Source organism: Rattus norvegicus, chromosome 15 (genome assembly GCF_021556685.1).
Source record: "Rattus norvegicus strain SHRSP/BbbUtx chromosome 15, alternate assembly SHRSP_T2T, whole genome shotgun sequence".
NCBI lineage: Eukaryota > Metazoa > Chordata > Mammalia > Rodentia > Muridae > Rattus > Rattus norvegicus.
In genome coordinates this window covers 104152693-104224781 of record NC_141548.1, presented here as the reverse complement: position 1 = coordinate 104224781, position 72089 = coordinate 104152693, and the positions used below count along the sequence as shown (strand labels likewise).

The following is a 72089-nucleotide window of genomic DNA, read 5'->3' as shown; positions in this document are numbered from 1 at the left end:
AGTGGGCAGAACCACGGCCCAGCCAAAGCACAGGATAAATCAAAGTCATCCGCCATGGACAACCTGAAGCAGCCCCATATCCCACGCCCGGGATTAAAATGAAAACACAGTCACATAGCATAACTGGGTTTCTTAGAAGAAGAAACCAAAATTCTCACCACACCATTCTATCCAGCCATTCCCTGCTCAGAGCAAATGAGGAAACCAGGACAGGGCAACAACCTGGGTCACAGGAAAATTGAGCCACCCACCCAAACATAGAGACAGGATCGCAAGCTTACATCAACACATTTGCAAGTCTCTCCAGCTTACACTAATACATGTCACGTCCTGTGACGTCCGTGGCAGTTGAGAGACACCCAAATGACAAAAGTCATTAGTCTGTGAACCAGCAAAACTTACACAGAGCATCAGGGAGAGTCAAGCCAACCCAGGGCAGGCACTGTGACAGAGAGAAGTGCTTCACCCTCATCATAGTTCTAAGATCTAAAAGATGTGGTCATGGGGGAATTCCCACACAGAGCCTGGAACGACGGGACCTGAACGTTGAAGCTGACATGACAGGCTGTGTTCTGATTAGGGTTCATCCTGAGGTCAATAAGAATCACTAACCGATTTTGTCATCGGAGGGGGGGGAGGTGTGACAGTAAGATCAGGTCACAAGTCTACTTCCAAAGCTCTGAAAATGACCTGTGTGCAGAGCAAAGCAGAGGTGAGACCACGGGTTGGCTGGGGCAGAAACTGCCCCATCTTCATCAAGTCTGCTCACCCGAGACTTCTCAAAGAATGACCCAGTCTGCTCTAGTGGCCTGGAAGACATGGTAAAGAGGAGAGGAGAGGGAGCAGGAAAAGGAGGGATGGGGAGGGGGAGGGGAGGATGGAAGGAAGGGGAAAGGAGGAGGGGAGGAGGGGAGGAGGAGGATGAATTATTTGACAAGAAGGAGCAGGGGAGAGAAGGCGAGAATGAGAAGAGGAAGAGGAGGGAGATCAATACCGGGGTTAGTCAAAATGTCAGTCAAAATGTCAGACGCAACTGTTGCAGGGCACTTCCTGTTTTCACACTAACTGATCCTTCAGATGTGCCTTAGCATTCTAGACATTTCGTTAAAGTATCGGACAAACAAGCCTTGTTTTTGTTTTGCTTTTTGGGTTTATTTGTTTGTCAAAATGGGAGCTTCCCACTTGCATTTTAATAGAATATCTATTTATTCTTTGACAATTTCATACATGTAATGCATCTTGTCTATGTACCACTAACTTCCTCTCTTCTTTTCCCTATAACATCTCCCCTCCCCACTTATTACATTCTCTCCTCGCCCCCGCACCACCCCTCCCGCATGCATGTGTATGCTTATGTGTTCATGTGCATGAGTGTGTGAAACCCACTGAATCCAGCTAGTGCTGCCTGTTGAAATGTTGACCTCTCGTTGGTTTTGTTCATTCGTCGCTACAGTGAGGTCATGACCCACTTGGAATTACATTACTTAAAAATACTACCAGGGCATCTTGAAATGGACAAGCAAACTACCGCTTTAAGAGAAAAGGGTCAGAGATCCATGACCCTGAGATGCGGATACCACAAACTGTTAACTTACCTCAGGGTCAGTAGATGCTGGACTCACATATACAAGGTCCCAGTTCAACTATCTTAGCAAACGCCTGGGCATGTGTAGTGATCTCAAGGAATTGCCATGTTTTGAGGGTTTCATTTGTCCTAACCCTCACAAGTAGAAGATAGGATATAGAACTGATGTCCTTCCCAGCTACCTGGAAATGCCAAGATTGGGGTGGTGTGTGTGTGTGTGTGTGTGTGTGTGTGTGTGTGTGTGTGTGTGTGTGTGTATGTGTGAATGTATGTGTATGAGTGCATATGTGTGAATGTGTGTGTGTGTGTGTGTGTGTGTGTGTGTGTGTGTGTAAAATGTATGGCTGTGACATGACTATTTTGGAAGCCAAGACCAATCATTTCTAAATATCATCATAGAAAACACTTTCTCTCTTTAATTTCACCTCAGTAAGCTAGCCAGATATGAGTGCACAGAAAGTCCCATTTTGCGCTCACCCATAGGAGGGAGATGACTATGGTCCCATGGACAATTTGTGTGACAGTATCAACACCCGGTTTGTCACATCTGACCAATGCACAGCTGACTTTGTCTGTGGTGCAGAGACCTGAAGATGTTTCTCCCTGTGGAGACCAGTACAAATTGATGAGTATGGCTTCTCTGGCCATCGTTTTTCCACACTCGTTTCTGGTGTCACATCTTATGGCCTGTTCTCTATCTCATTGCCTAAGATGTCTGGTAGAAACTTCCTCCCTGACTTTCCCATCCCCTTTTCAAAGCAAGATGCTAGGGTCACTTCATTACTATGGACTCTGCTGTCCCCAATGTGCCTGGGAAATTTCTGGGTGCAGATGCCATTTGACCCTCTTCTGGAACACTCACATTCCGAGTGTGAGCCAAGACCAGGACAGCAGCAGTTCCTGAGCACCTGAGGCCTGACTGGACATAGCAGGAGTGTCCTACAGGAGATGGGCAACATAAGTAAGAGTCAAGGAGGTTTTAATTCCAAAGAAGCCCTTGGAAGACTGTCTTCCTGTACAAGGAGAGCTCGCAGAAGCCAGCTGTGCTGGGTAGTTCTGTAACACGTTGACACAAGTTAGTCTTCTTAGGAGGAAAAACCTCAATTGAGGAAATTCCTCCATAAAGTCGGGCTATGGGCAAACCTGTAGGGCATTTTCTTAATTATTGATTGATGGGGTGGGCCCAGTCTATTGTGGGTGGAGTCATCTTTGAGCTGAGGGGTCCTGAGTTCTATAAGAAAGCAGGTTGAGCAAGCCATCATGGCCTCTGCATCAGCTCCTGCCTCCAGATTCTGTCCCACATGAGTTCCTGAACTGACTTCCTTCACTGACAGACTAGGATGTAGAAGTTGAAGCCAAATCGACCCTTTCCTCCCCAAGTTATGTTGGTCATAGTGTTTCATTACAGCATCAGAAACCCTGTCTACAACACCACCAAGCAGGCATGCTCAAGTGGTCTGTCTGTCTGTCTGTCTGTCTTGTCATCTCTCTTGTCTTTTGTCATCCATGTAAATGACTGTAATCCTGCCCTTTTTTTTTTTAACACAAGGCCCACAAATTTTAAATTTCTGGTGTTAAATCTTGTGAGGCTTATAGTTCACTTTGATGATTTTGAATGACATGGTAGGGGTGAGAGAGTATGTGCATGAGAGGACAGCACGCCATTCCCACTCAAGCTATCACGGCTGCCATTTCTGTCTCTCTGGATTGTCCTTCTTCTTCTAGACTTGTATATGCACGCACTCATGTAGTACAGAGCCATCTGTGTCTAGGTTCATGCACTTGGCGCTGTTTTGACGTTCATCTCTGTTGCAGCGTGTAGCAGTTTTTATTCTTCAGGCTTGAATCATAATCCACAGCACAGAGTATTGTGTTTCTCAGTGGACAGGTATAGGGATGTTCACTTTTTCGCTTCTGTAAGTAATTCCTCTGTGGAGATTCCTAGTCCTGTTTTGTGGTTTTGCTTCTTTTGTGGCACAGATAGTAATGGAATTGTTAGGTATGAAGTTGAATAAAAATGGCAGGAACAGACATCTTTGTCTTCTTCTGACCTTAGGCAGGAAGCAGGGACATCTGATGGAGAAGTTCTTTGTTCCTAATTTGTTTATACCCTGAAAATATATTGTAGTTTTGATTATACCCTGAAAATACATTGTAGTTTTATTTATACCATGAAAATACATTGTAGTTTTCTTTATACCATGAAGATACAGTGTAGTTTTGTTTATACCATGAAGATACTCTGTAGTTTGGCCATGCTTCCTCTACTTATAGTGTGGTTTTTGTCCTTTATTAATATAGCATATTAAATTGGTTTTTATATGGTAAAACTTACATTCTTAGAACAAAGAACATTGATTATGCAATGTATTCATTTTTATATGTAGCTAAAGCCATAATTTTATTAAGGAATTTTCTGTAGTCGTGATGAATGATGGCCTGCTATTCTTCTTGTGATATCTTCACTTGGCTTTAACGTTGGGGAACATATTGACTCATAGGATGAATTGGAAAGTGTTTGTTGTTGTCCTGCCTCTAGCCCTAATCATCCTTTAAATGACTGGAAGAATTAGCCTATGAGGTCATCTAAGCCTAAACCTTTTTCTTTGGTCAGGCAAGTATTTGGTGACTAATTCAATTTCTGTATCTCTATAAGTTTCCTTAGATGTTTTCAATTTCTTCATAAGTCAGTTTGTATCTTTCTGAGGATTTATCCTTTTGGTTAGATTATCTAATTGTGAATTTGGCAGTGATTCCCTCTCATTGATTATTGCTAGTAAGTACATTGAGAGTTATCTATCTAATCTAGCTATCTACCTATTGATCATCTACCTATCCTCTATCTACATATCTATCATCTATCTACCTATCATCTCTCACCTACCTATTTAACATCTACTTATCTGCAACCAATCATCTACCTATCTACCTATCATCTACCTATCATCTATCTATCTTCTATCTATCATCTACCTATCATCTATCTACCTAATCTAGCTATCTACCTACCTATCATGTATCTACCTACCTATAATCTACCCAATATCTATCTACTACCAACTGATCTATCATCTACCTATTATCTATCTATCCATCCATCATCTATCATCTATCTATGTTTCTATCTGTCTATCACTTATCCATCTCTGTCTCCACTTGAGATACCCAATAAGCATTCACTGGCTTATTTGATGATGTTGTTTGGATCTCCAAGGCCTTGTTTACATTTCTCTGATCTTCTTTCTCTGTTCTCAGACTAGAAAATATCTACCCTACTGATTATGTCCAACTTTACTGACTCCCCTGCTCTCTCACACGACTGTAGGACCCAGCTAGTTAGTATTCTGTGGCCATTACTAGTCCCAATACAATTTCAGTCTCTTACCTTCAGTCTCACTTCTTATTCTTGTTTAACAATCTGGTAAGTCACTATCAAAACATTTTTCTTCTTATTCTCTACCTTTAATTCTTCAAACATCGTTATAACACCTTCCAAGTATTTTTCTGCCAATTCTGTTTCTGGGCTGCTCAGTCTGTTTCTGTTGTCTATGTTCTAAGCACAGAACCTCACCTTCCAGTTTCTTTGCCTGTCTTAAGCTCTATGTTTGAAAATGAGACATTTTAAATAATACTTTAAAACGATCCTAAATAGGACGTGACCACATGCTGCTACTGATGGTGGATTTTAGCAACTTGCCTGGACTTTAATTAGTGCCAATATTGGCTTATCTGTTGTAACTAGCACATCAGATAGACACAAGATGTTAATAATAGGAAATGAGTGTAGGGTTTATGGGACTTTCCTGTCTTATCCGTGCCATTTTTCTGTAAACCTAAAACAGTTTCTCAAAATACACACTTGTTTTTGAAGATACCTACAAAACATTTGTTGGGAATGTTAAAGTCCATTCCTAAATGACCAATGGATTGCGAGAGAAATCATAATGGGATCAGTGGAGCTCCTGGAGTTCAGTGGCCGGCCAGCCTCGCTGACATGGCACACTTCCAGCTTGGTAAAAGACCCTGTCTCCAAACAACAAGGTAGAGAAACAGCTGAGGAAAGTCATCCTCTGGCTTACATGCACACGCATGAATGCACGCACACACGCACCCACACACGTACCCACGCACACACCCATGCACGCACGAATCAGGATGTTAAGATCAAGATGGTCTAACCTCTTCAATAAACTGTAAAAGTTATCTGACCTCCACTCACTGGTTCATTTCTGACCACCCAGCCCCATTACAGTCAAGTCATTGGAAGGGTGGCCTGTGTCTACGCATCTCACGTATGGGTGGATGAAATGCCACCTTGCCCTTAATACTTCCTGTCCTCTTGGCCTTGGCTAAACGCCCAGAACCCTTCTGATTGGCTCTGCCCTGTCTCCTTCCCTGGCAGCATCGGAGGAAGTCCCAAATCTGCAACACCTGTGACAACTCAAATTACCCCTCACTAACTCCGAGACCTGCTTTTCATTTAACCACCTCCAAAGTCAGGATGCCTTATCTAGTTGATGGCAAAAACTTTGACTTGAGTGCCTTTCTTCTCGTGACCCCCGGCCTCCCCAGCTTTGGCGACTCAGAATTGACAAGACATAGGCAAGGAAGCTCCCCCCTCACAAAGGCTATTTCTCAAGCTAGTGTAGATTCTACTCTTGGGTTTGGGGGCTAGCCGGAGCCACTCAGCCATTCATAAAGTCATTTTAAAAACAGCACCGGGGCTGGGGATTTAGCTCAGTGGTAGAGCGCTTACCTAGGAAGCGCAAGGCCCTGGGTTTGGTCCCCAGCTCCGAAAAAAAGAACAACAACAAAAAAACAAAAACAAAAACAAAAACAAAAACAAAAACAAAAACAAAAAAACAGCACCGCTAGGTTGGGGATTTGGCTCAGTGGTAGAGCGCTTACCTAGGAAGTGCAAGGCCCTGGGTTTGGTCCCCAGACCCCGAGGGCGGGGGGGGGGGGGGGGGGGGGGACAGCAACGCTGGGACTGGAGAGGTGGCTCAGCAGTTAAGAACACTTGTTGCCCTTGCAAAAGACCTAGGTTCAGTTCCCAGCACCCACAAGGTGGCTCACAACCACCCATAACTCTAGTCCTAGGGGATCCAATGCTGCCTCTGACCTCCACAGTCAGCAGGCACACACATGATGGACATATATACACAGCAGTCAAACACTCATACACAGAAAACAATAAGTCTTTAAAATAAACAATAAAACGGACAACTACCCCCTCTACAGCCCTTGCTTTGCACATAAGAGGAGTGTGAGCTGTGCATGCCGTGCCTTTTGCTGAAGTGGGAGCAGGTGCTCACCGCGGAATGACGTCAGGATAAGAAAGCGTAACAGGAGAGGGAGGCAGAGGACCACAGGGCTGTGCCTGTCACAGCTGGGATGGCAACCCACCAGTGTGTGGTGAGCCACTGGCCACTTGCCTACGTGTGGCACAGGCAGCCCCTCAGCAGGTGTCCTCACCATATTAGAAGTGGGGTCTGGAAAGTACGACGTTAGTTCTCTCATAAGAACACTTCCATTCTCGATGCTCTTGGCTCTTTGCTTTCGGACACGCGGGAGCCGAGCAGACATCCCTGGAAGCAGTTTGCCAATGAGTGGAAAGAACCCTTTGACCAATTCCAATTTCTAGGAATTTATACAAAGAACTCACTAGAGAGACGTAAACATTTATGGATCCAAACCGTATTACAGTGTTAAGTACTCCCAAAGCAGAAACCAACCTAAAGATCCAAAGAGGAAGGAATCTGTCCGGAATGCTACCCATTGTAAAAGTTCCTGTCATGTAAGGTTGGGTAAAACACAACAAAGGTTGTGTACTTGCTGGCATATGGTTTAAAAAACAAAACAAAGCAAAGCAGTTTCAAAGTACAGCAAAACATTACTACTGGTATCTGTCTCTAGGGTTTTTTTTTTTTCTACTTTTTTTGCTGAGGAAAAAACCAAAGGTCCTGCCACTGAGCAGTAGTCCCAGCCCTGAAGAATTTTTTCTCTACACTCTTCAGAAACTTCTCCAAAACCTTAACGTGAAAATATATTACTTTTACATTCAGAAGGGGGGATTTTTCTGGTTTCGTTTGGTTCTGCCTTGTGTTATTGTCCACTGATGGTGCTGATAACATGGACGTGAATCCATCTCTTATCTTCAGGAAGGATGTGAGCTTTGTGTATCACGAGGCTTAGAAAATCCATCTCCACAATTGGAAGATAATTTCTCAACACATTTCCTCTGAAGAGCAAACACTGTGAGTGAAAGTTTTTCATCAAAGGAAACCTGAGAAATCACAGCCAAAGGACAGACACACAGTGAGAATGGTGTCTCAGTCACTGTCATCAAACACCCCGACCAAAGGCAGGCTGGGGACAAAGGGGTTATTCCACTCATAATTTCATATACTAGATCATTTTCAAAAGCACCAAGGCCAAGAACATGGAGGCAGGAGCTGATGCATGGCCATGGAGGGGTGTTGCCTACTGATTTCCCTCCCAAGGCTTGCTCTGTAAGTTCTGTAGTTCTCTACGCCTGCTTTCTTATAGAACCCAAGGCCACCCACCAGCCCACAGACAGCTCCACTCACAATGAGCTGGGCCCTCCCCCCATCGGCTACTGATTAAGAAACTGTTTTGCAGGCTTGCCGTAGCCGGCCCTTATGGAGGCATTTTCTCAACTGGGAGTCTTTCCTCTCAGATGACTCTAGCCTGTGTCAAGTTGACACAAACTAGCTGGCACAAATGGAATGTATTTAAAATTTGGGCATTAGCAACTGAGAAGCGACAGGTCCTTGGGTGAATGTTTGTGTCTTCTTGAGATGCTGGAAATGATACAACGGCCAGGATCCTTAGGAGAAGGCGACAGAGAGGCAAGAGTGCTTTCCTGATTGCTTTACCCATACCAGCTGGGAGGGAAGACACACTTAAAGCTGATAGCGTGTGTGTGTGTGTGTGTGTGTGTGTGTGTGTGTGTGTGTGTGTGTGTGTCGGGGGGGGGATCGGGGCTCCCACAGATGCCAAAACCCAGGAGTGCACAAGTCCAATGAATAAATCGACAGTGTTTGTGTATGACACGCCCCCATACAATTCAGATATCTATAGATAATTTACAGTACCTGGAATGCTGTAAGTTACCATACAAAGACGAGGAAGAAGTCCAGAAATGCTCAATACGGATGATTTTTCCACACAATTTCTGGCCTGAAGTCAGTTAACTCTGCAGATGCTTAGTAGCCACTACATAAGTACGCCGATTCGTATGACGGACACTAGAATAGCCGTGGAGCTGGATTTTCGGTAACCGAGAAGGAATAGAGGGAGAAGACATATATTAATGTAAGCACATATCATAGAGCACCAGGAAACACCTCACCAAAAACTTCAGCTAGGGACACCATGCGACATTGGAACTATGAGATAGCTACCAACCCTAGAGTCTACACACGCTCACACTAGAAAAAAATGAAGCCTCCTCCCAATATAAAGTCAAAATCATGGATCTGCTCACATACAGTGACTGCACACTGCACACTTATAGTGACTGCACACTTACAGTGACTGCACATTGCACACTTATAGTGAGTGCACACATACAGTGACTGCACACTGCACACTTACAGTGACTGCACACTTACAGTGACTGCACACTAGAGTGTATAAATTGTACTATGTTAAGTATGCAAGAAAATAACTGCAAATTAGACGTTGTTTTGGAGCTATGAAAACAGAGTTCACAGGTGACAGAGTTTGAGCATCTGTAGATGAGATCTGTTTAAATTCTGTTAACTTCCTGGCTTCCAAGACAGTTCCAGTAATAGGAGATCTCTTTTAAGTGATTCAAACCTAGTAAAGTGGACAAGCTGGGGCCCAGTGAGATGACTCAGTGGGTAAAAGTGCTTGCCATCAAAGCTGATGGCCTGAGTTTGATTCCTGGGAAGCATATGGTTGATGGAGAAAACTAGTTCTTGAAAGCTGTCCTCTGACCTACGTCATGATGTGGCATATGCCCTGCCCTGCCTCCCCTACAAACAGTTTTAAAATAACTGACAATCTAGCTAACAGTTTTAAAATAACTGACAATCTAGTAAATAATGGTTAACATTTGCAATTGTGTCATATCTGCTGGGTTTGTTACTTGTTTGTGTTTGTTTTTGTTCTGGGTTTTGAGACAAAGTTTCTCTGTGAAGCAGCCAAACTGTAACAGCCCTCCCTGACTGTCCTGGAACTCCCTCTGTATGCAGGCTCGCCTCAAATTCAGAGACCCACCTGCTTTTGCCTCCAAAGTGCTGGATTAAAGGCGTGCACCACCACACCCAGTTATATCTGTGTTTTTAACACTTGTATTCCCCACCCCCTAGTGTACTTTGTATTGGGAAACAGGAACAGGCCGGCATTCATCTAACAGCATGATTTTCTAACTCTTAAGCTTTCCCATATAATATTTTCATTAATTCATTAAGAATTCATATATCATATATCTATGTATATGTGTGCGTGCGTGCGTGTGTGTGTGTGTAACTGCAGGGTTTTCTAACGAGCTTCTTTGTTCCTGACTCTGAGACTTAATATTCCAAGAATAAATACCTAGGCCAAAAGCTTTGGCTTGTTCCCTGACAAACTCATAACTTAATTACCCATTTATTCTATTCTAAGTCCCACCATGTGGTTGGCTAGCTCTTCTCAGTTTCATGGGACCGTCTTCAGCATCCAGGGCGAATAGCCCATGCCAATTTCCCAGAATCCTCTCTGTTTGTCCGCGAGATGTCCCACCTTCGAATCCTGCAGCTCATTGGCCATAGGCTTTTTATTGACAGATGATGCTCCCATACAATGCACAAGAGATTCTCTCCACATATACCTCTGTGACTTGGTGCATTGGTCAACAATTGCTACATTTAAGGCTGAGGAATCCCAGACATGGAAAAGAGGAAGTGAGTACATTTGATACTTTTCTCATTGCTGCAACCACACACCTGAGCAGTTAAGGAAGGAACAGCCTATCTCTGCTCGGGTTCAGAGAAAGCGCAACAGGGAAGGCTGTGGCGGGATCTGGTCTGTGCAAGCTGAGGAGGCTTGCTCACGACTTTGCAGAGCAGAAAGCAAAGAAAGCGGAAGAGAGGCAGCGTGAGGACCCTGCCTTTCCCCTTCTCTAGGAGTCCGGGATCCCAGGTCATCAGATGGTGTCCCTGACATTCAAGGGAAGCCTTTCTTCCCCAGTTATCCTTTCTGGAGACGCCTTCAGAGACAGGTGCAGATGTGCGCCTGGGTGGATGAACGTAAATCTAGTCAAGCAGGCAATCGTGATCAATGTCACTGTGACTGATCCAAGTTCAGGAAGCTACCATTGATCGAATCTCCCTCCCCCCTCTCTGTAATAACAGCTGCAGCCGCCTCGAGCGGGGTTCCATGGGAGCCCAAAAGCAGACATTTGTTCTTCATTCCCTCAGTCCTTGCTGCCATGGTGAGTGAATCCTCACCCGAATCTGCACTTCTTCACATTGGAAAAAAATGAAACCAAGAAAGGTTTAGGAATTTGTCCTATTTCACATAAAAATAAACACTGAAACTGAGACTCCATTCTGTAGGTTGCCGTTTTGTCCTATCGATGGTGTCCTTTGCCTTACAGAAGCTTTTCGCTTTCATGAGGTCCCATTTGTCCGTTGTTGACCTCAGTGCCTGAGCTGTTACGGTTCTCTTCAGGAATTTGTCTCCTGTGCCAATGCATTGACAAAACGGCCGTCTACAGAACGGGAAATGATCTTCCCAACTCTACATCCAACAGAGGGCTAATATCCAAAATATATAAAGAACTAAAGAGGGCTGGAGAGATGGCTCAGAGGTTAAGAGCACTGACTGCTCTTCCAGAGGTCGTGAGTTCAATTCCCAGCAACCACTTGGTGGCTCACGACCATCTGTAATTCAATAAATCTTTAAAAAAAGAACTAAAGAAATTAATTAAGCTCTAATAACTAAAAAAAAAAAACAATTAAAAATGGGGTACAGAGAATTCTCAACAGAGGAATCTCTAATGAAACACTTAAAGAAATGTTCAACATCCTTAGTCATCAGGGAAATGCAAATCAAAACAACCCTGAGATTCCACCTCACATCCATCAGAATGGCTCAGATCAGAAACTCGAGGGACAGCACTTGGTAAGGATGTGGGTCAAATGGAACCTGCTCCATTGCTGGTGGAAGTGCAAACTTGTACAGCCACTTTAGAAATCAATCTGATTCATTAGTTCTACCTCAGGATCCAGCTATACTACTCCTGGGCATATACCCAAAAGATGCCCCACTACACCACAGGGGCAGGAGCTCCACTATGTTCATGGCAGCTCTGTTGTAATGGCCAGAAGCTGGAAACATGTTTCTCCAGAGAATGGATAAAGAAAATGCGGTTCATTCGTACAGTGGAACACTACAGCTATTATAAACAAGCACATCACGCAAATTTCAGGCAAATGAGTGGAACTAGAAAGTATTTTCCTGAGTAAAGACCCAGAAAGACATGCATGGTACGTACTCACATATAAGTGTGTACTAGCCACAAAGTATAGGATAAACATGTTACAATCCACAGAGCCAAAGAAACTAAGTAACAAGGAGGGCCCAAGGGAGGATGCTTGAATCTTTCTTAGAAAGGGAAATAAAATATAAACCAGAAGTGGATGGAGAACTAGGTGGAAAAGGAGGTGGGAAAGGGAAAGGGGTTATGGATTGGGTGTGGAGAGAGCAGGGCTCCAGGTGAGAGGGCTGGGAGAGAGAAGGGAAATCAATGGAAGGGAGGTCTTCTCTGGGACAAGCCCAAGGCCTGGACTGAGGGAGGCTCCTGGGAAGACATGGGACTGACCTTAACTGAGACTCCTAGCAGTGGGGGATATGGAGCCTGAACTGGCCACCTCCTATAATGCCTGGGGGAGGAAGAGGGACACCAACCCACCCAGAAAACCTTTGATCCAAGATTTGCCTGCCTACAGGACGTGCAGGGATAAAGATGGAGCTGAGATTGAGGGAATGGCCCACCAATGACTGCCCAACTAGAGACCCATCCCATGAGAGAGAGTCAACCCCTGATGCTATTAATAATACTCTGCCATGCTTGCAGACAGGAACCTAGCATGACTGACCTCTGAGAGGCTTCAGCCAGCAGCGGATGGAAACAGATGCAGAGACCCACAGCCAAACATCAGGTGGAGCTCAAGAAGACTTGTAGAAGAAAGAGTGGGGGAGGGGGAGATTGAGGAACCCGGAGATGTAAAGGACACCACAAGAAGACCTACAGAGTCAACTAACCTGGCCTTGTGAGCGTTCACAGTGACAGTCACCAACCAAAAAGCATGCATGAACTGGGTACAGTCTGGGGAGACACTGTAGCAGACCTGTGAGCAAAGGAGACAGGCCAGTAGGCATTCCTTGTTACCCCATCAATAAAAAGTGCTTTCAATACTCATGAGCACACAATCCCAATCACCCATGATATATCAGGGGACACTGAGTTAGGACAAAGTAAGGGTTCATATGTTGTGGGGTGTCCACAGAGAAGACCGCTCAGACATAGATTTAAGCCAATAGAAAGTCTTTTTTATCCAGTCAGCAAATACACTCAGTATTTCAGGATCACACTGTAGTCCTAAGCCTTTCTCAGGATGAGCTTTTAAGCACAAAAACTATGTTCTGGATTGACACACCTCAGTTAACAAGAACAGTTAGCCAGAAATGGAACTACTGAAGCTATAAAGCAAGGTTAGTACATTTACAGACTTCCCCAGGACAGGGGACTTTGATGGATTAGGTCTTTGTTTTGGTTTTGGCTGGTGGCACTGGCTATGTGCTGAGTTTTACAGCCTGAATGGCTGTGTGTGCGCTCACAATCACAAAAGTTACCTATCTGAACATTTGTTAAGGCATCTCTTTACAAAATTCTGGATTTGGCCAGAATACCACTGAGCTGTAAGGGTTACTTTAAACGTCTGCTGAGTGTTTTCCCTGAAACGGCACAGTCCTAGCTATCAGTATTACTCATTTATGGCCTTGTTTCTGTCTTCTCTTCTGTTCCCTGTTGTTTTCTCCCCTGCCTGCCAGGTGGAAGCTGAGTCACCCCGAGTTGTTGAGTGCTTGGCACTCATGATTTCTGTCCCATTGGCCCTGTTTTCTTTCTGAAGAGATGAAGCTGGTGACTGATCTAGGAAGGTCTGAGAGAAGACTGAATAGAATGTATTTTCTCATGGAGTTCAATGTGAGTAGTGAATTTTTGCTTTTGAAACATAAAACATGAAGGAAATAGAAAACCGTACAGCCCTAAAATAATCTGGTCTTAAAATTATTACTTGTGATGGGTTTGTGAGTAACTATCACTACCCCCACTCATCTGATGAAAAGACCAAGTCTCTGCTATTGTGTAACAGTTTCCTCCAAGATTGCAACATTCTATCCTGTAGGAAAGCTCTTTAAACAGGAAGGCAAACATTCGAAAGAGCTTCAGGAAGACCCTGAAACTGAACAGATTCACTAGGCTGTGTCCCTGCCAGAGTAAGCCATAAAAGCTGAGAGTCCCTCTCAGACAGAGTTAAGCTGTGAAGACTCTAAGACAAGACCAGCTGTCTGGGAGAAGCAGAAACCAGCCAAACTGCCTGGAAGAGGTTTAGGCTAACTTAGGCACCTGGAAAGGACTCTCTCCAACTAGTTGAGCTGTCTGTAGGCTGTGTAGTGTGCTCCAGGTTCCCAGCTGTGTGAGTGGTCACCTGTGCTGGGGTGGGCTTTGGTGATGCAGCTGTCTGAGTCACATCTATTCGTCCACCTTCCTATAAGTAACCCCAATAAAACTCATGGTTCACCAAGTTGGACTTGGGTGTTTTCTGTACCTTGGTCTGCCATGGCTCTGTATCTGGGGTGAGTAGATAAGTGTGTTGCATCTCCTCAGGAAAATTTTTGTCACATAACTCCTGCCATAGCCAGAGCCATCTTGAAAATGGAGAACGATGTTGTGAAGACTTCAACTATCAGATTTCCAAACTGGCTGTGAGCTCTGTCTCTCCAGGGGACAGATACACAGGTCAGAGGAACAGAAGGCAAGGTACAAAAGCAATGCCTTATATTTATGTTCAGTGGTTTAAATATGAAAGTTCCATGGCATTCAGCTGGAGGAAAAACAACCTTTTTAACAAATGGTGTTGGTATATCCACTATGAGCAAAAAATAAAATAAATAGCTTCCACCATTACCTTTCCCCAAAATTCACTCAAAGTAGATCAAGAAAGTAAATGTAAGTTATGTAATTATATTTTAATTTAAAATGAAATTAAATAAAAAATAATTATATAAAGTTTTGAGCCAAGTATAGTGGTGCACACCTTTAGTCCTGGTACTCAGAAGGCAGAGTCAGGCAGGTCTCTCAGTGAGGTCAAGGCCAACCTGGTCTACATATCGAGTTCCTAGACAGCCACGGCTACAAAATGAGACCCTGTCTTATTAAAGCAAAACAAAATAATTATTTAAGGATTCAGCTGGGCCTGATGTGGTACAGGCCTTCAATCTAAAACAACGACAATAACAACAAAGTCACTGGTGGTGTACCCACCTGGACTGAAATAGCTCAATGCTATGGGTGTGAGGTCCCAAATCAGTTCATAGTGTTTGTGCTGGTTTAAATATGCTTGGTCCTGAGAATGGCACTATTAGGAGGTGTGGCCTTGTTGGAGTAGGTGTGTCATTGGTGTTGTGGGCTTTAAGACCCTCATCCTAGCTGCCTGGATGTCATTATTCTGCTAGCAGCCTTCAGATGAAGATGTAGAACTCTCGGATCTACCTGTACCATGTATTCCTGTGTGCTGCCATATTCCCACCTTGATGATACTGGACTGAACCTCTGAACCTGTAAGCCAGCCCCAATTGAATGCTGTCCTTATAAGAGTTGCCTTGGTCATGGTGTCTGTTCACAGCAGTAAAACCCGGAATAAGACAGTCCTGAAAGACAAAAACAGAGACATATGTAATATAAGGCGCCTAGAAAAAAATGTTTGCCATTTTAGAATTGGAGAAGGTTCTTATCTGTGGTCCAGAGGTGTGATCTATTCAGAGAACCGATGAAAGCCAGGCCTGTAATCAGAAATACCTGAAAGAGCTGATGTGTTCGTTATTGGGAAACTGGAAGTTGAAGCCCCACCCACATAGCTCTAAATGACACTTCCTTGTCAACCTGTTCTCCAATCATGAGTCAGTAAATCTTTAACGACTAGCTCTCTGGGAGTTGGGAGATTAGAGCTGACTAAGTATTGTTGCAGATCTCTGTGGGGTCAACGCGTACCCCTTGGCTGGTACAAAAGAATACCTGACAACTTTCAGATTTAGATGAAAGCATGTATTTATTTTATTAGGAAAAAAAGTTATAAAAAGGAAGAACACAGGCTAGGCAGCAGGGAATGCACCCATAATCCCAGGACTCAGGAGGCGGAGGGGGGCAGAATTAAAAAAAAAAAAAAATCAGGCTGGGCTGCATAGCAAGAACCCGCTGAGGAGATGGATGTGGGGTGGGGGAGAGGAAGGGGACGGTGGTGGCGGTGGGCGGAAGAGGGTTGTATCACACAATCTGGCAGTGCACTGGAAGCATTCACCTTGGGGTGGAGCGTCACGCTGAAACCACCTAGAAGAAAAGGTAATCAGATTCTACTGCTTGGTTCTATAGTTGGCACTAACATGAACCAAATAAGATAAGATATGTGTTGGATATAGGTTTTAGAATTATCCTTTAACTCATTAACGAAAGACTGTTACGAAACAGGTCACAAATGCTACCAATTCTGACCATGCAGAAGTGAAGAGAGAGAGTCAGACCTTGGTAGAGGAAAGACTTCGGTACCCCCCCTTTCGGAAAGCAAGAAAACATTGTCAAGACAAATAATTACATATATTGCTTAACACTATTGAAGAACCCAGTTGCAGATCTAAAACCAAGACAGTAAAACTATTTCATTGGAAGGGGTGTGGGGAGGTGTTATAAAAGAAGAATCTTAATTGGTCTTAATGTCATTTTCACACTGGCGAGTCACTGCATATAATTTAGAGTTAATACATCTCAAAGGAGAAGTATAATTATTTATAATCACCGAGGTTAATTTCTGTAAGACGAATGACAAAAAAAAGTAATCGCTGTGAAGGCAAGCAGTCCCGGAAGATCCGTGGAGTGTCTAGAGCAGATGACTTCATGGAGGCAGGAAACAGACTGGCAATTAGATGGAGCTTGGGGGAATGGGATTATTGGCGGTGGTGGCACCAAGTATAGGGCTTCTTCTGGGGTAATGAAAATGTTCTAAAGTCAACCTACGTGACAGTTGTATTGCTCTATAAATACACTGAAAACACTGTAAGGAAATAATTTATTTCTTTTAGAATCTCCTACGAGAATTGTGTATTTATATCACCCCTCTCTCCCTTATCCCCCCAATCATGACCTCTTCTATAACTGTCATTACAGATGTGCACATGCATGTGCATACATGTGTGCACACATACATATACATATGTGTGTGTTTGTATACCATACAGAGAGATTCAATCTACTGAGTTCTGTCTCTTCATGTTTTTAGAAACTTCCTATTTGGGAAGTGGACTAGTAAGTTCTTGTGACATTCGTTGTCTTTTCCCTTAGTTTATTTAGGACAGGAATTCTCCAGAATCAATATTATGACTGTGTTGTCTAGGGCATGATATCATGTCTTACTTGGTGATGTTAACCTGGGTCACTTGGTCAAGATGGATCCTTGGGTTTTTTTTTTTTTCACCATAGTTATGACTTTTAAAAGTCACCATCTTAGGGAGATGAAGCTAGGGAAAAGGATTGTTAGTGGCCTCCCCCACAAAAGTGATACATTTAATATAAAGTAATTTGATTTTTTGTACTGAGCCATATTGGATTTGGGCCTGGCCGCTTTGTAACTGCATGGCCACAGTTAAGAAGTCAAGGGATTGTTGGACAGAGGCCTCTCCCATGTATTTACGGCACAGGAAGAAAAGACCAAGTAGTAAACACCCAGTGTCTCCACTGCATGCCAGTGTCTCCACTGCATGACCTCTGCTGAGCCCAGCTGATGCATGTGGAACTGACACACCCGGACCACACCTGGGTGGTGGTCAATTTACTTCTGCCTTTTGCTTCCTCAGCCTTTATCCTTGAAATTTAGGCTGATCTTCTCGGATTTCTCCCTAATTAATTCAGATCTCGTAGTCCGTCTTTTGTTTCCGAAGTCATGAAGTCAGGTAGACATAAGCCAGGGTTTCCCACTGTGCTTCCCAGATATTTTCTACCTGGAGAACTTGGGTATATAAGTGGTAAATAAAACTACAGGAGACTCTCACTCTCTCTCCCGCTCTTCCGATCTTCCTCTCTCTCTCTCTCTCTCTCTCTCTCTCTCTCTCTCTCTCTCTCTCTCTCTTCCTCTCTTCCTCTCTTCCTCTCTTCCTCTCCTGGCTTGACACGATAACCTGTGTGTGTGTGTGTGTGTGTGTGTGTATGTGTTTCTTTCATCCCGCAGGCTTTTGCCCGATTCTCGGTACCGTGTCGGTGCTGGCGCCGACAATTTTTCTTTTTTTTTTTTTTCTTTTTTTTTTTTTTGGTTCTTTTTTTCGGAGGAGCTGGGGACCGAACCCAGGGCCTTGCGCTTCCTAGGCAAGCGCTCTACCACTGAGCTAAATCCCCAACCCCTAATTTTATTTTTCTTAATTAGAGGCAAGACATTTGGAGACCAGATACGGTAACTTTTAGTTGCTTTTCCCAACAGCTGATAAATTCCTGAACATTTCTTAGCTTTTCCAAGTTTAGGGATGTCAGACTACCGACTCATTCCGTATATGATCATTTATTACGCTACTAGTAAGAAAGAAATACCCCCAAAAGAGTTAACATTTATTTCCAGGTTGTAACATATATATTTTATGATACTATATGAAGCTAGAAAGACAGAGAAATTCCCTAAGACTCCATCCCTAACGTTAAATATGTGAAACTGGGTGGCATTGCATGATTAAGCTTAAATAGGCCTGTTGTGTGAGCATTTCTAACACCAGATGATAAACAAATTACTCTATCATTGGCACGTAAGTCAACAATGCCTGGGGGTATTCCACCCTCTGGGTTCATGGGTCAGGATGGTTTCCTAAAGCAACCTTAAAGAAGTTGACTTTATTTTCTTTCACACCTGTGTGTGCGTGCACTCGAAGTCTGGAAGTTGATGTTGGGAGTCTTCCTGAATTTCCTTGGTTAGAAAATGGGAGGATGGCTACCCCATTAATGAGACATGTCAAAATCCTGTACCCCCAAGTGCCTCTGTTAACAGTTGCCCCAACTCACCGCTGAGCCTGCCTGCTTTCTGAATTCTGAGAATGTTGTTTCTCTTTCTCTTGTCCCATTTCCCCTCTCCCCAGTATCTGCTGACATCTTCAGGTTGCCCGGCTTGTTTTTCTGTCAAATGCCAGTCAGGGTTGTCTTGCATTTCTTTCAAAACCACTTTTAAGCTGTTTTTTTATCAATGAAACAAAACAAACAAACAAACAAAAAGAAAACCCAACAGAGTGGACCTTGTGCCTCCTGGTGACAGCATGGCCTAAATCATTTCTCCAGGTCCCCTTGGCCATACTGTTGCAGTGGGAATGAGTCCCTCAAATGCTTTGATTGGAGGCCATCGTGAAAGCATGGCCAAGCCTATCGGGTGAGCGACAGCCTTCTGACTGAGCATAGATTTTGGCAGACATGGAGAAGACCTCAACAGAAAGGAATGGGAGACAACTGTGTGGCTTTTCGGTAATCCGTGCAGTCTCTGTGAACTTTAGTTTTACCTCCCTAAAACATGTATAACAGCCGACAATGTTTCCTGAGGTAAGACTGGCAAATGTTGAAGACCTAAGCCAGATGGTGGGGAAACAGGAGCTCTATAAACACCTCTCTTTTTCTCTATTCTAGAAACTTCCCAAACAAAACAGTGCTTTGAGGAAGGAATTACATGAGAGGATAGTGTATAGAGTTTAAGCATAAGACTTACTTATAATGCGTGCTAAATATGAATGACTGCCAGCATTGGAGGTGTGACTGAGAACTGTATTTAAAAAAAAATCTGCCAAAGAGTTGTGATTTCAGTTTATCTGGTTAAGTTTAGGTGGCGTCAGTTAACTTGCATATGGAAGGCCTAGTCATTTTGATGCAGATTTTTTAAGGTTTTTTTTCCGGTTATTTTATTTTATGTGTATGGGTGTTTTATTTGCATGTGTGTCTGTGCACCATATGCATGCCTGGTGCCCCTGGAGTCCAGAGGGGGCATCTGATCCCACAGAACTGGAGTTAAGATAGTTGTAAGCCACCACATGGGTGCTGGGAACTAAGAACAGCAAGATCTCTTAACTATTGAGCTCTCTCTCCAGCCACCACCTTGATGTGGTAAATAGGACAGCAGAGTTTGGTACAAGGCAAGGGTAGAACTGAGTCCTGTAAGAAACGTCTCCAGGGTTGGGGATTTAGCTCAGTGGTAGAGCGCTTGCCTAGCAAGTGCAAGGCCCTGGGTTCAGTCCCCAGCTCAGAAAAAGAAAAAAAAAAAAAAAAAAAAAAAAAAGAAAAGAAAAGAAATGTCTCCATGTGCCTGGGTTTCATTTCTTACTACCCTGAGGTCTGGAGGGCTGATGTACTAAAGCCATAGACATTTCTTCTGCCATCTCTTGGTCCCAGAGTCTCGCCAAGGGGCCTTAGCTTAGCTGCTGGTCCTCCATCTTGTTTTCCAGCAACTCCCATTGGCTGGAGTTATAGCTCAGTGGTAAGCTATTGTGTGTGACAGCCCGGGCCTGGTTCTCAGCAACACCTCCCCAGACGTGTTTTTCTCAGACCAAATGACTTTACTCTTCCCTCTTCACATTCCCCTCGTTGCTCAGAACAGCTGGAGGGGGCGCTGTGGAACTCAATTTTGTTGCTTATCCCAGCAGTCCCTTAACCATCAGCCACCCCAGAGCTGATGTCCTCAGAGGAGAGAGGCAGAGGTTTGTGCAAAGATGGCGGTAAATTATGGTGGCCATGCAGGGACCACAGAGACCATCAGAAGCTGACAGATATGGCCCTGCCTGGTTAGTACCTCCAGAACCAGGAGATGGTACCCTTCTGGTATTTTCCAGCTGCTGAAACTTTTGATTTGTTAGAGAAAGAAGCCCAGTGGTAAGAGCTGGAAGAGTGAGGTCAAAGGGTGGGCTGAGAAGAGGCCCACATAGTGTAACCCTCAGTGTAGAGCACATAGACTCCCAATCTGCTGTCCTCGCCCCATGCCAGGGAGCAGCCCAGCCCGCAGGACGCAGAACACATATGCTCGGTGGACTAGGACCATATTGTTTCAGTTTGTCTAGGGCACAGACCCTAGCACTTGACCATGGAGGTGGTAAATGACCCCTGCTCCAGTGAAGGTAAGCAGAGGAGACACAGCACCGGCCCCCCAAGCACCGAGTCACCAGCGGCTGTCCAGGATCCCAGAGTTTCTCACTCTGCGGATGCCATAGAAGCTGGTGATGAATCAGGAGCACACGGAAAAGCCTGATGCGAGCGGGAGTGCTTCCAGGGAGGCCCAAGATGTCGAAGTTTTGGACCTCAACAGCACAAAGTTCACCCTACCGAGGAAACCAACCAAAGGAAACAGTTGCATCCCCACCCCTCAGTCGCCACCGCTGGTCAACAGCAGGTGTCTGCTGCGCTCCCTTCCCATTGGCCAAGGCAACACCTCCCACCATCCCGTCACGAACCTTTCAGCAAAGTCAGCTGTTACTCTGGGAGTAGCAACCGGTCAAGGGTGGAAGGAGCGTCTTCCTCCCATGCCAGCCAGCGAAAACAGGGAAGGGCAGGTGCAGCTGCCTCTGAGAAAGGTTTTCCCCGTTCTCCACCCACGCACCCCCTCCTCCCAGAAGAGTGGCTGGAGTTCCTAAGGGCTGGTGATAAGGGCAGGGGATCGGATAAACAAAGTGAGGCATAAACGGACTCCTCACCCTCAAAGGCTGTTCTGACCCATGCAAGAATATGGCTGAGCCTGGAGAAGGCTTTGCTAACTGAAAGAAGCCAGCCACAGACGAGGGGATTTGCACAGTCTGCTTGCACAGGACACCTGGGGGTGGGGGTGGGGCTAAGGTTCTGGAACTCAAGGAAGTAAAGTATTGACAGCCAGAGACGGGGAAGACAGGTGCAGAGCTGTTTAAAGGCGATAGAGCTTCAGCGTGGAAGATGGAGTTCGGTAGACGGATGACGTTGGTGAATACACTTAATGCTTAGGATGGTCGTTGAATACCGTGTACTTGACACTGACATTTTTTAAGACAATTCTGAGGAGTGAGAAGGGTGACTCTGAGCACTGGAGGAGAAGAAGCAGAGAAATCTAGTGGTAGACGAGCTGGAGCTGGGGAAGGAGTCTCTTTCTCAATAAATAAACGAATAAAACAAATAATTGAAACCCACTTTCCTTTCCCATCTTAACACTCCTCCGTAAACTTCCTGAGCCTTAACTCCCTCAAGGCTGACCAGGAAGCAGAAAAATGGCCAGGCCAAGTATTACAGTCTTGTAATCGCAGAACTGGGGAGGAGGGATGCAGTGGGGTCAGGATGCCCGGTCTATTCGCGGCAAGTTCAAGGACACAGACACAAAGTGTTATTGTCAGGTTTGCTTTCCCAAGCAAGGTAGAGCAGTTCTCTGAGCCCTCGTTTGTAAAGTGTGGTCCCAGGAGTGGTACAAGTCCTTTAGACTGCCAAACATGCAAGTCATGCTTTCTTGACTCAGCAAGTCCCAGCATGGTGCCTGGCGACACACTGATCGATCACAGATCAACCAGATCAACAAGCCTCCTGGTGACCACTCACAAAGGGAGCCCTTGGCCCCAGATCCCTCTACCCCCCCACTCCGTTACTTGGGACAGCTGCATCTGTCCTGCTCCAGGGGGTCTGGGACCAGCGGCCTTGGGACAGGTATCCTGCAGCAGGGGTTTAAGCGATGTTAGCCTCTGTTCCCTCAAGGGTGGAGCTCGCCCAGCCCCGCCTCGCACTCCTACAATCACACAGGTAGCCAGCTGGGCAGGGCCTGGAAACAAAGTAAGGGAGGCTGAACTCCTGCTTGCCAGTCGCCGGTCAGGAGCCTCGGAGCCGCCACAATGGGTACGTGAGTACGGCGGTAGCTGGGGCTGGGTCGCCGGGAGCAAGGACACTTGGGGGTCGCCGGGAGCAAGGACACTTCTGTCGTAAGGGAGATTGCGGAGCAGGTGCCAGGGGACAGGGACCAAATCCGCACTGGCGGCAGAGGACCGACTGTTTGGAGGTAGCCACTCCAGTAGTTTTCTCCTAGGTAGTCAGACGCCAAGGTTGGGGGCATAAACGCGCAACCTCTTAGACTCGCGGGCTTTCATTCTCCCGGTGCCAAGTGGCTGTGGCCTTGGAGTTGAGCTGAGTTCTGCTGGTGATGTCAGGAAGGGGCGGTACTGGGGGGGCCTCAGGGCGCCCCGTGGGACTTTGGTTCTGCCTTGCCACTAGCTAAGAGGGTGAGCCTGGCATTCTCATGGGAATCCCTGGCCCCGGCGTGTGTGGAGCCACCTCTCTGTACCCACTCCTGGTTCTACCGCCGTCCTCAGATTTAAAAGGCACACAAATCTTGAGCAGTCTAGAGTAGGAGTATCTGCAGGTGAACGGAGAGGCAGCTTGGTGCTTGTCCTGCTTCACAGCAAGCTTGCTCTGGGAGTGACTTAGAAACACAGACGAGGCCTTGAGGTCCTCGGTCCCCCTAAAGCTGGGGTACCAAGCTGACTTCTCCAAAGTTTTCAGGCTGCATGGACACAGGCAGCAGAGCTCCAACTTGGTCTCCCTGCATCGTGTTCATGTTGCCCCTTGCTACCCCTTGTGTTCCTGCCTCAGTACAGAGCGCCCTTGGGGACCTCACGTCCTCCGGGACCACAACAGGAGTTTCAGAAGTAGCAGCAAGGGATTGGGTGACACCGTGAACTTTGGCTGTAGCAAACTGATGTTCAGGAAAGGTTTCTCATGTCATTTGAGATGAACAGCATCAGACTACATACTGAGCCCAGCTTCTTAAGAGGGGCTTCGGACCCCACTTCCTGCTGTAGTACTTGTAACCTTACTAGAGCTGCTTTAAGGTGCTTGTGTTGGACTCTGACGCCAGGTCCCGAGTTACCACAGGATCCACACTGTGTGAGACACGTTTTGCCCTTCTAACAGGTAACTCTGGTGGGACAGTTCTCAGAGGCCTGGAAGAAAAGAATACAGAACAGACTTTGGAAGCATAGTGCTCCAGAGCAATGGGTGTTTCCTTATTGATAAACTAACTGGTCCTCAACCGGAGTTTTGCGCGGCATTGGTACAGTGACCAGTGACTTGTAATCACTGATTTGTAGATGTCTCAGCTTTTCAACATCAAGAGCAAAGAAATGGAAAAGATCATTAAAAGTTACAGTGACCAACCGCCCCCCTCTTGAAAACAATGGCTGGCAGTTAGAGTGTGTCAAAATTGTTTCAGGTGCCACGTGACAGGCTGTGACACTAGGAATACTTGGGGAGTGGGACTAGCAAGCAGCGGTTCTTAGAAACGGGTGCCCTGAGCTGCTGACTTCCTCCTGTGTGGTTCAAACCACTGTTCACACCAGGGACCTAACCTCGCTCCCCCTGGGAATCCAGGGGACAAAGCAATGACTGACTAGGAAGGAGAGAGACAGGCATGACTCCACAGCACCCACAGACTATGCAGCTGCCCCGGATGTGAATACCCAGGACTGAACCTGAGCACCGGTGGTTGAAATCTTAAACCTTGGCTTGTTTTTATGTAGAGCTCAGCACTCTCTGGTAGAGAAGAGCACAGTAGTAACACCTGGGCTCTGTCCTTGGTGCAGAAACAGCCTCAGACACTCAGTAAACACGTGGGTGGACCTGTCCCAATAAAAGCAGTTACAGGCGTTGATGTCAACTTGTGGATGGTTTCTTTTCACTTTTAATGGTCTTTAAAAAAAATCCCTTCTGAATTTTCATTGAATTCTATTTACTTAGTGTGTGTGTGTGTGTGTGTGTGTGTGTGTGTGTGTGTGTGTCCATACCTGATCCACTCTCGTTTTTGAGACAGAGTCTTATTCTGTAGCTCAGGCTGGGTTTGAGACCTTAACTATACAGCCCAGACTAGCCTAAAACTCATAGCAATCCTTCTGCTTCAACTTTCCAAGGGCTGAGATTACAAGTGTGAGCCAACATACCTGGCATTTGTATATTTTTCTGCTTACTTGGGAAACGACCTTCAATCTTTTAATTATTTAAAAACAATGTATCACTCTTGGCTCCTTAGCTGGAGACAGCCACAATCTCACCCCATCCTTGCCTGAAGGTATGGGTGATGAAAGAGAGGCTGTGTCCGCACTGATCTCTTGGTCTGTCTGCTGGAAAGAGGTCTCTGAATAACAGAAACTCTGCCAAGCTGGGGAGAAGCCTCAAGGAGGAGAGAGCAGCCACAGCACCTTTAGGAAGCTAAGGAGACTTTAATTAAAGCTTTCTACGACATGATCTCTTTCCTGTCCCCACACCCTCTTAGTTAAAACTTAGCAAAAGGCTGTGCTAAAGGGCTATAATACACATTTCCCACTCCAGCCTCGAAACCCATGGCTTCTGTTCACTCAAGTACTTGACTCTGAGGTCCAAGAGTCAAGTTCTTTGAAGGAAGCTCCCTTCCAGCTCCCAAGGCCGAGGAATCTACTTCCTTGGCAATCATGCTCAACCTCAGATCTCAGCCTTGTCTTGGGAGTTTTTCCAAGTCAGCCTCTTGCTTGGGTGTAGAAAGATGAGCCAGCCTTGCAGCAACCTCCCTCCTGGACATTTAAAAGTCCTTCCCTATTCTCTCCTGCCTTAGGAGCACTTGGTTCAACCAAAGTGTAGGGCCAAAGTGCCCCAGGAAGCTGGTGTCCTACTCCAAACTGGGAGTGGACAGCAGGTCACTGAGTATCCCATGGATGGAGACCTAGCTGGCAGCTCGAAAGGGGAATTAAAGCTCTTTCTGACATTCTCTAAATTTACTTTCACCTTTTTGTTTGTTTATTTTGAGACAGAATCACACTTCAAATGCTTCATACCTGAAAAAATTATCTTAAAACTCTAATCCTCCTGCTCCCACTTCCCAAATGTAAGTATAGGGGCATAGCACCCATTTTATGTGGTGTGCAAGATCGAATCCAAGACTTTGCTTATGCCAAGCAAGCATTCTACCAACTGTGCTCCATCCCTAGCCTGGCTTCTAACTTGAGCACACACCCCATCACCTGCATGGGCACCACCCCTAGGGTCCTGGCTCCATGGGACTGGGGTGAGGAAGCCAAGGATTATTGTGTTCTAGTGCCTTTGCCGCTGGTCCCAGTACCACACTCTGAGAGTGATGGCTTACAGTGACCCTGAATGATCATAACTGACAGCACTTTCTTCTCCTTGACCCTTACCCATGTCTAAACATTGCTATTGTGTTCTAGAAATTAGGCTGTGGTAATCCATAATAATTAGTCCAACCTTCCCTTGGGTACACATGAGTACATGTCCCTTGTGATGGGGAGTTTTGTGGCTGTTTGAAAAATGGCTGTGTAGGCAGAGAGAATCAAAGTGAAGCGCTGGCTCACTAGAACTGGCAGAGTGGGCCTAAAGTCCTTGGTTTATCCAGATGTTCACTCCCCGTGGAAGGCCATAGAACAATCCTCCTGGAAGAAAATTACATCCTCAGGGCAGAAACCAAAGCTCTGAGAAACACTTCCCTCGTTGTTGTTGTTGTTGTTGTTGTTGTTGTTGTTGTTGTTGTTGTTGTTGTTGAGATAAATGACCACAGGAGGCAGCCATAAACAAGGAGTCATCCTCCTGCTAAACTGTGGCTTCACTGTTCACACTTCCATGGAGTCTCTGGTAAAAGAGAATCTCATCTCGGGTTTTCTGATTTTTAAGTTTCCTATGGTTCTTGACATTACTGAGGCATCCCATGCAGTACAGAGCACAAACAGATCAATTGCCTATGCATTTGGCTAGTAGAAGGGCAGGCTGCCATTCTGTCCTCTTTGGGGTGAATCACTTTGGACAGAATGGCTAAGTACCATGAACCATGAGTAGAGGCTGGGACTTCTCAACCCCGCTGTGTCTCCACTCTGGGCCCAGAGCTCCATTACACAATAGCAAGTGGAGCCTATCCCTTGCAGGAGGGAAAGTGGGTAGGTGTCTCAGGTGAACTGATAAGGAAATGAAAACAAGGGTGACTTCTCAGGGACATCTACACATTCCTCCCTGATGACAAAGAATAGACCAATGTTACCAGGAGCCAGAGACAAGGACTGACTCAGAGATCCTGTAATGCTGTGGTTGCAACACAAGGAACCAGAGAATCTCTGTTTTGTAACTTTGCCCTTGGTTTACAAGCACAGCTGCTACTGGCTGGCAGATCGGAGCTAAGGCACGTGTCAGCAGTTAGAAAATGCTATTGCTGGAACTGGAGAGGTGGCCCAGCAGTGAAGAGCGCTCGCTACTCTTCCAGAGGACCTGTTTGGTTCCCAGCACCCACACTGAGTGGTTTGCAACCTCCTTTAATTCCAGCTCCAGAGGCTCTGTCATCATCTTCTGGCATCTTTGGGCACCTGCACTCACATAGTGTGCACACACACACACCACACACACACACACACACCACACACACACACACCACACACACACACACCCACACACACACCACACACACACCACACACACCACACACACACACACCACACACCACACACACCACACACACACACACCACACACCACACACACGCGCGCGCGCGCGCGCGCGCGCGCGCATGCACACACAAATAAAATGAATCTTTAAACAGAAGAAGAGGGGCTGGAGAGATGGCTCAGCGGTTAAGAGCACCCGACTGCTCTTCCAGAGGTCCTGAGTTCAATTCCCAGCAACCACATGGTGGCTCACAACCATCTGTAAAGAGATTCAATGCCCTCTTCTGGTGTATCTGAAGACAGCTACAGTGTACTTATATATAATAAATGAATAAATAAATCTTTAAAAAAAAAAAAAAAAAACAGAAGAAGAAAAACATACACTGCCCCAGGTGAAGAGGGACAGGATCCTCCTCTAGAGGCTACAGAAGGGGAAGGTCTCCCAGGGGTTTAGATGGAAGCCTGCCTGCAGCCCAGCTACCCCATTTCAGGAGTTCTCTCTCAGCGCAGGTTTGCGCTCCACCAGATACTATGTAGGAAGATGTAACAATGACCATGTGCCTCACTAGGAAGTTTTGATTCAAGAACCGGGTTCAGGACTAGAAAGGATACAAAGTATTCTTAGATAGGAAGACTCATCCCAAGTTCTCAAAGCAAACCATTTAAAACGCCTACAGTCAGCAGGGAGTGACAAGATTTTGTAACAAACTCTTTAGGACTCCCAACAGAGCTCTGTTCGCTTGTAGATCCGAGAATGTTCTTGAGAGAAAAAAAAAAAGATTCTTTTCTCTGTTCAAGCCAAACACAAGAACTCACATCTTGTGTGCCTTTCTCGTGGCTCCCATAACTAAAGTGGCACTGTGTTTCAAAATGACAGGAGAGTCCCCTCACAGACATGGAGGCTGGGAGTCTAGTCAAGATGTTAGGAGGCCATGCTCAGTCTGAAGGCTCCAAGGGGCCACTGGTCCAGGCCTTTCTTGTGGCTTCTGGTGGCATCACAGCCCTTGGCTCAGAGACATTGTCCAGTCTCTATTTCCACTGTTTTGTGGCCATCTTCTTCCTGTGTGTCTGTCTCCTGTCTCTTCTCTCTTATAAGGGAATCACTCACACAGGATTAATTCACACACACACACACACACACACACACACACACACACACACCCCGCTTCTCCAGCTTAACCTCACCTAAATGAATTATCCTTGCAGCAAGTCTGTTCCCAAAAAGGCCATATTATGAGATTCTGGAAAGTTCTATCCAACCCCCATACAATACTAAGAAAATGTGTTATATCACATACATATGGAATTAAGTTGTATTGTGTAGCATATAAAGATGACTCTACTGGGGTCAGCAGCATCTCAGGTGCCACCATGGGTGGCCAGCAACATAGATGAGCTTTTGCATCACAGCCCCAATAATTCTAAACAACCCATTAAGTAATGAAAAGTGTATGGGATAAAAATTACCCCCATGATATTGGGAACCTACGCTGGGTGTGGTGACATACACTGACCATTAATCTCAGCACTCGCAAGTGAAGACATGCAGATCTTTGTAAGTTCAAGACCAGCCTGATCTACGCAGTGACTTCTAGGATAGCCAGGGCTACAGAGTGAGACGCTCTCTCCAAACTCGGGCAGAAATAGATCAGGTGAAATCAGAAACACTTAAACTGTCAAAGTAAGCACAAGCAATCTATCTATTCTAAAACTCAGGGTCATACTCTGTTGATACTGTTAGGGGAGCGATGTTGATACTGTTGCTCTGAGCAGTGGGGTGAAGTCTCCAAGCATTCACACTATTGAGACACTCACTCCTGCTTTATCTCCAAGCTAGCAGCTTCTGCCATGCCTGTTAATCCCGAGATTGCAAACCTGGGGGAAAGGTACTCACACTCTTACACAGAGCGTTATTAGATAATATCTATCAAAATTTAAACTGCACACATTTTTACCAACATTTATGTCTAGATTATTTTTATCTTTTCATTTAGCACTGAGGTATGTACTATCTAAATGTCAATGCAAAAAAAAAATTTCATTCTGCCTCAAATCTTTCAGACCGATTTGCAATGGTAAAGCAGGTTTTTATTTTATTATTATTATTAATTATTATTATTATTATTATTATTATTATTATTATATTTTGGTTCTTTTTTTCGGAGCTGGGGACCGAACCCAGGGCCTTGCACTTGCTAGGCAAGCGCTCTACCACTGAGCTAAATCCCCAACCCAGGTTTTTATTTTTTTAAGTCCTGATTTGTCATCCTAAAAAAAGAAAGCCTTTGTGAATAACAGTTGTAGTCTGAGTTGTCTCTAAAACAAACTCCTCAAAAGACTAAAGGCTGATTTCTTTGAATTTGGCAACGTATAGATGGCTTGAACCTTGTTCTCTCCTATGAAAATATACAAGATCACGCTGTGTATAAATATAGTATGCTCAGCACACATTCCTACTGCTACTGGGCCAGTTCCTGTCCTCTGTCCGGAGTCTTCAACCTGAGCTGGAGGTGGGAGGTGGCCTGGTCTCCTTCCAGAGGTCTCTCTGAAGAAGAGCCTCTCTTCTTTAATCAAGGAACACAGTCCTTTCTTCACCCTCAAACACATGCATTCACACTTAGCCTTAGTCTAAGTCCTGGCCCAAGGGTGTTCTGCAATAAAAATATGAGTGCAGATAAAGAAGCCAACTTGGGGAGCAAGGGTTATGTCAGTTGCTTTACATTTGCCCTGACAAAACACCATGACCAAGGCAACTTAGAAAAGAAAGTATTCCACTGGGGCTCACAGGTCCACCCGGTTATAGTCCATGACCATTGAGAAGGAGAGGGTGGCAGTAGCGGGTAGGCAGGGCTCTGGAATGTTCGATGAGAGCTTATACCATGACCCACAAGCTTGAGAGAGAAGGGGAGGGAAGGAGAGGGGGCAGGGAGGGAGGGAGGGAGAGGGGGGAGAGAGAGAAGAGAGGAAGAGAGAACAAACTGGGAATGGTAGTTTGGGCTTTTAAAACCTCAAAGCTGGGGGTTGGGGATTTAGCTCAGTGGTAGAGCGCTTGCCTAGGAACCGCAAGGCCCTGGGTTCGGTCCCCAGCTCCAAAAACAAAAAAACAAAAAACAAACAAACAAAAAAAAAAAAACCTCAAAGCTGGGCTGGAGAGATGGGTCAGCGGTTAAGAGCACTGACTTGGTCTTCCAGAGGTTCTGAGTTCAAATCCCAGCAACCATATGGTGGCTCATAACCATCTATGTGTCTGAAGCCAGCTACAGTATAGTTATATATAATAAATAAATACATCTTTAAAAGAAAAAAACCTCAAAGCCCACCCCTAGTGACACACCTCCTCCCACAAAGCCATGCCTCCTAACCCTCCCCAAACAGTGCCAGTAACGAAGGACCAAGCATTCAAAGATATGAACCTGTGGGGGCCATCCTCATCCAGACTACCATAGCTTACCATGCCTAGGGTATGGAATCACGTATCAGGATCACACCTGATCCCTGTCTATATCTGAGCAGAATTTCCTACCACTTCCTGGGCCCTCTGTTTTGCTACACGTTAACTCTGAGGGACTCTCTGGCCTCCTGACCTTTCCATGCCACAGAGCAATTTGGGACTGACTGATCTCTAAGCTTGTCAAAAGATAGCTGGACCCTGTGGCCCATCATGACTCTTTCTGCAAATCACAGGTATGCCCAGAGAATAGCGTCTGCTTAGAAGACAAGACCGTGCGTGCTGATACACGCGTTCAAAGAATGTTGTCAGAAATTGTTGTCAGGTACCTTTTTGGTTTTAGTTTTTAGGTTTGTTTTGTTTTGTTCTGTTTTGTTTTAAGACAAGGTCTTACTATGTGGCTATGTCTATCCTGGAACTCACTGTGTAGACAAGGCTGGCCTCCAACTCATAGAGATCCACCTGCCTCTGTCTCCTGGGTGCTAGGATTAAAGGCATAGTCTGCCTTGCCTGACAAAGTCAGCGGTCTTCCTTACTCTCTCCAACTTACGTTTTCAGACAGTCTCTGTCTTACCAGCTCATCTAGGCCAGCCGGCCAGCTTCACAGATGTTCCTGTCTCTACCTCTTCAGTGCTGGGATTTGGCTGCTCTTTGCCTTGCTGACTTTATCTGTGAATACTGACAATCTGAACTCAGGGCCTCATGCTTGCACAGCAGGCGTGAGTTTCAGTCTGAGTCTAACTCAGTCTGACCCAGCCATCTCCCTGGCCCTTCATGTCACAACATTAAGTGACAAGTGGTACACAGCAAATGGCCTTTGATCGTTTGGGGCTGCAATATGGATCCCCGAAGTTCAGACGTAGAGAAGTCCAGGCCCCCCACCAGGACCCAGAATGTGACCTCTCTGAAGAGCGGGGCAGTTGCAACTGTGACTAGTTAATTAGTTAATATCAGATCGTAGCATAGTAGGGTAGGCTACACGTTCAGAATAACTAGCATCTTTCTTTTAGGGGAGGTTTGGACATGGGTTCACATCTGAGAGGGGTGCTCTGTGGAGGTGAAGACTATGGTAGACGATGCCTCTATGAACCGAAGGGTACCACAGAGTGCTAGAAACTCCCAGGGTGGCTCAGAACACTTTCAGGTACAGAAGATAGCAACTCTCACAACACCTCGATCTCAGACCTCTAGCTTCCGAGAGTGTGAATCAATGGATCCAGGCTGATTTTGAGACACCAGCATGGGAAACCTTGGGTTCTAGCCCTTTAAAATGCACATGCTGGCTGGGAGCTGTGCCCAAGCCTGAGCAGTAGGTGCCAAGGTGCAAAGGTGAAGATCCAGCTGTTGAGACACAGGAGACAAAGCACAGCCTGACCGACAGATGAGAATGATGCAGGGGCATCTTACCACTTAAGTAGATCGCGTGGCCAGGGTGCCCTGGCACCTGTCCTGCAACACAGGCATATGTCAGAGGCTGCTGCTGTCACCGTGAGTTATAAGGTGCCCCACTGCCGAGGAGTGACTTAGGGAGCGCGCAGGGTATGGACTCATCACAGCTTCTCCTCCTTGTCCCGAAAGGGCCACAAGACTTCTGCCAAGATTCAGACCAACCATGGCCAATCAAGTCCTGGGTATGGTCCAGGGACTGAGCTGATCCTCTTGGATGGCATCACGCCCAAATCATTTCATAAACTCCATGCTTTCTCATCGGCAGTGCTCCTGGCAGTAGTAGCTTCACGCTTTTAGCGGCTAGGCAGCTTTGCCTTGTTCTTGGGGTGTTGGTTTTTATTTAAGAGAGAGTCTTCCTACGTAACCCTGGCTGTCCTGGAACTTACTCTACAGACCCGCCTGGCCTTGAACTCCAGATATCTGCCTGCCTCTGCCTCCAGAGTGCTGGGACCACTAAGCCTGGCTTGGCTTGCTTTGGCAGTGAATAAAGACAGGGCAACCTCTGCTGTCTTCACCGTGCTTCCCTTCTTTGTTTGGTGTTTCTGTTCACCCACTGACTGACTCAGGATAAAGGCTGAATTTCAATGACAATGAGATCAGCAGAGCGCCTGCCCCCTTTTCCATGGAAGGAGAGACACCTACGAATTTGTCCAGACTTTAGGGTGCAGGCACTTTTAGAAATGGTAAGAAATAGTTTTCTCTCCACTTCCTTTCTCAGACTTCGGCAAAGTGCTTTGTCTGTATCCCAAACCCAACCTCCAAAAGTGTCCCTGAGGGAGCACCGCTGTGCCACACGGCAGTGTTCTGACTGTGGACAGCATACGCCTGTAAGATTACAGTATCCTGGGGGCCTGTGGTAGGTTTACCCTCCTGGTTTGTGTAAATACACCCCATGGTGTTCAAACACGGATGAAAATATCATCCTCATCTTTGCCATCAATGGTGAAATACGTTTCTCAGGACATGTCCCCACTAAGCACCTCTCGCTGTATTGAGTTGAGGTAACAAAACAGTACTTAGAGATTCCAAGCCTACACGGCTCAATTTATTATGCTCCACATAAAACACAGAAAATTTCCTCATTGGAGGAGAAATGTTAGTAAGAGATGGGTCTCACTAGAGTCTCATTTCCCCCCTCCTTCTCTGTTCCTTCACTGCATCCCAAAGTTAGTAATGAGAGAAATGTTTAATATATACTTACTGTTATTGGTTTATGTCTAAACCTTTTAGATAATAGAAAGTCAAAATCCATTAAACATAATAACAGCAAAAGCCAATGTTTCGTCCGCGATTAGACACACAGGCACCACTGAGCTCTCGAGATGAGGGAGTCCAGATGTAGTTCTGGTCATACTTAACATCTCCAAGTGACCTACAAGCTGTTCTAGAAACATGGGCTCGCCCAACACGCTCACAGAGTGGTCTAAAGTAAACCGAGTCTTGTTGAAATCTGAGTTCAAATCAAGTCTCGTGTGGCCCCTGGTTCTACACTTGGCCTTTCTCTGATAGCGGTCCTGTTGACATGGGTACGTTCAGATAAGAAGTGCTGACTTCGGCGTATGGCCAGCAGATAGCTTTGGATTCTATAAAAAGAGTTTAGCAACCTCTGCCCAGGAGTAATAAAGGCAGTTCTCAGGAATGCATACCTTTCAAAACACAAAACACTTCCTGCAGGATGCCTGGGTCCTACCATCTCGGGCTTCTGCTTCAAGAATGCAAGCCACCCTGCAAACCAATCAGGGCGCTGAAGACTACCCCAGAGCCTGGCTTGCTCTGCTGTCCTCCCTGGGCTCCTCTTAGCTAACTGTAGTCAGTCTCAGCTACTTTGTGAGTTCTCTTTTTTCCACCCTTTATTCCCCTATCACTAGATAGGAGAGAAGGAGGGAGAGAGAGAAGGAGAGAGAGGAGAGAGGAGAGAGGGAGAAATCTGAATCTAATTATTTTTTCTAGTTTCTTATTCGCTTGAGTGAGGTTGAACAGTTCCTTTTCCATAATGAAATTCTAAACCTGATGATTGGTCAACCAAGGACTCAGCCCTCCAAACATTTCCTGTACCCTGTATACATTTGCTGTAAACCGGTGCCTGGTAATATTTAACAGTAATATATAGTCACTGCTCTGGAGATAAGGTCCCTCCCCTGTGAACCAGAACATCTAGGGACACGGGAAAGGCAGTACTGTGGAGGGACTCGGCCTGGCTCTGTGGACTCTGGGCTTGCCGCCCTCCCTCATGAGAGCGTCTGGGCCTTTGTGTTAGTACAATTCCTTGCCTGGTCCTCTGAAGGCCTTGGGGAGACCACGTTCTTTGAAGTTTAGGTAGATAGAGCAGTGTGCTGTCTCCTTGAGAACACAAGCTGCCCTGCACAAATCAGGGTACCCACAGTCTGGTTTGCTCCTCTCTCCTTCTCCCTGGGGACATTTAATTGCCACTCAGGAGAGTGTCTCCTACAAGACTGAAGATTCTAGGATGGTGTCTCCAGTTAGCTAATGCGTGAAGTGGAGGAGAGGAGCCTTCACAATAAACTGTATCAGTCTGAGCCATCTTGTTGGCCCCTTGGGAACTGGTACCTTACACAGCAGATGGTGTTCTCCTCACTCCCCTATGATTGTCAAGGCTAACCCAGGGTCCCAGGTGGCAGCTGGCAAAACTGAGATTCAATCCCAGCTCCGATCCCATGTTTCTCGTTTGTACCTTGAAGCAGCCCCTTCCATCAAAGAAAACCGAGTTTGGTTGTGGTGTGGAATCTCTGGCTTCAGCTTCAACCACAGGAGGGTGGGGAATGAGAGTCCAAGGAGGTCAGGCTAAAATAACATCAAATGTACTCTGAAGTGGGCAAGAGACTGCAAGACCGTTCAGTGTGGTGTCCACCCACCCCCCCCCCCCGTGTTGCCCTGGGGCCATGGAGGAATTCACAAGTGCAGCTCAGCTGAAGGGAGTGGGTTGAATGCGGTGGACACTTGTACTTACCCAGCTTCTACCTTTGGTTTCTGCTCTGGGCAGGTGGTCTTCCTGGTTCTCAGGGCCAGGGAAGTGAGGATCTTTATATATGGAGATCTGTCAGGAAACCAGAGACCACAGCTTTTACGGGCTTCTCAAACAAAGGTCCCCAGCCTGCAGTATCCACATCACCTTGGAGCTTGTTTAAAAGCCAGATCTCTCTCTCTCTCTCTCTCTCTCTCTCTCTCTCTCTCTCTCTCTCTCTCTCTCTCATTTACTAAGTATACAGCATCCCGCCTGCATGTACACCTGCAGGCCAGAAGAGGGCACCAGATCTCATTACAGATGGACAGATGGTTGTGAGCCACCATGCGGTTGCTGGGAATTGAACTCAGGACCTCTGGAAGAGCAGACAGTGCTCTTAACCTCTGAGCCATCTCTCCAGCACCCCCTCTCTAACTCTTAGTACAAGAAAGAGGGGCAAGTGCAGTGTCCAACAAGCCCTCTCCAGATAGTTCACCCTACTATAGGGCAGGGTGCATGGGGTGAGGGAGGGGGGCAGGACTGGGGTTTAAGGGTTACTTACAATTTTCCAGTGCAGCAGCTTTCAAACCGTGCAACCACTGGAGACTGGTTAGAAAAACGCAGTCACACGCATCTGCAGACCTACGAGTCAGCAGCACTGGCCCAGACCGCCAGTCTGTTCTACAAGCCCCCGGGAAAATCTCAGGCACAGCAGTTTGTAGCCCACTACCGCTGAGTCGACTCCTAACAGAGGACGGGTGTGTGCCTCAGGGCACTGTAAGATGAGGTCAATGGGGACTGGGAAACAGGAAGAGGGTGGGTTCCCCCTGAAAGGGGGCACAGTGGTGCAGGTAGCCTAGAGGAAATGGCCTATCACAACAGCACACTGTGTGAAGGGAATACCAACACCAGTGCTAGCGCTCGAGTTAGGGACATGCTAGATGGATGGGGTACCCAGCAATAGGCTGCTATCCCCCATGTCACAAACTTTGAAAGGATACACAACGCAATGAGCAAACCGTTGGCTACCACTGGAGTCTGCTCCGAGAAGGGCAGGAAGGAAGGCAGGGTTAGGAACAGAAAGGCTGAGGCTTCACTCATTGCTAGACGCCTCAAAATGTGTCATGCCTCAACGATTTAACCCTCACAGAACCCCACTGACCCTGTGAGATGGGGAAGAACTCAGAGGCAGCCTTTGAAGTGTTTGAGGAGGAAATGGTTTGGCCATAGTTTCCTGAGCACTGGTACTCACTTTTGAATCTCACAAGCATTGCCTGAGGAGGTCAGTCCCCCTCAAAAGAGATGTGAGTCCTGTGTCGGGATCCCAGAAGAAGCTAAGGCATATTCCTGTCCGGAGCCAGAGGAACTGAGGCGGGCTCTGCCAAGAGCAGTCATAACTTGACTTTAACGTTGTTTTGTTTTGTTTTGTTTTTCTTTCAGGGATGTCCAAGTCTCGGGTGAGTATCCTTTGTCCTCCCCCGATGTCTTCATCCTGTAAGTTACACAACGTTTTGCTCTTCGGCAAACATAGATATGCTTTATTCAGTTGACACATGTGCTTAGGGCATAGAGACGTTCCTGAGTTCTGCATGAGATGTCCTCGGCTTAAGGGATGCAGTTTATTTCCTTCTCTTGCTAGTTGATCTGCCCCATTGCTGTCTCTATGTGGGAATAACTAACATAAAGCTATAAAAATCACAATCCTGGTTCTGAATGGAACTGGGAATTTATTACACGTGTGGTGAATCTCTGTCCAGCTTCCCAGGCTGGAGTGTGAGTATGGACGGGGGAGGGGTGTGTGGACTGGGGAGGAGTGTGTCTAAATATTACTTCCTTACTTGTGTATCAGGGTTGCTTTGGCTACCCATTGAGCATCTTCTTCATCGTGGTCAATGAATTCTGTGAAAGATTCTCCTACTATGGGATGCGAGGTAAGTTTCCGGCTCGCCTCACCCTTCTGTAAGAGCACGCGGCCCGTTGCCTCAGCCAGCCCTAACTCTGTTTCTCTCCCCTCCCCCCACTCCCCGCGCCTGTGGAAAGCTCTCCTGGTTCTGTACTTCAGGAACTTCCTTGGCTGGGATGATGACCTCTCCACGGCCATCTACCATACGTTTGTTGCCCTCTGCTACCTGACTCCAATTCTTGGAGCTCTGATCGCAGACTCGTGGCTGGGGAAGTTCAAGTGAGTGACTGGGGCTTGCGCACCACACAGGAATATAAACTGTGAGCTTTGTGACTCAGGATGGTAGACTCCGGGCTTGGGGAGGATTCAAGAAAAAGAAACTCAGAGGACATCTGTGGCCTTGTTTCTGCTTCATTTTGTATTCCTAGGACTTAATGCTGTAAATTCAAGATGGTTGAGGTTTTGTTCACACACACACACACATACACACACACACACACACACACACACACACACACACACACACACACACATGCACTCGAGCAAACAAACTGTATCATTTTGAAATAGTGGCAGAGCAACAGTACCAACCAACCAGAGTTCCCAGGGACTAAACCACCATCCAAAGAGTACACATGGACAGACCCATGGCTCCAGCTGTATATGTAACAGAGGATGGCCTTGTTGGGCACCAATGGGAGGAGAAGCCCTTAGTCCTGCCAGGAGAACCCCCCAGTGTAGGGGAATGTCAGGGCAGGGAGGCTGGAAGGTGGGGTGGTTGGGGTGGGCAAACACCCTTATAGAAGAAGGGAGACGGGGAGGGGATAGGGGGCTTATAGACGGGAAACCGGGAGAGGGAGTAACGTTTGAAGTGTAAATAAAAAATATCCAATAAAAAAATAAATTAAAAAAAGAAGAAGTAGTGGCCAGGAGCCTGACTACCACTGGTGAGGAAAAGACTGCCTGACGCTCAGGTCTTGCTGCTACAGGGTCATGTGGTTTGGTGGGTGGGAAGCCATTGTGAGTACTCACCCAAACAGGGGATACCTCATGGGGAAAGCTTCTGGGAACTTTATAGAGAAGGAAGATGCTCTTCTAGGTCAGCGTGCTCACACAGACGGGAGGAAGAACAGTCAGCATTCTTTAGAGAAGTCTGTAAATTTACTCAGAGTCTACTCCTGGACAGCCACAGCTACCAGGCACAAGCTAGAAACGTTTTCTTAGTGGTCTGAGAATATCAGAGATACGTACACTGCGTTTTGATCAAGTTCAGTCTGAATTTCCTCCCATCCAATTCCTCTCTTACCCCCACCATGCATTCCTTTCCAAAGTCTTGTCTGTCTGTCTGTCTGTCTGTCTGTTTCGACCCGGAGCCTGTTCAATGCTGCCAAGATTTTTAAGTCTTATTGTCCACAGCTACAAATACTGGTTTCTGTGGTGGCAGACGTAGGGGTGGAGGGAAGTTGGAGGTGGGTCTTCCCCGTTCTGGGCTCTAACCACAATTTCACTCTATGCTCTCCCTTCCTGAGAGTTCCCATTTTTCACCACGTTTGAAAACTGGGTAGATCCATGACTGGGTTCTCTGAAGCTCTGCCGGAAGAAGAATGGAAGTGAACAGCTACAGTGCTACTAACTCGACTCTCCTGTCCTTTCTAAACACAGGACAATTGTCTCACTATCCATCGTCTACACGATCGGACAGGCCGTCATCTCAGTGAGCTCAATTAATGACCTTACAGACCATGACCACGACGGCAGTCCTAACAACCTTCCTTTGCACGTGTGAGTCCACCCTTTCACTGCTCGATTAGTTGGCGATCTGGTGGTTCATCTCGTTTCTGAAATGTCCCCCAAGAGAATGGAGAAGTCTTTGTCTCTACTCAGTAATGTAGAGAAGGCAGTTCAGTGTGTCTCCATCCTAATGTCTGCTCGCTTTGACTACTGGGGAACATGCCATCCAGTGTATGCTCATGTGAAGGTTTTCATGCTCATAATATCTTCCCTAGGGGGACATAACTCCCATAAACCTTGGCCCTCAACGCCACTAGATTTTCCCAATATCCTAAGACCTTTAGTTTCTCCCTGAAACCACAGTAGGTTTTTTTTTTCTAGCAGTTCCATTTAACAGACATTGTCCTAGCCAACTGTTCTGAACTCTTGACAGCAAGATCTATTCTTATTTTCTTTAAAGATGTATTTATTATATGAGTACACTTTCGCTGTCTTCACACGTGTGAAGAGAGAGCATCAGATCTCATCACAGATGGTTGTGAGCTACCATGTAGTTGCTGGGATTTGAACTCAGGACCTCTGGTACTGCAGTCAGTGTTCCTAACCACTGAGCCACCTCTCCAGCCTGGTCTAGTCTTACTGGAGCTATTCTCCTTCCTACCATGTGGCCTGACAAAGCTCGTTTGCTTACTGCTTGTTAACACAGAATCTTACTAGAACTGGTCTAGAACTTGCTATCTAGATAGCCCAAGCTATCTAGTCTCAAATTCCCAATCCTCCCACCTAAGCTCCTATGTGCTCGGATGGCATGTGTGATGTGTGCACTGCTCTTCTGTTAGGGTTACTATTGCAACAATGACCAAAATCAAGTTGGAGGAGGGTTTATTTGGGTTACATTTTCATATCATAGTCCATCACTGAAGGGAGTCGGGTTGGGAACTCAAACGGGGCAGGAACCTGGAGGCAGGAGCTGATGCAGAGGCCGTGAAGGGTGCTGCTTACTGGCTTGCTCCCCATGGCTTGCTCAGCCTGTTTTCTCATAGAACCCAGGACTACCAACCCAAGGATGGCACCACCCACAATGGGCTGGGTCCCTCCCCATTAATCACTAATTAAGAAAATACCCCACAGACTTGCCTACAGCCTGCCCTTCTGGAGGCATTTTCTCCCCTAGGGCTCCCTCCTCTCCAGTGGCTCTAGCTTATGACATAAATAAAACCAGCCAGCACAGCCGACCCCTTGCCAACTTGACACAAACACAACACCGTTCAGCTACAACCCTTCCTTTATTTACCCCAAGATCATACATGAACATGAACATCACAATCTAGAATATGCCACATTTTAGAAGTCCCCGGTAAATTCTTAAAAGCTCAGTCTCTAGCCAAGCACTGAGGTGCAACGACTTTAATCTCAGCACTCGGCAGCAAAGGCAGATGGATCTCTGTGAGTTCAAGGCTAGCCTCATTTACACAGTGGGTTCCAGGTCAGCCAGGGTTACACAGTGAAACCCTGTCTCAAAAAAAAAATTGATTATACTTCTTAATGTAGGAGCAGGCCATCTTGTGGGCTGTAAATACAACTGAAGTTTAAGTCAGTAGCTATAATGCCCATGTCTTCGACTTTCCTCCTGAATGCATGTGTGCACACGGGACAGCTCTCCCTGTCTGGTGCATGGACCAGAAAGAGCAGTGTCGTAAGGGGCAGCTATGAGCTCACTGGGCTGCCCAGAGCACCAGGTCTGAGCCAAGGTTTACCACAAAAGAGCTGTCGTTTTGAAAGTGTTGGGGTAGGGGGAAGACACGAGGCTAGAGAGGTGGCTCAGTATGTAAAGTACTCTCGGGCAATCTTGAGAACCTGAGTTCAGATCCCCATGACCCCAGCCCTGGGGAAGCAGAGACAGGCAGATCCTGGGGCCTCACTGGCCAGACAGAAGGAAGAACCCAGATCAAAGAGAGACTGAATCCATTCCGTCTCTTCGAGAGGAATGAATTGTCAGCCAGAAGATATAAATCTTTCCAAACTTCAGATGTCTAGGACCCAACCCGTAGTATAGCTCTAATATCATAAATTCTATGTGTTTCCTCTTTTCAAATAATTCTTTAGGTTGTTGTTCAAAGCAGTGGGTTCCCTGATGGGTCATTACACTTTGTCTTAATTCCCCTGCCGTCCCATGGTTTCATCTTTCAGTTCAAGAGATAAAATGCTTACAAGATAACCAAGAAGATAACAAAAATAAAATTAAGATAAATAGTCCTCAGTGCCACAACCTGGTTTTAACAATAAAGCGTTTGTTCTGTTTCTCTTCAGTCTCTTCCTATGTGTAAGCAGCTGCAGACGATCGAGGCCTAGATAGATACCCTGCTTTGCTCTTATGTCATGTTTTCAAAGTCGATAAATGATTATCGTGACTCCATTTCGATTGACCTAAGGCTTATGTTTGTTTGATTGACACCTGTATGTTGACATGTGTCTGCATGTGTGCTGGGAACTGAAGCCAGGGCCTGTGCATACCAACCATTACTCTACCCCTGAGCTATACACCCCACCCCTTAACTAACGTTTCATGGCCCCACCCTTTTATTGGGAATGACAAGGCTACCAAAAGTCCACATGCAAATCCTTGTTCAGATTTCAAGCCATTTTCAGTTAAATATGAATGACGAAACAAACATAGCTGGCTCCAATTCCACGGCATCCAGGTTTCCCTCAACACTCAGTCTGCGTCCTTATACCTTACCTTCTCTTCCATGGTGAGCCTCCTTGTGTTTGCTACTGCGCACGCTCACGCACGCACGTAGTCCTTATGAGAAAACTACAGGGGGCGGGGCCTCCATGAGGACCTCCCACCTTGACTTTAAACCACATCTTTCCCCAGAGCACTGTCCATGATCGGCCTGGCCCTGATAGCCCTTGGTACAGGAGGAATCAAGCCCTGTGTGTCTGCATTTGGTGGCGATCAGTTTGAAGAGGGTCAGGTAAGACCACTGACGGAACCGGTCAGTGACTAACAACAGTCCAGCGATCGAATCCCTGGAGCGTGAGTTCGATCTCTGTCCTGGAGTATGAGTCCCGAGTCTGCCCCAGTCTTTTCCAGGATACTTGGAAGTGGGATACTGACCAAACTAAGTGAGCCCGGTTCTGAGGCCCACTGTCTCCCATGATTCCCAGCCAGGTTGTGGTAACCTAACTGTGCCCCTCCTGTGACAGGAAAAACAGCGAAACCGGTTCTTTTCCATCTTTTATTTGGCTATCAACGCAGGAAGCCTGCTCTCCACGATCATCACTCCCATACTCAGAGGTAAGAGCCACCTATTAAGAACTTGGGTTTTCTCTTTGTAATTAGGTAAAGTCAGGTAAAAAGGCTAAATCTTATGGATGTGGTGGCGTACACCTTTGATCATAACACTGGGGAGGCAGAAACAGAAGGATCCTTATGAGTTGGAGGCCAGCCTGCTCTATATAGTGAGTTCTAATCCAGCCAGAGCTACTTAGTGAAACCCTGTCCCCAAACAAACAGAACAAAACAAAGACTTGGTCCCTGTCTTTTGCTTTTGTTTAATGGCCCAGGTGCCACGCATGCTGGGATCGGTGTCACAATCTAAACTGTAAACTTCTTTCTTCCATGCTCACCCCTTCCAACCTCTCTTGACTCTCTGGATGACGGGAAACTCCAAGCCATCCTTCTCACACCATTGAGTCTTTAATATTAAACCTTTACATGGGGAAAGACATCACCAACAACATTTGGCGAGACATACAGCTGTCTATGGTTGACTTCTGGCCTTTTGCCCTTGCTCCCCGTGGCGTTTCAGAGAGTTGGGAAGACACAAGAAACACGGATTCTATGGCTTCATTAGTGGGGAACTGGAAAGCCATTGCCACTGCAAGCAAGGATTTGATTGAAAGTATCCAGTGCCTGAGGGACAGGGCCTTCTTTGTCATGAGTGGGAATCGTGTACAGCTGGGAACCGGAAACACTAACCCAAACATCACTTTCCCCAGAGTTCAGTTTTTTTCTCTACAGGGAAGTGAAATATCTAGTTAAAGACAAGGCCAAAGTCCCCGTGGGATCCAGTCCTTTCAGGGTGTTTCTGGGGATCCTCTGTTGCCTTTACAAAGCCCTAATGTTTTCCCTCATCAAGATGAGGATCTAGGAGCTAAGAGCACCTTCCATCAGACGGTGGCAAACTGGGGGTCAGGTGCGGGAACCTGGATATAACCATCGTTTAGATTCGATTGCTTCCCCTGCGAAGACGGAGTGGAGAAGCCATAACCTAAAATAGTTACCGTCCAGCCCTTCCTAAGCTCATGATGTGTAGCTGCTGTGCCTTACAGGACACGTGCATCAGTGATGAGAGATTTAATTTACTGAGTCCCACAGGTTGGACTTAGAGTGTCCAGGTCACATTTATCTCCACGAGTTAGAAAATTCACAGAATAGGGGCCAGAGAGAGAGACAGACAGACAGACAGACAGACAGACTATACATATATGTGTACTTTTAAGCATATATATATATATATATATATATATATATATATATCCCTTGAATGGTTTGCTCAGTTGCCATGGCATCATTAAGACCAGCAGCTAAGTAAGTCTAATATAATATAATCAGTGGAGAGTGTTTAGAAATGGGAGCGATATTCACATTAACGAAAACACAATGCGTTTTGTTATTATTTCTCCTCAGTTCAGCAGTGCGGAATCCACAGCCAACAAGCTTGTTACCCACTGGCCTTTGGGGTTCCGGCAGCTCTCATGGCTGTTGCCCTAAGTGAGTAGATCAGTTGAGCCTGCACAAGCCCATGTCCAAGTCAGGCTCTGTATAAATCATCATGGTTAATTTGTTACCATCCATGTACCACATTGTAACAAAAAGTGTCACAAAGACCTGCTCTCCTTCAAAGAGAGGAGAAAGTGGAGTGGCCATGTTATATGGGAAATGGGATCCTCAAAGGGCTTTGAAGGAGAGACATCAATGACTTGGGCATTGGGGTCCATCGAGCAGATGAGCAGAGGAGGAAGAGGCTGCTATAGTGCTAAGCAGGGATTGAAAGTTTCTTTACTCATCAACATGTGTCATCTGCGGCTTGAGTAAAGAAATGCCAATCCGGTTCAATGGCCGTTGAATGCTCCTGCTGGAATCTAAGTTCCATGAGCATCATCCCAAGGTTTTCTATTCGAATCCTTTCCTGCTAGGAGGAATGTATGCATGTAATAGTTACGTCCATTTGCACGTGCTTTTATATCAATGACTTTTGAGATTTCCTTGTAGATTACAGTATGCAGAATGGCAAGTGTCATTATGACATTTCTATACATAGTTACCACTGGACCTTTTTCATGTCTATGTTCCACTACCTGTCCCAGTCCCTCCTCATCCTTCTTGCTGCTCCCCCTTCCTGCACAGAAGATAGTGCCCTCCGCTTTCAGGAAATAGAGAGATACATACATACATGGATAGATACACAGATAGATAGATGACTGATAGATGAGATAGGTAAATAGATGATAGATGATTGATTGATGATAGATGACTAGATAAAGATAGATATTAGATGATTGATAGATGATACATGATAGATAATAGAGAGATGATAGAAGATTGATAGATACATGATAGATAGGTGATAGATAGAATATAGGTGATAGGTAGATGATAGAAGATAGGTGATAGATAGATAGATGATAGATAGACAAATAGATTATAGTATCTGAATTCCATATATATGCAGGTAGCATGTTCACATATGAGCATTTTTTGTTTGCTGTTGTTGTTTTAGGATATACAAAGAGGTAACCAGGGGTGTTCTGAGTTGAAAGTTAGTGTGGGTCAGACCTGGCCCATGGCCCCCTCAAGTCCCCATGGCTTCTTCACACTTTCCCCAGGTTTGGTTCTTAGGTCTTGCCAGGATCAAATGGAACCATCTTTCACCTTTTCCCTCATATTGAAACAGCTCTGTTTTGTTTTCTGCTGTTACACAAGCGCCACCCTCATGCCTGCCCAGTATGTCTTTTCTCTCATAATTCTTCAATGACGGTCACACTCTTCTAAGGGCTGGTGCGTGCTTCTTCTCTAGATTCTGGGCAGAGAATGGCACTTCGGGTGTGTTCTCATTTAGTCTGTGTAAGTTGTCCTTAAGAAAAAGATTCTAAGGAGTTGGGGATTTAGCTCAGCGGTAAAGCGCTTGCCTAGCAAGCGCAAGGCCCTGGGTTCGGTCCCCAGCTCCGGAAAAAAAAAAAAAGAAAAAGATTCTACATCAGAGCCTGGGACCTCTGCAGTGACTCCTCTTCTTCTGCCTGTGCAGTTGTGTTTGTCCTCGGCAGTGGAATGTACAAGAAGTTTCAGCCCCAGGGCAACATCATGGGCAAAGTGGCCAAGTGCATTGGCGTAAGTGCTCTTTGCTCTCCTTCCCCTCACCCTCCTCTCACCCCTCCCTCTCTTTCCCTTCCCCCTTCTCCCTCCCCTCCCTTCCCTTTCCCTCCCTTCACCCCCTCCCTCTCTTTCCTTTCCCCCTTCTCCCTCCCCTCCCTTCACCCCTCTCTCTCTTTCCCTTCCCCCTTCTCCCTCCCCTCCCTTCCCTCTCCCTTCACACATTCCCCTTCCTCTCCTCCCCTCCTCCCTCCTCTTCTCTCTCCCCTTCCCTCTCCTCTTTTCCCTCCCTTCCTCCCCTCTCCCTCTCACCGTATCACTCCAGAACTTTCCTCTACCTTCTACCTCCTTTAAATCAAAAATTCAATTTTAAAAACAGAAGAAAAATTCAACAAAGTTTTGATTTTTCTCTCAGGACCACTTTTTAGGGTACTTGGGTATTTTATCTTTATAAAACTTACCAAATAGAGGTCGGTGGTGGTGACACCCACCTTCAATCCAACAGAGGCCTGAAGGATCATTAAGGAGGCAGAGGCAGGTGGATCTGAGTTCAAGTCCAGCCTGGTCTGCAGAGCAGGTTCCTGGACAGCCAGGGCTACACAGAGAGACCCTATCTGGGGTTGGGGGTGGGGGGTGGGGAATGTGGGGTGGGGGATGGGGAATTGGGGGTGGGGAATGGGGGTGGCTTTTTATGTATTTTTGGTTTTTTTTGTTTTGTTTTGTTTTTTTTTTCTTTTTTCCGGAGCTGGGGACCGAACCCAGGGCCTTGCGCTTGCTAGGCAAGCGCTCTACCACTGAGCTAAATCCCCAACCCCGTATTTTTGTTTTTACTTGTTAATTCACTGCTAGAAAACATAACTGCAAGTGTGTTGTTACATTTCTTTAAAAAAAAAAGATTTATTTATATGTAAGTACACCGTTGCTATCTTCAGACACACCAGAAGGCAGCATCAGATCCCATCACAGATGGTTGTGAGCCACCATGTGCTTGCTAGGGTTTGAACTCAGGACCTCCGGAAGAACAGTCAGTGCTCTTAGCCACTGAGCCGCCTCTCCAGCCCCATGTTGTTACATTTCTATTGAGCATGGTCTTCTAGGTGGGCTGGAGGATAAAGTGCTGAGCAGGGGACCCCAGCCCAGGCGTCTGGATTAGAGAGACTGTGGACGGACAAACAGACCCTCTCAGCAAGCCTGCCATGCTAGGATCTACGTGTGAAAATGCGCCCTTCCCCCATATTTGACCACCAAAAGGGAACTCATTGGAACGTATGTAGTTGATTCTCTCTTAATATTTAATTTTTTTTCTCCTTTCCTTCAGTTTGCCATCAAAAACAGGTTTCGGCACCGAAGTAAGGCATTTCCCAAGAGGGAACACTGGCTGGACTGGGCTAAAGAGAAATACGATGTAAGTCTTACTCCTGCCGCCGTGGCCCCGGCTACCCCAGGAAGCGGGCATGAAAGGAAAGCGCAGTGCAGAACGTTTGGTTCCTGGGCAATACCCTCAGCCACGTCTTCCCAACGCTTGTTAGCGTGCGGAATATGACTGTGCACACGTGCTTTGAAAGGACTTTAAAAGGACAGTTATCATTTATTGGGGAGCAACATGCCCCTCCCCCGAAGCTGTTCACTTGGGTCATATTCTGTTAGGCATAGGCCATGAGATCACATGACTTCAGTTTGGACAGAGAAGAGCTGGGTGGTGGGGAAACGGTTAGCGAGCTCCGGTGGCTGGCCTCCAGAACAGCTATTGCTGCTCAGCCGTCCCTTGTTTAGAATGTCTGGCTATCTGGTTTCCTAAAGAAACCCGTGCTCACGTTCTTTAGACCGAATCGTCACCTCCCAGCTTATCTCTTAGATCCCTACTTGGCGGTAGAGCAGCAACTGCTGCTGACCCCGCCCCTGGCTGGTTTGTCCACCCACAGGAGAGGCTCATCTCGCAGATTAAGATGGTGACGAAGGTGATGTTCCTGTACATTCCCCTCCCCATGTTTTGGGCCTTGTTTGACCAGCAGGTAATGTCTCTCTTTTGATCAGATGTAGTAAGTACTGCTTCACACCAAGCTGCACTGGGTATTCAGCTCCTAAGCTGTTCTCTTCCGGTCTCCTTTTGTATACGCTGATATAGTTGTTGCATCTTACTGAGTTTATTGGCTGAAACATTTCCTGAAAGGATCCCTCCACGGGTCTATTGCCAATCAATGAAGAAAACGAGGTTGCTGTAGAGCAACCCGGGGGAGATTTCCCCTGAGAGCATCTGGGACCTTGTGGATCAGATCCGAGGGCAGAGACAGTTTGTTCTGCTGACCCAGCACGGTAGAAGGTGTTGCCTTTGAAGAGATTTGTGGACTGTTTTAATTAAGAGGGGCTTGATTCTAATCTCCAGCTTTAAAACGGACTATTCAGCCAGAGGTGCCCTACAGAATTGTAAATGACTGCACACACACCCACAAGTTCTTGTACTTGAAGCAGGTCCTGACTGGATCAGACCTGTGGCTGTGTACTTTCCACTGCTGTAAAATTAAAATACGTCTGTCTTTTACCCCTCACTGGGTCCAGCACCTTGGTGCCCCAGGACATCTGGTAGATATCTTCACTTCAGTCTTACCCCCTCTGCTCCAGCCCATATTACACTGCCGATGGCTACTCTCTGAGCCTGGCAGCAATCTCTCTACCCATCTAGTTCCCAAGGCAGGCTGCCACCATGAGAGACATACACATCCCAATTTCGTGATGGGCTAGCATGTGCAGCCACCACACACTCTCTTGAACTTAAATCGCTACATGAAAGAACACACAACACAACAACCTCTGATCCAATCAATAAGATATAATTTGCTCATCTAGACACACAAAGCCCTGTACACACCCATCCCTTAAGAATATTCATAACAGGGGCTGGGGATTTAGCTCAGTGGTAGAGCGCTTACCTAGGAAGCGTAAGGCCCTGGGTTCGGTCCCCAGCTCCGAAAAAAAGAACTAAAAGAAAAAAAAAAAAAGAACTAAAAAAAAAAAAGAATATTCATAACAACCTGTAAATGTGCAGAGAGGAATCTTAACATCTGTCTCCAAGTTCTCTCCACTGCTCCTCTCCCTTCTTGTTCCAGTCTCCTCCTCTCTCTAAAACTGTCCATCCTTCCTTCTCGACCAATGACAGACCTCGTTCTATCTTGTACCTGCCTTCACTTGCATAATGACATCATCCTACAACTTTCTTTTTAATTGTTGAAACATTCATACACTTGTATTGTGCCTTTTAGCACATACATACACCGTTACCTCTGTACTTTCTTTTTAATTGTTGAGACATCCTTACACCTGTACAGTGTTCTTTACCATATACATACACTGTCACCTCCTTCCAGCTACCCCACCCCACATCCCTCTCAACTTGACATTCTCTTCTACTGCTGTGATGGTGACCTAAGTCCAGTCATAAATATGATGCCATCTGTAACACACACACTGGAGTCCTGCACAGTCATGTTGGTTAACCTAGGGCACAATACTCCCTAGTCAGAGCAAGAAGATTCTGCTTCTAGAGACTGTGGGCAGTATGTGTCATGTGCAGTCAGAATTGTTGGAAGACCAGGCTATCCATGGAAAGGTTGGAGCAAGCACATACACCTTGACTGTAGTGTGAGGTATGCAGCAGCCTAGAAAGGGCGAAGGAGCCACCTTGAGTGTGGAAAGAGCCTAACCAGGGTCAGATGTGCACTCAGAATACAGGTGCTATGGTAGCTGGGCGATGTGGGCTAAGAACTCGGAACCCTTCTGAACATGTTTGTCCTGCTCCCCCGCCTCATCTCTGAGGTTCAAGTCAGACATAACATATATTGTCCCCCGTGACTGGTACAAACTTAAGAGTCAAACAGGGTGGGGCTGCCACTTTCCGTGGTGTGTCCATGGGGCGCTGATGGGTTTATATCAATCCACTGAGCATTTATTCGTCCATAGAAACCATCGAATCCTGTAAGAGACAGATGAACTGTTATTAGGCTGCCCAGATTTCAGGCCACCACTGTCTTTGGGATGAAGTGTTCAAAGCCCCTCCCTGACTTTCAAAAGTGGTTCTTTACCACTGTAATGTTGTAGATGCTGATGCTGGCCCCGGTAGAACATGGTGAGCTCACCCTGAGAGGTGATAACCATGTATTCACACAGTTTTATATCCCCTGTCTCAGAGGGTCCTTCATGCATCCCGGGATGTACCACTGGCTTTCGTCTTCCTAGTATTGTGACAGCTGAGAGGCAGCTCAGATGTTTATGACAACTTCAAATCCCATACTATTTCAGTCCGGGTTTAGCAGGTCTGGCGGTAGATTATCGCTTTCTAAAAAGCCACATCCCCCATGACACCATCAATGCGTTCACTCTTCAGGGTTCCAGGTGGACACTGCAAGCAACGACCATGACTGGGAAAATTGTAAGTTTGCCTGTCCTGGTCTGCCTCCCCTCCTGTCACCTCTGCTCTGCTTTGGTTCCTTGGTCCTTTCTTCTTCTCTTGCCTCGCTTTTTTTTTTTCCCTCCAGTAAGATTTTGCCTCCTCTTTTCTAGGGAACAATTGAGATTCAGCCGGACCAGATGCAGGTAGGAGAAAGGGCTCGGCTCACTTTCCGAGGCCCACGTGTTCCTTGTGATTGCACTAACGGCCCCTCTCCACTTCCTCTGCAGACGGTGAACGCCATCTTGATTGTCATCATGGTCCCCATTGTGGACGCCGTGGTGTATCCGCTCATTGCAAAATGTGGTTTCAACTTCACGTAGGTGGCTCTTTGACTTGGGTTGACTGAGACGCTGTTGGTGGCTGTTGTTTGGCTTAGGTTGACTGAGACACTGTTGGTGGCTGTTGTTTGGCTTGGTTGTCTGAGATGCTGTTGGTCCAGGGCCTCACAAATCTTCTGTTTCTGGAAGCTCCCGCCAAGGTGATGGGACATTATTTATTTTTGCAGTACAGGCAATTGAACCTAGGGGATTTCACACATGCTAGACAAATATTCTTCTACTGAGATAGAACACCAACCCTCTTTTTTCCTACCTATTTTGAGACAAGGCTGGCCTTAAACTCACTCTGCAGCCTAGTTAGACGTTGAACTTGCAAGCCACCCATGGAGATGGGATTATAAGCCTGTGCTACCAGGCTTGGCTGCAGATGAAGTTTTCAAAGGAATAAAGAGATATTGTGGGATGGGAGATATCTCCCTGGGTAAGAGTGCTTGCTGTGCAAGCATTAAGACCCAAGTTTAGATCCCTAGGACCCATGTAAAATGTCAGGCATGGCAGTGTGCAGAGACAGGTGGATCCCTGGAGCTGTTGGCTGGCCATCTTAGCCAAGCATGATGAGCTACAGATTCAATGAGAAATCCTGTGTGATGAAAGTAAAGACAGGGACAGAAGACATCTGACGTCCTATGGCCTCCTCATGTGCACACATGGGCCTGTACATATCCATACACATGTGCACATGCGCATACACATACACACACAGAGAGAAAGAGACAGACAGAGAGAGAGCTTTAAATAGAGATGTCTGTATGCAATGTCTCCCCAAATGCCCTTTAAAATAAATAAAAATGCTATTCATGGAAGCCTGAAAAAAATTAGCTGTGATCATAGGACTTGAAGAAACTGTGTGAAAATATGAATAGGCATTTTATTGCGCTCACTAGTCTGGCCATGAATAGCAACAGAAAGGGACTCAGTGGTGGCTCCACGGTTAGGAATGCTTGGTTCTCAAGCACATGGACCAGCGTATCCATCCCAGCATCTACACAGAGCAGCTCACAAACGCCTGTGACTCCAGCTCCCAGGGGTCTGACATCTTTTTCTGGCCTCCGAGAGCACCCTTACACGCATGTGTGCACATGCTCACATTGGCATGCACACATAAAATCCTAAAACAATAGAAACACCAGTAGCGGCTTCCAGTACAGCCGTCCTTGCAGGGAAGCCGAAGGGAGAGAAGTAAGGAGGATTCTCCTTTAGGGCTTATCTTGGTTCATCTGGGTGACACAGGCTGGGGCTCACTTTCCTCTCATCTGCATCAGCTCCCTGAAGAAGATGACCGTTGGGATGTTCCTGGCATCCATGGCCTTTGTGGTGGCTGCAATTGTGCAGGTGGAAATCGATGTGAGTGTTCTCCTGGGCCCAGCAGCGTCCTTCTCTGGACTGGGAGGATTAGAGGGGAGTGGGGGACTCTCCCATGTGCAATAGGAATTCCTGGAGTAAAGACTGTAAAGGGAGGGTGGGGCAAAATAGACCATCAGTTAGCATGCTGGGTTCTATGGATGTGGGGGTGGCTACGTACTGAACTGATGGGCAGGCTTTGATAGGAGAAAACCTGTGATGCAGTTTCTGTAATCGGGAGTCGAGTTCATGGAACTGCTCCCGAGTCAGATTTAGTGAGAAGCCTTTTACTCGAAGACAGGCGCTTGGGAGATGTGTAAACCGTCGTCTTCATAGAAGGATACATTTTGGATCCTGGTATATCTACTAGGGCATAATTCCTAAATGGATCCTAACACCTGCTGGGTGCATTTGTGCTAAGCCAGTCCAGTGCTGCCTTATCAGGCCTTAGTGCTTAGAGGCAGAGATTATGTGGCCCGGAAAATTAGAGGAGACTCTCTGTGTCTGTCTCTATCACCTCCTCTGTCTGTCTGTCTCTGTGTCGGTCTCTGTCTGTCTGTCTTTCTGTGTCTCTCACATACACATACACAATCCATGGCATTTCCCATATTAACCACTTCTAAGCACACTGCTCAACGCAGCTGCCTTTACTATGGAGCCCTCACACACATACTACCAGAACTTACCCATTTCCCCAAACCAAACCTCGGAGCCATTCAATGTCGACTCCCTGATCTGTCTCCCTAACACCCTGGTGGGTCACATTCTGCCATCTGTCTCTAGGATGGTGCTCCAGGCAAACCACGTGACTATAATCACAGAGCACTCACCCTTTTATGGTTGGCTAATTTTATAATGCCCTCAAGGTTCACCCTTTTTTAGAGGATATAGAAAGATCCCCCTTTGTTTTTAAGGCTAAATAAAGTTCTTTCACCGTGCAGAGTGACCAGCGGGCTGAGTCAGATGTTTGGCACGCGCCTCCGGATGAGCTCTACAGTGCAGAGGAGAATGTCTCCAGAGCCGAGGTGACGGTGACCATCTACTCTAGAGTCCTCACTGTGGATCTCTTCTTTCTTTTTCTCAGAAAACTCTTCCAGTCTTCCCCAGCGGAAATCAAGTTCAAATTAAGGTCTTGAACATTGGAAACAATGACATGGCCGTGTATTTTCCTGGAAAGAATGTGACAGTTGCCCAAATGTCTCAGGTAAGTAGGAGGAAACAGGACCTCGTTTCATCTTCCCACCTGACTTACATCAGAGCCCGGAGGAGCTGTTTTGTATAAACCCCAAAGGCAGCCCAAGATTAGCACACATCAGTGTCCACCTCATAATGCTTTCTGAAGCCATGGGCCTCTCTAACTTGAGCGTGGGTACTGATCACTCAGGCACTTTCTACAGCAGGGAGGGCCCAGGGTTTCAAACGGGTGCCGATATCCCTGGGAAGACGTTGAGCAGGCTCTACGGACAAGTCCTTGTTGTTGCAAACTAGGCGTGTGCTACTGGCACTTTATATAGAAGACAGAGTGTTAGCACTCAGTCTACAAGTCAAGAATTTTATGTCCTCATACGCACAGTGCCTCTGTTGAAAACCCTGCTCTAGAGGTCATTGCCCTTGACCTCTGACCCCCAGCCTTCAGTCTGGTCACAGGGAGAGCCTTGAGGCCTTAACCCCAGTGGTGTGGGTTTATGTATTCTCATTCCTGATCCACCACAGTTGGAGCAGTGACCTTGAAGAAGGAGTTAAAAGTCTGACTCCTGGAGGTCAGGGAAGACCCGTGTTGATTTCACCAGAACCTTTGCTTTTCCTTTGGTGCTTTTTAAAAGTATACGGGTGTCTTGCCTACATATATGCCTGTTCACCATATATGTGCCCGGTGCCCTCAGAGGCCAGAAGAGAACATCAAATCCCTTGGAAATGGAATTATAGGTGGTGGTGATTCACCATGTGACTTATGGGAGTTGAACCTAAGTCTTCTGGGAGAGCAGCTACTCAACTGTTGAGACATCTCTCTAGCCCCAGTCCCCAATTGCTTCTCAGCCTTTTGGCTAAGATCAAGTCCCCTGGAAACTTTCTGTAAGATAGTACTTATAGTACTCTATATTATATTATACTATATATATAGTATACAGTACTATAATACTGTAGTATAATATAGCACTATATTTATAGTATAATATAGTATATTTATAGTACTACATAGTACTATAGTATATATACAGTATATAGTACTATAATATTGTAGCATAATATAATAGTATATTGATAGTATACATAGTATACAGTATATAATATTGTATAAGTACTATATATTATACTATACTATAATACTATATAGTATTATATAGTATACTATATATAGTATAATATAGTATATTTATAGTATAGTATATTTATACTATAAATATAGTATATTTATAGTATACATAGATAATATAGTATATTTATAGTACTATATAGTATACTATACATAGTATAATATAGTATATTTATAGTACTATATAGTATACTATACATAGTATAATATAGCATATTCATAGTTCTATATAGTATACTATAAGTAGTATAATATAGTATATTCATAGTACTATATAGTATACTATAAGTAGTATAATATAGTATATTTATAGTACTATATAGTATACTATATATAGTATACTATATATAGTATAATATAGTATATTTATAGTATAGTATATTTATACTATAAATATGGTATATTTATAGTATACATAGATAATATAGTATATTTATAGTACTATATAGTATACTATACATAGTATAATATAGTATATTTATAGTACTATATAGTATACTATACATAGTATAATATAGCATATTCATAGTTCTATATAGTATACTATAAGTAGTATAATATAGTATATTCATAGTACTATATAGTATACTATAAGTAGTATAATATAGTATATTTATAGTACTATATAGTATACTATATATAGTATTATATAGTATATCTATAGGACTATAAATGATGTTCACAACAGAAAAGCAGAATTTCAGGATAGTTCCTGTGACAATACACAAAGAACTTATGACAGTGTCTGTGGGTAGGAGGGCAGGTATCACGCCCCGACAAGGTATTTTGGATGTGAATGGCTGTGAACTTGGCAATGCAGATTGCTATCTACTATGGCATGACAGTGTCCAAGCGCACAGTGCTAACCTGCCTCCTGCCTTCTGTCCCCCATCTCCAGACAGACACATTCATGACTTTCGATGTAGACCAGCTGACAAGCATAAACGTGTCTTCTCCCGGATCTCCAGGCGTCACCACGGTAGCTCATGAGTTTGAGCCGGGTCACCGGCACACCCTTCTAGTGTGGGGCCCCAATCTATACCGTGTGGTACGTACTTGGCACTACAGCGTCTCTTGGATGGTTGCAATATCAGAGACACAGTTTTTAGAAATGTTTTAGACTTTATTTTATGTGCATGAGTGTTTTATGTGCGTGTACCTAATGTGTACTACATGGGTACTTGGTGTCTGACGTCAGAGAGAGCATCGGGTCCCCAGGAACTGGAATCACAGGGAGTTGTGAACCACCATGCATGTGCTGGGAATTGAACCCAAGTTCACTGCAAGAGCAGCAAGTGCTCTTAACCACTGAGCCATCTCCCCAGCTTTGTATTGGTATGACTTTGCTTTATCAATACTGAGCACTGTATTAGGCAATCTTCAAACTTTCGAGGAATGCCAAGACATTTAACTCCCAGTAAAGGTCTGGCCGGTGGAGAAGACTGTTAATTATGACTTACAAATAAAACTAGGAACTGTCCGTGGTAGGCCACATCTTTTTTTGCAGCTCTCAGGAAGCAGATCCTGACCTGGACTATAAAGGAAGGCCTATCTTAGCCAGTCATAGTGTCCGACACCTTAGATTCCCGCACTCAGGAAGAAGATATAGGGGGGTCTCTTTGAGATTCAGGCTAGCCAAAGCTACACATGGAGACCCTGTGTAAAAACAAACAAGCAAACATTGTAAAGCTATAAAGATAAACAAACAATGATATAACCGTGTTATGAGCGTGCACCCATGCTCATGTGTGTGTACTCTCCCATGTCCATATGTAAGCCACGTGAACACCTATGTACATTCTCAAACACTGAGATAAGGTGCTTAGCATATCTTTAATTGTACTAATTGTTTAAATGTGCACTTATAAAAATATGGCATGCACACCAGATACAAGGAATAAAATACACATAAAATGTTACTTGGCAAAGGACAGATGTCTAGGTGTGTCATTCGGTACAAGAAGAGTTGATCTGAATAAAGGAGCTTCGTGCAGTCTGCCAGGGGACTTGAGTGAGAATAAATCAAAAAACTCAATGTGCAGTTAATCTTCTCATCCATTTGCTTAATAAGGAGGCTCCTGGGCAGCTTGTTCTGCCAGGCATACGCAGCCTGTGGCCCACAGATGAGCATACTTTAGCCAAGCTGTAAATGTGGCCTAGCAAAAATACGCTTACGAGGTTTATTTTGCAATGGTTTTCCCGATCCATCTATACAGGTCTCAAACACCAACTCCATATTGACAAGACAATGTTGCCATGTCCAAAGGTCAGACCATCTAAATTGTTAAAGAGTTGTACCTTTTGGAGCCACTGACAACCAAGGATCGGTAACAGGAGAAACATGTGTTAGCCTGGCGGGAAACCAGGAAGGGCGAAGTAGAACTCATATCTCCCAGGACAAGGGCCAGTATCATGCGCTCTGAAGTGCTAGTGAATTGATTCTAATGTGCTAAGTATCGGGAAATTATATTTATATGTTTATTTACTGTATGTGCGTGTGTGTTTATACACACACATGCCCGGCACGTAAGAGAGCAGTGGGTCCGTGCCATAGGGCATGTATGGAGGTGAGAGGATACCTGTGTGAAGTGGGTTCTCTCCTCCCACCTTTTCATGGACTGAAGAGTCAGAGAGCCAGGCTTACACAGTAGGTGCCTCACCCACTAAGCCATGTCTCTGGCTCAGAAACGTTTTTATATTATTTCTTCTCTCTCTCTCAGGTAAAAGACGGTCTTAACCAAAAGCCAGAGAAAGGGGAGAACGGAATCAGGTATGGAGATTTCTTTTGAAACTGGTTCTCCTCGAATCTAACGGAGCTTAACACATTCCTTTAACTGAGCCCAGTTGTAACAAGGGTGTAAAAGTGTCAAGTGTGCACCAAGAATACAAGATTGGTTCAACCAACATAATCCATAACTTAGAGAGAACGTCCACATCATATTATCAACTGGTGTAGAAAAATAATCTATTGAGTTCAACATTCATTCATGGCACAAAAAAATGTTAGCCTTTACCTGGTCACTAAGTGTCTAGTTAGTTAGTTACAGTGTCAGGGAATCAAAGGTCTTCCCTGGAGACCACTTTTCCTCCATGCTCTCTGGGACCTACCAGAAGCACATGCCCTGTAGTCCCTCCAGACACTGTCCTTGGAGATGTCACCACTGTGCCCAGGAGACTGCCTTTCTTTCCTGGGTTCCGTGGTGTCTTTTCATTCACCCCGGCAGACCTGAAAATGTTCTCTCCTCTCACACATGGTTGTAAAGGCCCAGAGGTCTAGAAACTTCTCTGTTAGCTTCTGACTTGAGGCATTCACTTCTAACAGTCAGCTTCTCACCAAGTCTCTGGTGTTTTAATCTTTGGTTATGACAGTCACAGTTTTTTCTCCAGGGTAACTAAAATTAGGGTGATTCATCTCACCAGCATGAGATCATTTGGCTTTTGGTTCCTTCTCTCATTTTCTTGGAGCCTGTCTGGTGCTGAGGCTCAGGACAAAGTGCCACACAGCCCGGTGATGTAGTTAAACAGAAATTCATGATTTCCTAGATCCTCTGACTGAAGGTCAAGGTCAGGTGTACTGAAGACTGCCCTTGAGTCCTCTCTCCTTGATTGATTTTTTTTTTCTTTTTTTTGCAGCTGGGGACCGAACCCAGGGCCTTGTGCTTGCTAGGCAAGCGCTCTACCACTGAGCTAAATACCCAACCCCTCCTTGATTGATTATTGATAGCCATCTTCTTTCTCTTTGTGTGTCTGTAAATTAATCTCCCCATGTAAGGACACCAATCTATCGTGTCAGATTAAGGACCTCCAACAGCTTCTTTTGCTTCCTTAAGGACTTTTTTCCAAAGAAAGTCACATTTTGAAGTGTCACAATGACACCTCTCAGTCCATAGACCTTCCTTTGGATATTTGTAATTGCCTGTCTTGTCCTGCACAAGATATATGCATACATGTATGCATACATTCATACACATACATGCATGCATACATACACATACTTGCATACATACATGCATACATACACATACATACATGTATACATGCATACACACATGCATACATACATGCATACACACACACAGCTACCTTGTGCTTTGTATTTGACTCTAAACTAGAATCATATCTGGGATTTCACTTTGTTCTCAGAACACATTTTCATTGTTTTGATTTCTTTTTTTTTTTTTTTTTTTGGTTCTTTTTTTTCGGAGCTGGGGACCGAACCCAGGGCCTTGTGCTTCCTAGGTAAGCGCTCTACCACTGAGCTAAATCCCCAGCCCCTTTGTTTTGATTTCTTTAGAAATGTTTCCCAACACTGGAAACTTTGGACATGTAGATCATAGTATTTAGGCTATTTATTTGTTTGTATGTATGTGTGTGTATGTATGTATTTATATGTGTGTGTATGAGTGTGTGAGTGCGGAGGTCAGAAGACAGTTTCCATCTTACCCATGTGGGTCCTGGGGATCGAACACAGGACATCAGGCTTGGGAGCAGGTACCTTTAACCACTGAGCCAATTTGCCTGCCAAACTTTTGAAAAGCTAATTATTTATTTAGTATGTTTGTGTTTATATGCATGTGGGGGCATGCCTGTGCCGCTGTGCACGTGTCAAAGGACAACATACAGGAGTCACTTCTCTCCCCTCACCTGTGGGTTCCGGGGATCAAACTCAAGTCATCAGGCTTGGTGACATCCAACTTTAACTGCTGAGATATCTCACTAGGGTTTAAAAGCGTGTGTGTCTGTGTGTGTGTCTGTGTGTGTGTGTGTTTGTGTGTGTCTGTGTCTGTGTGTTTCTGTGTCTGTGTGTGTGTCTGTGTGTGTATCTGTGTGTGTTTGTGTGTGTGTGTCTGTGTGTGTATCTGTGTGTGTGTTTGTGTGTGTATGTATGTGTGTGTTTGTCTGTGTTTGTGTGGCTGTATGTGTGTGTGTCTGTGTGTGTGTGTCTGTGTGTGTGTGCGTATGCGTGTGGCTCCCAGGAGTCAACTCTCACACGCTGTTCTTCAGAGATCCACGTTGTTTCTTGAGGCAGAGCGCTCATGGCAGACTGAGATGTGCTGATCGGGAGAGCTGACCATGAGCCCCCAGGGTTATGTCTCCCTCTGCCCCCAAGCTTTAAGCTTGCTAGTGTGCTCAGGATTGAACTAGGGTGCTCCTGCTTTTGAGAGAGGGACTCTAGTGAACTGAGTTATCGCTTCACCCCTAGAAGCCTCACTTAATTAGATGTCTTTGTGAGTGATCTACATGGTGAGGCTGTAGATTTAAAAATAGCTTTGGTAGAATATTGAGGAAGAGGGATAGATAGTCACATATTGACCCCTCCCACCATTAGAATGGAAATAGATCAGAGTCGCTTTTCTATTGAGTAGCAACACCAAACCCTTGACAGAACGAAGGGATCCAATTATTTCTGTAGTATCTGAAAACAATGCTAAAGTTCTAGAAAACTAGGAGAGATTGATGAGCAGACTTCAAAACCTCCACAAAAATCAGAATTTCTGACTAATGTGTAGTAAGTTAAAGGAAGGAAATACCATATTTCAAGCAAATACATTTTTATATTACACTATCGGTAAGTTGAAAGACTTAAATTGCTACCTTGTCATTCTTTTTGGGGGGGTGGGGCTGGGGACCAAACCCAGGGCCTTGCGCTTGCTAGGCAAGCGCTCTACCACTGAGCTAAATCCCCAACCCCCTTGTCATCCTTTAAAAAAAAAATAGGCAAGCCTTTAATCAAAAATAGGTTGAGGGCTGAAGAGATGGCTCGACCATTGTCAAGAGCACTTCCTGCTCTGGCAAAGGCTCGGAGCCCAGACCCAGACCCAGACCCAGACCCCTCAGTCACAGCCCTGTATCTGCAGCTATAGGCGATCAGACCTCTCTGGCTGCTGCCAACATCCACACACATGTTCCACACACACACACACACACACACACACACACACACACACACACACACACACACACAGAGGCACAGGCACATACATGTAGATAAAATAATAATTAAAAAAAAAGTAAGGCCAGATGGTGGTGCACACCCTTGATCCCTGCACTCGGGAGGCAGAAGCGGGAACATCTCTGAGTTTGAGTCCAGCCTGGTCTACAGAGTGAGTTCCGGGACAGCCAGGGCTACACAGAGAAACCCTGTCTCAGAAAGACAAAAAATAGACAAATATCTTTTGAAAATTGGTTGATAATTGGACCTTGCTTTCCACTGCATTTAACACTGTGCACAGCTATGTTACATCTCCATTAAAACATACGCAGCTCGCATGCTTTAAGGAGAATAACGTAAGACGTCACTGTCACGGGCAGAGATTATATGCCGCCTTAATATTTGACTATATTTACATCTGCAGCTCCCATCTGTTTCCTTAACCACACTAAAGCCTTCCTTTTTTTTTTTTTTTTTTTTTTTCTCGGAGCTGGGGACCGAATCCAGGGCCTTGCGCTTGCTAGGCAAGCGCTCTACCACTGAGCTAAATCCCCAACCCCCAAGCCTTCCTTTTTATAGATACACCATAATTTTTCTACCCATCTGTATTCAAAGAAATTTAGTTTATCCCTAGTTTTTTGTTTTTTTTTTTTAAATGACCATAGTCTGTATTTTTATCTATTTCTTTGCATGTATGTAGTTTCTCCATGGAAGTGGTCCTTAATTTTTTTATCATATTCGCTAAAAATATATTGAATTTGCATTCACTATATATGAATATAGTTCCCACGTGGCTGAGAAGATGGCTCAAGAGTTAAGACTGGGCACCAGTTCTGGCTGAAGACCTCCTAGAACCCAAGTCAAGCAATTCACAGCCGCCTAACTTCAGTTCCAAGGCATCTGATGCTCTTCTGGCCTCTGAGGGCACCTGCATGCACCAAACACATGCACGCACACATGCACGCACGCGCACACACACACACGCACATGCATGCGCACACGCACACGCACACACATGCACGCACGCGCAGACACACACACAGCACAATGGCTGAGCACTTGCGAACCTCCACGTTGCTAATGCCTACCCAGCAATATTCCTAAATTATTACTTACTAAAATCTTTATTTCATCTCTGCTACCCCAGACCCAATAGAGGGAGTGGCCCCTAGGGCCGCACTCCCCTGAGTCTTACATGGCTGTCTTTCCCCTCTGTCTTCCACAGCTCTCCTGTCTTCCTGCTCTCCTTTCCTGGCTTGGCGGTTCTAAAACCTCCTTGTGGTCCAGGAAATCTAAAGTCCCACCTCTGTCTCCCTGCCTATTCATTGGCCACTGGCAACTTTATTCACCAATCAGAGCCAACTGGGGACAGCGACTCTCGGTGTCTCACAAGCAGATGACTTGCAGATTCCCCTGTGATCTGGGGAGCCCAATTAACACAAATAGCATTAGAACCAATCTGCACCACCATGAAGCTGATGACCACGTATTTCAGAGACAGAGTTGTCTTTCTAGTACTTAGCTGACCGTCATGGTTACTCCCTGTTCTACGTATTGGACAGTCTGCTATAATCTGTCACCTACCCATTTGGTGGGCAAAACAAAGAGCTGATCTCCCTTAGGGGAGCAGCGCACTCATCCCAAGAGCAGTGTAAGAACTTCGGGGTTTTCTATAGCACAGAGCGTCCGCAGAAACACTACACCACGTGTTCTTGCTGTGATGTTCCACATGGTACGAGGAAGGCGGGCGGCTCACTCGTTTCCTCCTGAGGTTTTAGCAAGGGGACTTGCCAAGGCTGAGGGCCAAGGCCTTCCGGAGACCCATTCCTCTCTGCATTCCAGCAGATGCTAGCCAGCGCCGCTGGAGAGAGACACACAGCTCTCCCCCACTTGAGAGAAGTGACTCAGAGCAGCCTCTTCTCATTGGGCTTCTTTCTCCCCCATCTTGCATCCATCCCCTGCCCCAAGCTCTGAGAGGTCTCTCCTTCCAAAGGAAGCTTCACCCGCAGCTGTCTTCTTTATTTTGGTCGTTCACTTATTGAGGAAACACCTCTGTCTGAAACTTGCCATGCAAGTGGCACAAAAGCTTGACTCCCTTCCAGAAAGGAGAGGAGTCGTCAGTATCTGTTTCCATGACTACCTAGTAGATTCCCTAAATATCGGGAAACTGGGTAACACTTCTGAGCCCTCGGAGTAGTTCCTGCCATGAATAAATATTTCTTAGATAAACTCTTTTAAGGGCGTGCCCGTGAGTGGGTGGACAGGAACAACTGTAAGGTAGCTAACTTTCTGCCTCTAGACCCTAGGAATCGCCCGTGTGCACGTGTGCCCTAGGATAAACCATTCCGTGGTTTGGTTACAAGGCAGATGGTTTTCTGTTCCAGATTCGTCAGCACCCTTAACGAGATGATCACCATCAAAATGAGTGGAAAAGTGTACGAAAATGTCACCAGTCACAGCGCCAGCAACTATCAGTTTTTCCCTTCTGGCCAGTGAGTACCTTATTGGGCAACTGGCTCCCAAATTCAAGCCTGACTCATCTTTTACTTAAGAAAAAAAAAATGGAGATTTTAACACCAAGAGCCATGACCTCTGTTATTCATTCTCTTGTTTGTTTTTGTTTGTTTTTAATAGAAAAGACTACACAATAAACACCACAGAGATTGCACCAAACTGTTCATCTGATTTTAAATCTTCCAACCTTGACTTCGGCAGCGCGTACACCTACGTGATCAGAAGTAGGGCGGTGAGTAGCTCATCCCACCACGGCATGATCAACCTTGGCTGGCCTGGGTCCTCAGACACTCAGGATGACCCCGTGATTAGTTGGAGGGATTAGTATCTATAAACGGTCTTAGAAACAACCTAATGGTCTCAGAATTAATTCTGAGTCTTTGTTTCGTGTGTGTGCGTGCACTCGTGCGTCAGAGAACGATGGTAGGAGATTGCTCTGTCAGGCCTGCTGCCAGGTGCCCTTTCCTGTGAGTTATCTCACGGACCACCATTGGCTCTCTCAGTTATGGTTGACGCCAGCAGACGTCACTAGTTTAACGTTCCCGTTGACCAGTGCTTGATGCTTCCTTCAGGGGCATGTGACTTCAGGACTGAGCGATTTCCAGGGTTTTGCTTAGCCGGCTTCCAGCTTTGCGGTTAGGTTTAAAATGGGCAGTGACTATGTAAACTGCCTGTTTAACCTTAGAAGGCCAACTCCGTGTGTGCTAGGAGTGGTTGTTATTCTGAAGCGTTTCTCTGCCTCTCTCTCACTTGCCTGCTTGGTGCTTTGATGGTCCAGAGTGATGGCTGCCTGGAAGTGAAGGAATTCGAAGACATCCCACCCAACACGGTGAACATGGCCCTGCAGATCCCACAGTACTTCCTCCTCACCTGCGGCGAGGTGGTCTTCTCTGTCACAGGACTGGAGTTCTCCTATTCCCAGGTTTCTTGGTTTTTGTTCTTTCCTCCCTGCCGCTGCTACCTGCCACCCTCAGGAAAAAAATGCTGACGGCCTTGATTTGAATCTGGGATATGTGTATGCTTAGAGGTTCCTTTGTTTTGTTCATTCTGTAAGACAGGGTCTTAGTATGTAGCCCATGCTGGCCTCCAATTCACCATCCTCCTGTCTCAGGCTTTCAAGTACCAGAATGTTAGGCATGCACCACCAACACTTATGGTTTGATATAGGTTTTTTTCTTCTTCTAAGCATCATGGTTCCTTTCTCCTGCTGTGATAAGAAACCAGGGCTAAAAGCAACCAATACACATCAGAGTTTACTCTGGCTTACGGTTCTGACCAGAGTCCATCATGGCAGTGAGGATAGCAATAGGCAGGCTCGAAGGCCAGAGCAGAAGCTGGGATTGCACATCCTGAACCTCAGGCACAAAGCAGAGAGAGTGAGCTGGCAGTGGCTCAAGGTTTTAAACTCTCAGCACCCACTTCTGGGGACATCGGCGCCCACCTCCGGGGAACATGCTCCCTCCAGCAAGGCCAAATGTACCAATGCCCGATCTTACATGGGACATTTCTCATTCAAATAACCACAGGTGTCTTCCACAGAACAAGGACTATGGAATCAATGAGCTGTTTACTCAATGGGAATATAGCACGTGTATGTGTGTGTGTGTGTGTGTGTGTGTGTGTGTGTGTGTACACATATATACTATCTACCTATATATATATATAGAGAGAGAGAGAGAGAGAGACATAGTATATATAGTTATATAGACAGATATCTATTTAGTATATATAGATAGATAGTAGATATTTATATATCTACTATCTCTAGATAGATAGATAGATAGATAGATAGATAGATAGATAGATAGATAGATAGATAATCACACTAGACACAAGACTAGAGTCCTAAGGATGGTGCAGCATTCCAAGGTCTGTTGCCAGGGTCACAGTAGCAGACCCTGCATTTTATAATATCCAAAGGGCAGCATCTAAGTGCTTATCTACAGGTCAGTGTCCTGGTTCTATTTAAGGTCCAGTTGGCATCTCTCTGTTACTTCCAGTGACATTGTTCAATCAGATCTACTGCTAAGAGCAAGTGTAACACCCTACTTTTAAGGCTAGAGATACGGCTCAGTTGATAGAGTGCTGGTTTAGCATGCACTAGGCCATGGGTTCAATCCCCAGCACTGTAAGAACCAAGTGTGGTGATGAACTCCTGTGACCTGTGAGGTTGAGGCAGGAAAACAAGTTCAAGATCATCCTTGGATACCTTGTGAGTCTAGACGTCAGCCAAGACATGTAAAACCCTACCTCAGAAAAACTAGCAATATTTTTTTTTGCTTTTTAAGTATATTAGGCTAATTAGACAAATTTTATTGGTACCCCAATTAGAGCTTTAATGTCTAAAGTATTTGTTAAAACTGCAGCTAAACTCATTGCATCCTGGGCCTCTTCTTCAGTATCTGCAATGGTTAGCACGTGCTGGGTTACCTCTTTCTGTGAGGACCACACTGTGTGACAAAGGCCATGCTGTGATAGGTGGGGAGAGCTTGAGGAAGGATATGGGGGACATGGCAGGGACGCTACAGAGAAGAACACACAGTACTTCCTTTGGGGAGAGTGTGGCATTGCCTAGAAACTTGTGAGGCAAAGTCTGTCCGCCTGTAGATCTGTCTGTCTGTGTTGCTAGGATAGCACCGTAAGTGTATGGAGAGAGGCGCCCTGCCTCAGGACCGTTTTCCTGTCTCATCACGCGAGTTACGTCCTCCCTATGCCAACCCCATCCTGACTTCCGCTTTCTATTGACTCTTCCACACATTTATATGGAGAGCAGGGTCAAGCTATGTAGCTGAGGGCGCCCTCAAGCATCTGTGTGCCTCAACCCCCCAGGTGCTGGCCCTTAGGTGTAGGATACCATTCCTGACTAAACCCAACAAAGCTAACCTCTAGCCTGCACTTCAGGGGGTGCTTGGCAAAGTGAGTGGAAGGATGGGTGGGTGGGGTTCTCCTGGCCTGAAATGGGAATTCAGGTTGTAATGCATTGTGCTTTGCCTCTGCAGGCCCCGTCTAACATGAAGTCCGTGCTTCAGGCAGGATGGCTTCTAACCGTGGCCATCGGTAATATCATTGTCCTCATTGTGGCTGAGGCAGGCCACTTCGACAAACAGGTATAGCGGGAAAGAAACTTGGATGCGCCTGTTTTCTTCTGTTTTGTTTGTTTGTTTTGAGACAGGGTCTTAGGTAGCCCATGTTGCCCTCAAACTTGCTGTGTAGACGATGACTTTGAACTTCTAGTCTTCTTGGTTATTAATGGTCATCGCCGTGACCCTCCCTCGCTATCTGTAGTATGTATCCATTGGAGTCAGTGGATGAACAACATGGCCAGACCAGTCAGCTAGAGTTATCACCAGTAGCACCAGGCAGTCTCTGCAGGTTTTAGTTACTTGCAAAACTACACCAGGTTTGCCATATTGAGTTGAAGTCCACATACCCTGATGGGGTCCACTATGGGGAGAAAAAAAAAATCTGTCGATTCTGTGAACTCAGCTTGAGAGAACAGTGAACTAGTCCTATGGGCTGGGGGTGTAACTCCTCACACAGTACTTGCATGCACAAGGCTCTGGGTTCTAGCCCAGTCCTGGAAGGAGAAAAAAGGGGAAGGAAAACCAGATTCCTTGTACAGAAGTTCCACAGTAGCTTAAAGATGTTCTTGAAATCGTTATAACTTTCCCTTCGAAGTAAAATAAAGGGCAGGCGTCTCTGATGATCAGAGGTTTTGTTCAGTGCACAAGGTCTGCTGGGTGGTTCCCTGTCACCAGAGTAGATACACTGTTTCCTGCTTCAGGAATGGCCATGGGGCCTCTCGCTCCTGAGCTCAGGAATTGTCAAAAAATATGTGCATATAACTGTGTGTTGATGTATGTGTGTGTGTGCATATACGTACATAACATATACTATATATATATATATAAAATATGGAGAGGCTGAGTGTATATATGTGCACCATGCACTTGCAGGTGCCCAAAGAGGCCAGAAAAGCCCTGGTCCCCTGGAGCTGGAGTTGAGGGGTTTGTAGTTGTGTCAGGACCCCAACCAAGGACTTCCAGCAGATGCTCAGACCTGGAGAGCAGTCCCTCCGACCCATGTAAAGCACACCCGTCTTTCCTGCCCATGCTCAGCACACATTTTGTCTTGCAAGGCTACCGCTTGGTCCTTGCTGGCTCCCTATCCTCCCGACACCAGCCTGAAGACTTAAGAATTTCAGAATGTTTCTCTCATCCTCCCAAAAGTCTGGTTTCCAAAGCCCATGTTAGCAGGAAAGTGTCACCTGCCCCTTGAGCATTTGAGAAGAGCAGGACGATGTCTCTGTCAGGGAGTGAGGAGGAGGCTGATATCTCCTAGTTTCACTTCAAAGTGCCTTCCACCTAGAAGTAGCAAGAAGATATGCACAGGACATTATGCTCACCTCACGTGACCTGTGTTTGTTTCTGTTTGTTCCCCTGCTCCAACTCTGACTCCTCCAGTGGGCTGAGTATGTTCTGTTCGCCTCCTTGCTCCTGGTCGTCTGCATCATATTTGCCATTATGGCCCGATTCTACACCTACATCAACCCAGCAGAGATCGAGGCACAGTTCGATGAGGATGAGAAGAAAAAGGGCGTAGGGAAGGAAAACCCGTATTCCTCGTTGGAACCTGTCTCACAGACAAACATGTGAAGATCAGAAAGCAAGTGGAGAACATACCAAGTCCAGCATTCACCATGACCTCTGCCCAAGGGACAGGACCCTCCACCACAGAGTCCTTGCTGGAGAAAGACTTCAGACATGTGAGCCAAAATAATAACAAAGCAGGTTTTCAGGCTGACGGCTGTGAATCTGAAACTCTAGGGGAGCCTTTTTAATTTGTTTTTCTTGAGACAAGGTATCTCTGTGTAACCCTGGCTATCCTGGAACTCACTCTATAGACCAGGCTGGCCTCGAACTCACAGATATCTGTCTGCCTCTGCCTCCTAAGTACTGGGATTCAAGGCATGTACGGCAACTGCCCAGCTAAAATATTATTTATAACATGCACTTTCTGGGTTTTTTGTTTTTAAAACATACTTTTTTTTTTAACACTGGGCCATTTCTAACATTTCTGCCACAGAAGTGGATTTAGCTCAGATTAATTTTGAAAAGGTAACAGTACTGTTTTTTTTCCTTAATGCTCTTATGAAAACAATGTTGAATTTACAGAGGGCTTTTTTAGCAGTGTGTAGTGAGTGTCAGCTGATTCGAGCTAATAACCTTACCTCGGGGTTTTTGTTTCTTTGTTTTCCTGGTCTCCTTTGCCTGACCTCTTTTTAAATTATGTGTAATTCAAAAGACTATTCAAGTGATGGTTAGTCATGAGTCGTGACGTTTGACTGGTGTGAAGTAAATTCTTGTTCTTAAGAATATGTGTCTGTGTGTCTTTGGGTTCGGTAAGAAACTTTTCTATGCTGTCTGGTTCTGCCATTGATACGATTAAATAATCCCAGCTGTCAGGACCACGATGGCCGTGTTCGGTGTTCCCATACAAACAGGGGTGGTTACACTTCACACGGCTCTGAAGATAGACACTGTCTTGGATGAGGAGGAACAGTTGGTGCTTGACCTGGAAGAGGCTCTGTGCACCAGCCCATCGCTGCACACAAAAGCTGCATGGACCCAAATTCTGAGGGAGAAATGAGATTACCACACTTACCTCAGCTATTTTCCAGCCCCAGGAAGCAGTCCTCAGAGACCTTCAGTGGGGCCCAACCGGCTCTTCTCTCCGAGGGCTTCTCATTTCTCTCCACATACTCTGACCCAATCAGCACTGGGCTCCTCTCCCTGGAGCACAGCACACTTTCATTCCCAGGTCAAAGGGAAGACATTCTCCAGCCCTCCCCGCAGTCCCTCTTCCTTCCCTTCACACCACTCCCTGTAAGAGTTTCACCGATCGATGCCTCTCTCTGCACAGTGGGTTCCATTGCGTCCCTGAGTTCCCATCATTCCAGAAGATTCCCAGACTCCTGGTTCCCAGATCTCCTTAGTCAGCTCTGTGTGTGTCTTGCTCTCCACAACATTCTTTTGCTAAGTAAATGCTTTCGACTTCTCAGGCCAAGGAACAGGACAATAGCAAGGAGTTGACTTTGAACGTGCCTGACAGCAACTCCAGTGTAAAGCCCAGACTTGAGGGTCCACAAACTCTGTCACCTTCACTTAACATTTCTTCCCCTCCTAACCTTTCTCTGAATTTCAACCTGATGGGTTAGAACCAAAATAGTGCACGGTTTAAGTACTATTCTACATGGGGTAGGGAGGGAAACCCCTAGGACAAACTCCAACCCTTACACCTCCAACCCAGACGATTTTCAGTGGTTTTTCACAGCATCCTATGAATGTTTTTCGATTGCTTTGGTCTTCTGCTGGCCCCTCAAGATCTGTATGGGTGATCTGTTTTCATTTTGCAGGTGAATTTTGTCTCAGGGTACTAAGTGTTTTTAAGTCTGATTTAAACCTTTAAAAGAATACAAATGTTCAGGTTTGACTGTTGTTGGCTATTTTGACCATAGGCATGATGTATTTTGCAAAACAGTATTCTCACCTTTTACGACAACTAAGGCTGAGCATACACTGAACACTGGGCATGTGCAGACAGCAGGCTTAGAAGTCTTCTGGAACAATCCAGCAACCGTCCGATAGTGTGGGTTCCTGTTATTCCACTCACAGAAGACAAAGGAAAGGCAAGCAGCCCAGCCAAGGCCATCCCCACAGCCTGGCTCTGGAGGAGAGACTCCCGCCAGCCCCGCATTCACCATTGGCCTTGGTCTACTGTAAGGAGGCATCAATCCTAATCTTTATGATAATGGTGAGACCGCCTTCACGACCTTCACTTCTGAGATAAGAAAACTGAGGAAGAGGGCTGGAGAGAGGCTTTGCCATTTAGATCATTTGCTGCCCTTGCAGAGGACCCAGGTTTGATTCCCAGAACCCACAGGCAGCTCACAAGCATCTATAACTCCAGTTCCAAGGAATCTAACGCCCTCTTCTGGCCTCTGGAATATAGTGCACATACACACAGGCAGGCAAAATACACATGTAAAATAAAACAAATAAATCTAAAAATCCTTTGTTGTGAGTCTTTTCCCCAGGAGCCTACAGCATCTACCAATTACCACAACCTGCCTGATACTGTGAGATTATAGCATATCCTGTCACATAACACAGCAAATCCGGTGACTGAGGTCAAGGGAATCAGGGCAAGGCAGTGTGGGTACTGGGAGCCTGCTAGGCCAATGTTCCCAGAACCCTAGGAAGGACACCCATACCTGACTAGATGTCTACGTGTAGGATGTGAAACTGGAACCCGGACACAAAGGGCAAACCAAGGCCTTTACCATCTCAGAGGGAGGCCTGCTACCGGAAGACACACTTTAACTTCCTCCCCGCGAGCCTGATTGGAGACATTGCCATTACCAAGAGAGGTCATAAAGAAAAACTCTGATCTCAGAAGGCAGTGGCTGGGGCAGAGGCCAGAGAGGCTACGGGAGAATAGTCAGTGGCAGGGCTGACGAACTATAGAGTGCAACTAGACCCCAGGACAGACGGCAGGTCAGCATGACGCCTCGTTTATTTAGTTTTTAAATTGTGGTAAAATACACAAGAAATAAAACCACAGAACCACAGAACCCCTAGCACACATCACACCAACACTACTATGCAACCGTTTCCTCCATGAGTCTCAAGACTTTCCCCAGCAGAACTGAAATTGGCGTTCATTGAACACCAGCCCCCACTCCCTCTTCGGGCCACCATGGTAAGAAACAAAAAGGCGATTCTCCTTCTCGCTTCTACTTCCGCTCACCCGCACCCTGTGATTCTGACCCGTGGCGGGCTTTCCGTAGTAGCCTGGGTGTTCCTGTTCCGCTCAACCCTGATGAAAGGCCCCTGCTACTGGGGAGACCTGGACCTCTAGGACTCCCGGCTTATCAACGAGGCCACTGTCTGCTGCAAGTAGGGACGAGGCTTTATGGCATCCTTCAGGTATTGGCAATTTCAGAGCCCTATGAGTTTTCATTTAATTTAATGTCTGTTTGGGTCTAACGAGACTTCTTGACTCCGTAGCTGTGCTTAAAGGCCCAAAATGAAACAGGTACTGAATGTGGTAGGCTGCCGTTCTGGTTCCCTGCAACAAAGAGCCCCATACTTCCGAGGGCAGAGTATTCTGAGAGCAAGAAGGGGGTCGCTAAAACTGGCAAAGGCAGACCTGTTGTGCGGGGGAACCAGCCCATCCTTAACACTGAGTGTTCTTCCTTCAGGTTTCTTTCCCACAGAAAGGCCAGGTGGCTCAGAACCTGGGCTGACATTCTATACAATGACCAGCAGAGGGCGCCAAAGCCTCTTCCCCAAATTGTACCTTTGTGTGAAGTGCAGAAGTAGCTTCCTTTGGTTTTGGTTTTGGGTTTTTTGGGTTTGGGGGGGGGGGGGGGGGCGTGGTTTTTGGTTTGTTTTTTTTTGTTTGTTTGTTTGTTTTTTATTTTAAGGTGGGGTCTCACTATATGGCCTTGATTGGCCTGGAATTCACTAGATTCACCAATCTAGCCTCGAACTCACAGATTGTCCTTCTGTCTTCTGAGATTAAAGGTGAGAGCCACCACACCTGACAGAAGTAACTCTCGATTTGAGCAGCCGCTGCTGTTCAGCCTCAGTTTTAGCTCCAATAGGACTGGCCCGTCAGTGGCCCAAACTCTGATAAGACCACTGACCTTCAATGGCTCAAACTGCAGTAAGTCACCAAAGGTTTTACTTGGGTTGTTTTACAGTTTATAAACCTGGAGAGAATTCATGATAGGTCCCATTCGGCTTCTAAAAACCACAGCCCACACATATTCAATAATTATTCACAAAGAACCACAGTGGGCATCCAGGAGAGAGTGCAGAGAGAGCTGGCCAGAGACTAAGCAATGTCCGTGTGTCCGTGGGTTCATTGTCCTGAAAGGGGCTCGTAAGAAAGAGGAAAGAAAACAGCAAACAGGCTCTGGTTCCTCAGAGCCGTTGTGAGATGGCTCATTGAGTTCATTCTTTGTAAAAAAGTATTTTTTACAAAGATATAGCTGATATAACTGTCGTCTCAGAGGCTTACTGCCTCTGTCTGCTAACCTAAACCTAGTCCTGGAAGCTCCCAGCCTCTGTACAATCTGATCTAGGCTTGGAATGTTTTCAGCCTCTGAGACCTACTGCTGTACAACCTCACACCTTCTAGTTCTTTCTGAACTCTGGCTGGCTGGTTCGACTTAGCCGTTCTGACTCACACGCCTCTCCAAGCTGACTGATTCAATCTGGCTTCTCTCAGTTTCTGGGTGAATTGCTCTGCTTGGCCTCATACTGACTTTGGTGATCAGTTCTAGTCTTCTGGCTTCTTCTCATTCTCTGGCTTGTTCTGTCATGAGGAAGAACTCACAGGACCTTCAGCTAGAAGGAGCAGAGACTCTGAGACTGTGCATTTGCCATCCAAGGGCAGCATAGAGGAGTGGTCAGTCTATGCCATAGAAGCCAGGGTCTACCTGCCTTCTCATTCTCTGGCTTGTTCTATCTCCACCTGTGTCTAGCTTGTTCTCTCTCTCCAACCTGTTTCTGTTAAAGTCTCCCAGTAAAATTGCCTCTGAATTCCATGAACTAGAGAGCTGCATGCCTCTGTTTCATGACTGTTAGGATTAAAGATGTGTATGTAAGATCTGGACCCAAGCTTTTCTTTACCTGAAACTTGCTCTGGACCAGGCTAGTCTTGAACTCAGAGATCTGCTTGCCTCAGTCTCCCGTGGATTAAAGGTATGTCTATATTCCAGCCAGATCACATAGATCTAGAAGGCCTTTGGATGTGACCTCTTGTCAGAGCAGTCACATTCTAGACTAAAATTCCTCTACAATTCTTGGTTCTGTTTGTTCAACCATCACTTATGGGTCACCTACCCTGAACCAACCATGCCTAGACACTCAAGGTATATCTGAGATCCCAACCATTGTGGCAGTGTAGACAATAATCTGGTCAACAAGGAAACCATGAGCAAGGGTGTGATATT

At 45.9% G+C, this 72089-nt stretch overlaps 1 protein-coding gene and 1 long non-coding RNA gene across 3 annotated transcripts; one reads left to right on the top strand and one right to left on the bottom strand.

The window, feature by feature from the left end:
• Positions 1-22690: 22690 nt before the first annotated feature.
• Slc15a1 (solute carrier family 15 member 1) lies at positions 22691-67438 on the top strand. Of its 2 annotated transcripts, NM_057121.2 has the most exon segments (23): positions 22691-22742; positions 36610-36626; positions 37019-37100; positions 37210-37351; positions 38735-38854; positions 41682-41781; positions 42014-42104; positions 43500-43583; positions 45118-45200; positions 46501-46587; positions 47105-47194; positions 49561-49605; positions 49737-49769; positions 49854-49942; positions 51227-51308; positions 52390-52509; positions 54518-54667; positions 56340-56389; positions 61936-62043; positions 62186-62297; positions 62844-62987; positions 65065-65172; positions 66529-67438. In NM_057121.2, coding segments are annotated over 23 exon segments (2133 nt in total). In that variant the 5' UTR covers positions 22691-22738; the 3' UTR covers positions 66721-67438.
• On the bottom strand, positions 50095-60882 carry Lnc004 (long non-coding RNA 004). The gene is given in 3 exon segments (NR_126569.1): positions 50095-51410; positions 52240-52474; positions 60747-60882. It is a non-coding gene; the product is annotated as a long non-coding RNA 004 (long non-coding RNA).
• Positions 67439-72089: the final 4651 nt, after the last annotated feature.

Coding starts and splice junctions, on each gene's coding strand:
- Slc15a1 (NM_001079838.1), top strand. CDS start 62,835: ATGGTCCAGAGTGATGGCTGCCTGGAAGTGAAGGAATTCGAAGACATC. Junction 62,988..65,064: donor TGGAGTTCTCCTATTCCCAG/GTTTCTTGGTTT, acceptor TTGCCTCTGCAG/GCCCCGTCTAACATGAAGTC. Junction 65,173..66,528: donor CAGGCCACTTCGACAAACAG/GTATAGCGGGAA, acceptor TGACTCCTCCAG/TGGGCTGAGTATGTTCTGTT.